We start from the raw sequence: 72,089 nt of genomic DNA on the forward strand, positions 1-72,089 counted from the left end.
ATTACTCACAACGTTAATGTTTTTTGTCAATTGTACATATTTTTATTTATACAATAACAAAATTAACCATTAAAGTTTACACATTTTCTCAATATGGTCTTAATTTAATAAATTTAGCCACAACATTTACATATTCTATTAAATGGGTCTTGATTTATCAAATTTAACTTGCAAATTTTACACATTTTGTCAACATTTTACACAAGTATGTAAACTTTGAAAGCTAAATTTGTTATTATCTCAATCAAAATTAGGTATAATTAATAGACTACATTAACATCATGGTTAATTGTCTTTGTTTGCTCGCTTTTGAAATTGATAGGCATTAAATTACTTCATCTTTTTAAATAAACTAATTTACTCGATTTAAAAATTGATAGAGGTTGTTTTTACCAACTAAATTTTATAGTCTAACAAATTGAATCTAACAAGCTTTAGTTTTTGTTGAGTGTTTTTATATGTCACTGTCTTTTAAAGGGGGTTAAATTCTCTATTTATATGATATGGTCCTTGTTCCTGGCTGTGATGTCCTAAGTAGGCTCCCATGCATGCCAACACATATCCTGGTCCAGGATTAACACATGCTCTCTAGGTGTGGGTTGTCTGCATAGTGGTGCGAACCCACCCTGTACAAGTTCATAAGAGGTTACGAACCCCACGATGCAAACTATGCAGGCTACGGGTCAATTCTAGTTAGGTAACCGGGTAGTGGATCAATAATGACCAACACCATAATACTTTTAAATTTATTAGATTCAACTAAGTTGTAGTTTTAGAATAAATATTTTTTTAAACCAATAAACCACCACTTGTATTATTTGATTAACTCTATACGATTCAATTGTAAACACGTGTTAACATGCATGGAATAATATTTAGAGTAAACATGTATTTATTTTCAATATCATAATTGTGCTAATGCTACTTTATATATATATATATATATATATATATATATATATATATCTTCCACATTAGTAAAGAGATTATATAGATTTTGGTGCATTTAATTGTATTTATCAGATTTGTGTTAATTTTTTAAGATGCTTTATGCGTTATACCAAGCGAGGGAATGTTACACAGTTACCTTCACAAGTTATTTAGGGAAGTTCACGTCATATCTGTAGATGATAAAGTGTTGAATAGTTGATTTTAAGGTTTGCATTGTTTTATTTTATGCTTGTATATATTATTTCTACAATAGATTTTTATATATATATTTGAGTTGAATAGTGAAATTTTATTTATGGCGAGTTGAGAATATTCATATATGTATGCGATTTTTTTAATGATGAGGCTATAAAAGCATGTAATATGCTTACAAAATGCTTATCGGTTTCATTACTATTTTTATTTATGTGTCAAATTGTGATTTGGTAAATGGATTTAAATGAATAGATGATATGCCCATGGTAACTTACTTAGTAAGTTTCGAAGCAACTTAAGGGGTTTTTTTTTAACTTATAAATAGGTGTAAAGTGTCTCAATTGTTAATCATCATTTCTTCTCCATCTTTCTCATCTTTCCTAAAATTACTAGTATTTTACTATAGTTATTGTTGTTGGTGTTGATTTTTTTTGTTAGTGCTCTGGTGTATTTTTGATTGGTAGGTTCTAATTTCTTGAGTTCTTTTTATACTTTATCTTATTTTTGTTTTGATTTTCATAAAATATGGCCCCCAAGAGACTATTATATGTTCTTACTAAGAATGAGGAATTTGAATGTTCTGCAACAGTGGAGAAAATGTGAAAACTGTTAAAATGTAGGGGAATTACCTGTTTTGCTAATTTTAGGTACAAATTTCAAGTTTTGAAAGGACAAAATCGATTAAGTGATATAAAAAATCATGGGGGTAATAGTTGGTTTCTTTTGCCTTTGTGCGTATTTGAGGCGGGTTCGTGATGTTCTCTACTCGAAGAGGTGAGAAGGTTGTTATTGATAACATCACAAGTAACATGCATTTATGAGAGATAAGTATATAAAAATGAACAATTTTGTGGTGGTGCAATTCCTTTTCTTTTGGCCTAAATGAGACCTTACAACGAATGAAGTACTTGGGATCCTCTTTCGTTGAGAGAAGTAAAGAGGGAGCAATTGAGAAAGTTGCAAACAAGTCCGCCAATAAGATATGGACGAGTACGCAACTTTCAGAATGTTTGGCGATTTTGTTTTGGGGAGAACAATCCCAATGGTTGGGATGATATGGACTTCAATACCTTTGATTAAATTTAACTCGCTGGAGGTAAAGCCATGTAATGAGGCTAGCCATATAAAGAGAGCAACAAGACCAGGGAAATTCTTTTAGGCTTGCAAGAGGAACCTAAAAACTAATTATCTTCTTATGCTCTTTAACCTGAGAAAAAATGAGATTATCGAAGTAGTAAAGGAAAAAGTAACAGTAATACTAGTGCGAAGGTTGTTAAGGTCATCAATGTTGCTCTCTTCCTTTAGTTAGAGGCCCAATTTAGAGGTATCAAGGTTTCAGGCAAAAGTAAGGGGCCCAATTTAGAGGTCCGTAGAAAAAGAAAGAAAGATACTTGCTCTCTTTCTTCAGTTAGCGAAGGTTCCTCTGGTGGAAATTCCGAAGATAGTGAGTCTCATGCGTGTGTACACACGTTGTTGAAGAAAAAATAGTAGCCCACGAGCGTAGAACCTATATTCGATTAAGGTACTCGGTTAGCCATTCCATTAATAAGATTTACGAAGCCTTTCTAAAACAGAAGCCGAACCCAAGATTAATACCTACCTTAACTGAATCAGCTTATACTTCCTAAGCTGTATGATTAAGAAACGATCTCACCTCCCTGTGGTTTATCTGTACCACAACCATTATTTAAGCATAAATATCCAATAACCAAGGCTAATCAAATACTAACCTAAGAAAAACACATGGCCAAAAGGAGAACTAGCATTCGGCCACAGAACCAACAAACCTTGACGATGCGGATTAAAGAAAATGGAAAGGAAGAGAATCGGTCACGAACAACAATTAAATGTCGACCGAATCAGAAGAGATGAAGAAGAAAAGATAACTAATAATCAGCCTAATTCCAGATTAAGAAAGAATACTCAAGGTTGACAGAGATGATAAGTTGCAGAAAAAGAAATAAAGAGAAGGAGAATTCGATTTTAAGTAAGTGAGAAGAAGAACTTCAAATGAGTACGAAAGGAGGGAGAGAAGGGATTGGTTCGGTCAAATTGAGAAACAATAAGAGCAGAAAAGTGCCAAGAGGAGGAGAAAAAAAGGGAGAATCGGCACAAGCAGCAATTGTTGAAAAGAAAAATAGTAGAGAAAAGAGGTATTGCTCGAATTTGGCAAAAGGAGAAAAGAACTAAAATAAAAGGAATGACTAGAGTAAAATCAGCCACTACCCACATCACTATTTCAAAACCAGACAGAATGAGCCAAAAGCCGAAATGACTAAAAGAAAAAAAATGGCATCCCTACAACACACTAGCCGAATTTTCAAAAGCAAAGACCCCATTTCAGCACCAACTTTCACCTACCTAACTTCCCTTGATTTCCTCCCCTTTCCTCTCCATGACCCCCTCCTTAATTTCCTCCATGATCCACTCCTTAAATCACTCATTTGACCCATTCAAACTCTCCAACATAGAGTTCGAATCCAACACCAATTCTTGTCTCCTCAAGAGCAAAATAAATAATACTATTTGCATGCAATAAGACTTGAACCTCTGACCTCCTTACTACGCCTGTGACGCTACCTCCTTGCCACACCTATGTCCCTACCTTGCCGCTACACCACAGGCTCTTTTGTGACGTAAATCTACAACATTCATTTATAAGGCCTACAATCCAGAGTCAAGGTTTACTTAAGAGGAAAAACTAAAATTTTGCTAGAGCCTAGGTTTGATCCCAGGACTTCTCAGACACTCCTAAACACACTCAAATCACTTAACCACTGAAGCAGACGTTCATTTATGTCATTTTCTTGCACACATAAATTTTTATGCTCAGCATCCTAACCGTTCCCTTGCTCAAGGCCCAATACTTCTAGGCTTAAATTTCGGGGCATTACAGTGAGGGATCAGAGAAGTTCTTTCATCCTGATGAAGCCACTAGAAAGATGTCTAGATGGTTCCCTGCTGACAATATTCAAGGTTTGCCCATTACGCCTCCTATGGATTTGTGGAAAAGTATAAATAGCTTGGACTATTGACCGACTACACACATGCTCACTAAAATAATAAAATAAACTATTTTTAAAGCCCAATTTTACTACATACATATAGGTCAGTTGTAATATTTATAGTGTTACAATGGAACACCAGAGTATTCTAAGGATTGAACCCAAAGGAAAAGACGGTTGAGTAATAACTAGCATACACGATAGAGTCTAAGTGGCTACTTATACGATTTTATAGTAAGGCGATTCATAAAAAGATGAGTTTCCAAGAAAATTAAATATTCTACTCTAAGACTAAAGTGCAAGAAATGTAAAGATAGAGGGACTATCTAGCAAATAACTAATGGTGGTTGGTTGACTTCGATGTGGTTCACCAAATCTTAGACTAGTGACATAAATCATGTAAATTACCAAGTAGCTCCATTTTATCTTTTGATCTCAATTTTACTGACTTAGACGAATTAGATCTATTTTATCTTTCGATCTTGCCTGTTAATTCAAGACTAACGAATGGGTGCGCGATAAGATTACCTTGTGATCTCACTTTATCTTAATTTTCCCTTAGAGGCGTCACTACCTAAGTTCTTAGTTCTATTTAAATTAGTCCAATTTGTTACGATTTAGTCCTTTGTACAAGGGATGTTAGTTTACCCACACTCTATCAACCAACCTCCTTAAAGGTTTAGCTACACATGCTCTAAGTGAAGAAAGTAAACATAAACATGGAAAACAAGGAAACCATGAAAGTAAACCTTCATAAAAATTAAGAGTTTTATGCAATGAAACTTAAATAGCATGAAATAAAAAGCATTTACAGAGAAATTTAAGGTAAGAAACATAAAAGGAACAAGGTTTAATAGATTGAAAGCAAAATAAACTGAAATACATTAAACTAAAGCTTAAAGAGTCTTGAAAGTAAGGTATAGAGATCGGAAATGTAAATAAACCTTAGCTACAGTGTTAACTAATTTAACTAACACTAAGAACAACAAGAACAATAAGTAGATGCAAAAAAAGTACACTCTAATCTAAGGTAGAAGAGAAAAATAAAAACCTTAGAAAAATGTAGAGAAAAAAAACTAAACAAAACCTAGAGAAAACTAAACCTAAAAATAAGCCAACGTGTGTCTGTCACCTACTCAGCAATTTTTGCCTATTTTGAAGTGTATTCTGATGACTTTTTTTTGCCAAAAATGCCCCTGCATGGGCCTTGTATGCCTGGTGGACCGGGTAGACAAAGACTACCCTTTTTATCCAAGTTTGTCCCCCCTAACGAAGGTGATATCACAATACCCAGAAGAGGATATTGTGATATCTCTGACAGTATTGAAACTTAGAGTCTTGAAACTTAAAATCTTTCTTGGGATTTGGATAACGCGATACCCAAAGGGGATATCACGATACCACTGAAGAAATCCTTGATCTTCTACACTATTGGAGGTATCGCGATTCCGAGGGTTGGATATTGCGATACCCTTGCACTAAGTGTCGTTCTCGCTCGTTTTTTACCTCTGACACATCCCTATAGCACTCAAACACACATCAGGCCTCCGAATGGCACTATCGGCCAATTTGGGTCAAAAAATAGATAAAAAAATGAGACATTTTCACATATTACCTGAAAATATGAAAATAACGAAAATAACGAAAAACTATGCTAAAAACTCTATTTTTCTTGAGAAAAAGCTCTTTAAGTGTGTCAAAAAAGCCTAACTTTCCACATCGATTTGTGGTAGATCAACTCCCTCACACTCAAGTCTTTGCTTATCCTCAAGCAAACACACAAAACATTCAAAAAGACTACCCTGGACTAAATTAGGTAATTAAGTTATATAGCCGTACAACATCAAATTTGTACAAGAACTACTTCACATGCAATTTAAGAATTGTATCTAGATAATTTACATGCACCTAATGTAAGCATTATTAGTTAAAGCATTAACAGAGGTAGGGGCAATACAAATGAACATATTAAAAAAGAATTGTTCATGTTTGATCCAACAAATACAAGCTATGTACAAATTAATGTGTTGGTGACTTATTTGGGTCCTAAAGGTCTTTTACGCTTGTAACGTTCTAAGGTTAAGGTTGGTACGGATTCAAAGAAAGTTCATCTCAAAATGGTTCAAGCACTATGAACAGTATAACACAGGACATTGATCCCAATTCCCCCCAAATGTGACCATTACATCTCACCGCCTTATTTCTCCTTTTTTCACCTTCATTATTTCTCCAACAATGTGGAAAAGGATGACTGATATTAGCTCATTTTTGTGCACTATGCTTACGAGACTATTTTATGCTCCTTTTTTTTCTTTTTTTGAGCATCTTTATACTTTTTTTTGTTCTTTTCTCTCATAATGCTTTTGATCATCACTTTTATTTCTTTCAAGTTTTTCTTTTCCTTTTAAGCACAATTTCTAACAAGAATCAGTTACAAGCTACTTCAATACCTTTTAACTAATCACTCGAGTACACTTTTGTGAGGAAGCCTCCGTAATTTTCCTACCTAATCCTCGATGTCCATGGCCTGACATCCATTCAATAGTGCATTACAAAATTCAAGGACTGTGAAGGGTTGAGTTTCTAACTCAATTTCGGCTCAAGGTTTCAAACACGGAGGCTCATTAAGAATGGTAATATAAGGATCAAATTCAAGAACTATAGATAATGTAATGTTTAAGATTAGTCCTTTAGACTCAAGGCTATACAAAAACTGCATAAGGTCTTTCCGGGATTAATCACCTAGCAACAATCTACTAAGCATGCATCTATTTAAATGAATAATTAGCAATTCAAATTATTTATCTGCAAGGATTCGTAACATTTATTCATTCTACGGTACATATTATACATTTTCATTTCAATTATTACCTCTAGTCTATTATACCTATTAACTAAGTAAACTAATTAATATACAATTAATAGCAAGAAATTATCTAGTACCATTTAAAATTTACAAGTTTGGCAATCCTATATACTTATTTGATATGTACAACTACTAACTTATTACTCAATTACAGTCCAACCACCATGCAATAACAAAATTAAAAATGAAAGCAAGAAATATTTTTGGATTTTTTAAAAATTAAAAATAAAAACGAAAAATATTTTTGGAATTTTTGATTTTTTTTTGAAAATGTATAAAAAATAAACACACAAATAAACATAAAAACAAAAATAAACACACATAAAAACATATGTGCACCCCCCACTCTCAAACAACACATTGTCCGCAATGTGCTCAAAAGAAAGGATAGGAGATTACTAGACTTCCCTATAATGAAGCATTAGACTAGCTTGGATGTCTACCTCCTCGTTAAAGCTCTATATGTCATGTAGTCTTTCAAGGTAGCTCGCTACACATAAGAAAAATAAACAAAGAAAACAACCAAACACAATAACAAACAAAAAATAAAAATGTCTAAAAACAAAATTAAATGTGTTTAACTGTTTACTTGCGGCGTAAAATTAAAAAAAATTAAAATGTGAAAGCATGTAACTAAGCATTGGACATGTTGTCCCTTGAATCGGTCTCGTCGACTCTCGGTATGTTACTTCCTTTGGGAGCGGTCTTCTTTACTTTCGTTCACCAGGGACGCATGCTTTGCTCTCCTAGACCTACACCTTCAGATACATGACATGCAAAGGTAACGATGTCTTCCATAGTCTCATCCCGAGGCGTCGCTTCATGACCCTTTGACGCCTCATCATTCGTTGCCTCAACTTCCTCGCTTCCTCTTGTAGACTCTACTTCCCGTTCATTATCTTCACCCTCGGGTGAGTTACTCGATCTGGCAGACCATTGTATGGCTCCTGTCCCCTGACTTGCCCTGAATGCACTCATAAATGGCTTCGTTGCCTCAAGCATCCGAGTGTTGTAGCGTATATCACGTTCTAGTCTGCGTTGCCACCGTGTAGGCTCACCCTCAGTTTCCTTTTCGACACTCAAATTTTTTGTAGATCGAGGTACTTCCTTTCTTTCGCTACCTCATTGATTCCACTCCTGAATTTTCTTCCTATAAAGCTCTTAAAAATGTTGGAGCAAGGAATCTCCGATGATGCTACATGTTGGACATTGAGCAAGAAATCTCTATCTAACAGTGTACACTAACAATTACTCAATCTTATACCGTTTTCTCTAGCAACTACACTAAAGACTTAACTAAAACATTGAATTTATGAAACTATTTTTAAATCTCGATTTTACTGCAAGAGTACAAGTCAGTTGTAATATTTATATTATCAAAATGGAACACCAAAGTATTCTAAGGATCGAACCTAAATGAATAGGCGATTAAGTAATAACTAGCATACATGATAGAGTCTAAGTGGCTACTAATACTATTTTATAGTACGACGATTCATTAAAAGATGAGTTTCCAAGAAAATTAAATGTTCTAATCTAAGGGCTAAAGTGAAAAAAATGTAAAACTAGAGGGACTATCCAACAAATAACTAATGGGGATTGGTTGACTTGATATTGTTCACTAAATCTCGAACTAGGGACATAAATTTTGTAAATTACCAAGAGACTCTATTTTATCGCCTGATCTCAATTTTACCAACTTAGACGAATTAGGTTCGGCTCGTCTTCTGATCTCACCGGTTAATCTTGGACTAACAAACTGGTGCGCGAGAAGATTACCTTCTGATCTCACTTCATCTTATTGTTCCTTTAGGGGCGTCACTACCTAAGTTCTTAGTTCTATTCAAATTATTCCAATTTGTTATGATTTAGTCCTTTGTCCTAGAGATGTTAGTTTACCCATATCTCTATCAACCAACCTCTTTAAAGGTTTAGCTACACATACTCAAAGTGAAGAAAATAAACATAAACATGGAAAATAAGGCAGCCATGAAAGTAAAGCTTGAAAAAAATATAAAAGTTTAGATTTTTATGTAAGAAAACTTAAATAGCATAAAACCAAAAGTATTTAATGATAAATTTAAAGCAAGATACATAAAATGAACAAGTTTTAATAGATTGAAAGGAAAATAAACTGAAATACATTAAACTAAAGATTAAAGAGTCTTGAAAGCAAGGTATAGGGACTAGAAATGTAAATAAACCTTAGCTACAATATTAAGAAATGTAAATACACCTTAGCTACAATATTAACTAACTTAACTAACAATAAGAACAACAAGAAAAAGAAATAAATGCAGAAAAATAAATTCTAATCTAAGGTAGAAGATGAGAAAAAACTCTAGAAAAGTGTAAAGAAAAAAACTAAAGAAAACCTATAGAAAACTAGACCTAAAACTAAGCCAATGTGTGTGTCTCTCTCCTCCTCAGCAATTTTTTTGTTGTTTTGAAATGTATTTTGATGACTTTTTATTGCCAAAAATGCCCCTACACGGGCCCTATGTGATTGGTGGACCGGTAGACTATCCTTTTTGTCCAAGTTTGTCCCCCTGATGAAGGTGATATCATAATACCCTAAAGAGGATATTGCGATATCTCGGACAATATTGAAACTTAGGGTCTTCCTTGGGAGGTGGATATCGCGATACCCAAAGGGGATATCGCGATATCATTGAAGGGAATCCTTTATCTACTACACTATCAAAGGTATCACGATCCCAAAGGTTGGATATCGCGATAACCTTACCCTAGGTGTCGTTCTCTCTCGTTTTTTACCTCCGGCACATCCCTACTTAAACATACATTAGGCCTCCAAATGACACTATCGGCCAATTTGAGTCAAAAAATAGAAAAAAAAATGAGCCATTTTCACTTATTACCTAAAAATATGAAAATAACAAAAATAACAAAAAAACTATAATAAAAACTCTATTTTGCTCGAAAAAAAGCTCATTAACTGCATCGGAAGAGCCTAATTTGTCACATTGATTTGTGGGAGATCAACTATGAACACGGCTTCACAAACCATCAAATGGGTAGATCCTTAAGGTATCAAGAGTTTCAATTTCAAAATTAAATCACAAAGAAGGAATAGGAAATTAGTTGTTGAAGCCTCTTCAAAGGAGCTTGTTTGGAATGAAAAAGCTACTCCTCTTGAGTCTAACTTAAATCTAAAGGAAGAGACAACAACATTGAGAGCAGAAAACGAAGGTCTAAAGAAGGAAAAAATTGACTTGGAAGCTCATTTGCAAGAGTTAGTTGAGAGGCACGCTGCTAAAGTTACTTTTTTAAATAGATCCCATGATAGCGAGGTTGCACAGTTAAAAAGATAATCATAAAAAAGACATTGCTGCCATCAAGGAAAAATGAAAGAGAACTTAGAGAAGAAATATGTTGAGGTGTAATCGCTGCAAGCTTTAATGGATTCACTAAGAGAGGTAAAGAGATTGAAGTTACTTTAGTTAGGGTAGAGAGGGATAGAGGCATCTTAGCACTAAGTCATATGCTTTGGAGGAAATTAATAGTAATTTTTATTAGGCCCAACGTGGTGCTATTTTAGGAATTCAAGGGGCTCATAACCCACTTATAATGACTCAACTTTTTGTCGATGTCGAAAAATACAGTTTTGTAACTCAATTTCGTAAATCGAGTCAGTGAAATCATGAACAGAAGAATTACGAAGTTAGTATGAAAATTATACTAAAGATTGGTTAAGTAATGAAATTGAGAAATTTATTAATTAAGTACAAAAACTAAATTGTAAAAGTTCAATCACTATAGAATTTTAAATTGGAAAATGCTTAAGGACCCAATTGGCAAATAACCAAAGGACCTAAGTGGTTATTAAACCATTGTTTTTCTATGAGATAGTGGGAAATGACGATGGTAGCCACTCAATTTCTATAATTGTAATTAATAAGTATATATATGCCTAAAATTAGAGGATATATGACTAATTAATATTAATTAATCTTTAGTTAAAGTGTATATATATTGTAAGTGAATGGAAAAATTGAATTATCATGTTCTCCTTAAGCCGCCATCAAAACTAAAGAAAGAATAAAGAAATTGAGTGTTCATTTTCTCAATTTTAGTTCCAAAATTCACAAGGTATTTATGTTTCTTTTGTTAATTTTATGAATTTTATCCTTTTAAGCTTGATTTAATAAACACAAGTGTTAGATTTTCAAATTATTAAGTTAAACACAAGTTGTGATTATTGAATATTGACCGCCTATAAACGAGTTATTGTTTATAGTAAAAATAACACACCAAAAATATATAGAATTAAAACGAAAGTGTCCACAAGTATACGAGTCAAATTGTAATATAGTATTGTGTACAACGGAACACAGAAAGTATTCTGAGGATTGTCCCCAAGGAGGATAGAATAAATCTATAGAAAATATTTTTACAATAATAAGTCTAAATAGTTAAAATTAATTCCTATATTACAAAAAATTATAAAATAGACTAATAAAATAAATTAAATAACTAAAATAAATAAATAAGAAAAATAAACAACCGACTAAACAGATAAAACCAATCAGGAAGATTAACTCGTTTCAGGGTTTGTAATTAACTTTGGATTAGAGTTTTACGGTGGATTAGCTACCGATTAACTAATTATTACCTCCCGACCTCTAACTAATTAATCGTTTGGTTCATACTCTATTTTCTTTCGAACTCACTTTCTTAACCAGGATAAGTACGATTTACCCAGTTTGACTTATCTCTCGATATCGTCTCACCTATGATTACTTCCTAGGATTGTCAAGCCTAAGGTTTAAGAACACGTAATCTATACCAACTAATCCTCTCGGGAAACCCTACATCCTACGTTAATCACATCCCCATCCACTCGTTAATCTCCCCTAAGGGATTTTTCCACTCATGTTATTCATAATCTTAATCTCAATTGAAATAAACATGTAATCACACAAATAGACCGAAAAAGAAAAGAGATTAGAATAATCCTAGATTCAATGTCGATTGGATAATGGATTAGTAAATATCTCGATTAAAATAAAAATAGTCATTTGCAACGAAGAAATATATTGAATACTTCAATAATATAAAAGAACTCTTGAATTGAAACCGATTCCAAAAGGAAAAACAAAGAGTTTAGAAAAGCTGAAAGAAAACTAAATCTAATCCTACTCCTAAACTACTAAGGTTTTTGAATGCGTCTAAGATGACTTAGTTACATCAAACCCCTAAAATTTGATTGTGCAGACGAAAATAGTCTCTATAAACTTAGGCATCACATCGACCTATGTCGCAACATAGGCCTTGCATGGCTCAACACAACGAACAATTTGTGCCTTGCTTGGTTCATTCAATGCTTTGATGGCTCGGAAAGCTTGTGCATCACTTGTCTCTTACTCCCACATCAATTGGGCCTATAAATCATCATCTTACACACTCAATTCAACACATTAGCATTACCTAAGACCCATGTAGGCCTAATGGATAACAACACTCACATGTGTTAAAAACTACTTATTTTTACTAATATTTAATCATAACTACTGCATATAAAAAACGTAATAATAAATACTAAATTGGCTTGAAAACAAGCTTCTTTAGTGCGAAACTAAATCGAATTAACTATTACATTTTACGGCAAGTCAAATACCCCCACACTTAAATCTTTGCTTGTTCCCAAGCAAACCAAACAAAATAAAATAAAACTAACTAAACTAAAAACAACAAATAAATATGCAAGGAAAAGAAAAAGTATACAAGTTTATGATAGTCTACAGGACTTGTCTTTAAGCGTACAAGCAGGTGTCTGCACCAGAACGAATCTGCGTGTACAAATTCACTAAGTATGTGTTCGTAAGTGGGTTCCTCTAAAAGAGAATCTGCAGTTGTGAGTTCGTCAAAACCATCGTTCAAACAAGAGTCTGCATGGATTACCATCCAGGTATGAGTTCGTCAGATCAACCGCGCAATTATGAGTCCGTAAAGATTATATTACAAGATAAGATAGCCTGTAGGACTTGTTCTCAATCTCCTAGGCTAAGTCAGTTCTCTAAGACTCCACTATACGGAAATTAACAGAAATAAGTCCACCAGGCAAGTCCACACGAGTAAGTTCGCATAGTGCGAATCTGTGAGTCTAAGTTATCCAAGCATGAATGCACGAGAAATATTCATCGAACGTGAGTCTGCAAGAATCATCTTTAAGAATAGATTTGTATATGTGAGGGCAGGTATGTGCACGCAAATAGGAATCTACAGGCATGTGTCTGGTGTGAATTAGCCAAGTATGATTTCGCCAAGAATTTTCCACTTGTATAAGTTGCATTGGCTAAATTCACCTATACTTACCGTAACACATATGTTCACAGAAAGTGAAGGCGAACTATTTTTTTGAGCTAAGTGTATTGTTTGTTTGTTCCTTATATTCTTACGTGAACTATTCAACATATTTGTTGCCCTTATGACTTATACTCTATGCAATAAGTTGTATGTGTGGGCGAGTAAACATCACGCAACTCACTAAGTTCATCTTGAACTTATCATGTTTCTAGATTTATTTCTTTCAAATATCAAAAGCAATTTGAAATACGGGAAAGGGACTAAGTCAGAAGCTGTTGTTTTTGTTGTAAGCCTCTTAATTGTATATTTGTAACACGTACATATCGGGGTAGTCTGCAAGCTAGTAAACTAAGAATCTGATTTTATTGTATTTACCCGAAACTCTCTTAATCACAAGACAGTATGTATGGTTTGATAAATTATACATTTTGTAAACTTTTAAGTATGTGTCAAAATCAAAATAAGTTGCAAACTAACGTTATTGCACATTCCAGTAAGTTGAATGTTTCAAAATCGTTTAATTATTCGGTAGTAACTATTGGAAAATCAGATTTGGAAAACGCAACGGAAAATAAATTGAAAGAAAAATCAGAGTTTTAAAAAAAATTCCAAAACAAGAACTATCTAAAGTAATAAGCACTTAATCAAAATTGTACCTTTTCAATTCATCTAGGATAAACGCTTCGACCAAGTAGTATTCTTTGCTATCCTCAAGCTCATGTCTACCAAGTGTGGGCTCGCTTTGAATCAGAAAATTTTTCACAAAATTATTAAGGGTAATTTCATAATTTCTCTAAACTTTTGGGCCAAGTTGTAAATAAAAAATATCTCTAGAAATTTTCAAAAATAATCTCTTCAGAGAATTTTCTGTCTACAACTTTCTCTTAAATTCAAGTGCGTGTAAAAAAATGACCCATGACTCTCTTTATATAAAGAGAGTTTAGAGAGTTCAACTATTATTAATATTAATCACTTTAATATTAAATTAATATAATACTTATCAAGATAAATATTAGATTAAATTTAATATTAAATATTATTAAATTAATTGAATATTTATCTACAAGATAAACATTAAGTTAAATCTAATATTAAGATAATCACTTTAATATTAAATTAATAAAATATTATTAAGATAAGTATTAATTTTAATTTAATATTAAATATATTAGAATAATATTATTTTTGAAATAGTCAATTTGAAATCAAATTCTCTGGTAGAGTTCCAGTAGGAGTGTACTTCTTCCACTACTCAACCAACAAAGACCCACCGCCCTCGACCATTTTTCGGCCACCGGAATGTCGCCGTCATAGCCACCGGCACCTCGAGCTAATTCGATTATTGTCGGTTTGGTCCGAGCCAGTGACGACCCAACTGATCCGATCCAGCCACCGGTTGGACCGTCTGCCTGATTTTACATACCACACCTGATTTGACCAATTTTTGGGTCTTGGTTTCGGTTTTACGCTCCTAAGCCCAATTTATGATTTCAAGTCCAATTACCCATTGGGTCAATTGTCTAACTTGAAAATTAATTTCCAAAAATATCATATTAATTTTAATTAATTTGATTAATTTAATTTTACTTTATCAAAATTAATTTTCCCAAAAATCACTTAGATTTTCCAAATTAATTTTTTAAGAAAATTCTTTAATCAAATTTTCTAGTTGAACAATTCTTACGACCACCCAATTTAATTCCACATTGAATAAATCGACTCAATTAAATTATTTCCTAAATCATAGAATTTTCTTTTGATTCAAATACAGTTCGATCAAGCTTTTGTTGAGCTAGCGGAGAGACCAATCGAACATATACAATTAGGCTCTAGTAATTGTAATTATGTCTAGAAGTACCATGATTGAAAACTCCTTAGTGTATACTCTTTACGAAAACAATTCATCCATCTGCTTTGTCTAATAACCTTGTCATGTATGTGTTACCCTCAAAAGACATCCTTGATTCCTTTGAGTTAAATCCGTTCACCCAATACAATCCTATTTTATCTCATTGTCATCATTGTGTCTTCTTAATGATTAATATGATCACTATCAACAAATAACTATGATAAATTGCTTATTTGAGAACAAGAAACCCGTGGCCACGTTCTATATTTATTATCAATACACACAATGTTAATAAGAGGATATCGTTAACTCTTTAATTGAGCTATGAATTCCATTGTTGGCAGTAAAGTCATGCGATACACAAGTCATATACCCAACCTACTGGCTATCAGCTCAATCATCTTCAGAGCATAAGTCTCCACTTATATCAAAGCACATGAGTTACATACGCATGGTTAATGACTAACTCAGGATTTAGGTAAATCAAACCATTAATGTCACAAGTAAATTAATTCACAAATGGATCTAGAATTAATTTATCTTAGGTCCAATCCAACGTATCATTCTTTCAATGAATACATCTATGTCTTTACCCATGGAGTCAATTGCTCCGATAGCTAAGACTAATCATCTCCTCAATTGGAAGTGTAGACGATATGATAATCCTTCTCAATATTTGAATCAAATGCTCACTTTGATTCTTTTACGGAATTACAGACTCGTTTAGATTATCTACTGAAGTAAGTTGTATTTCTCGTAATGTAAACGTTCTTACAGTTCCACTTATCATCAGTTTGAACTTAGACAATCAATGAGCTAATATTTGCTTATCACAATTTCACTATTCATGCAAAATATGAAAGACGGAAATACAAAAGACATAATAGTGAGATGTGAAATTAACTTTATTTATTTATTCATCGTTCAAATAAATAGAAAACAGTTACATGTTTACAATATGGGCACATTTCCCAATAGTAACATCATCTTGTTCAGGTCCAATAACCATCCGAGCAAGAGGTGTTATAGTTTTACTTTGCATGCAAAAATCATATGAGGATAATTATACAAAGTATATTAATGTAATTCATGAATTAGTTTTATTAATCAAAAAATTACAAGTTTACAAACAAATATATTACACTCAGAGCACCAGATCCAACAAAGTTCTATTTGGGTGCGCTATATTGTCCACTATGTAGGGTACAACAAGTATGTAAGTGGTAAAAGTACTAGGGAAGGCCTTGTTCTTAGAGGAGGATCGCATTTCGGCCCCTCTACTGAAAAAATGGGCAAATTAGCCGTTATACATTTCAAAACGTGCAAATTAGCATCTCTGTTAAATTTTATTTGTTAAATGATGGCGTGGAAGGTTAATTTAAATGATTAATTACTAATTTAGTCCCTGAACTATAATTAAAATATCATTTTGATTTTTTTTTAAATTATTAACAAGTATGTAAGTGGTAAAAGTACCAGGGAAGGCCTTGTTCTTAGAGGCGGATTGCATTTTGGCCCCTCTACTGAAAAAATGGGCAAATTAGCCCTTATACATTTCAAAACGTGCAAATTAGTATATCTGTTAAATTTTATTTGTTAAATGATGGCGTGAAAGATTAATTTAAATGATTAATTACTAATTTATTCCCTGAACTATAATTAAAATATCATTTTGATTTTTTAAATTATTAACAATAATTCTAAAAAATTTTAAAAATCTTAAAAATAAATATAAATTATTAAAAATATTAAGAATATTAGAAATTATGTTAAAATATATTTAAAATTAAAATTATAAATGAAAATTTCCTAAATTTTCAAAATATATATGTGAAAAAATCTAAAATTTTACAAAAAAATCTTTAAAAATTATCAAACTCTCTAGTCGAAACCTAGAAACCATCATCCTTTTACAAGACTTTCTTCAATATTATACAAAACCTAAAAAATAAAAAAGATTTCTCATACTTGATTGAAGACATAATAAATGAATAAATAAAACTTGATTGAAGAAAAAACTCAACTAAAAGTTTTGATTACTCACTTTCAAATTTCTTATGCTTTATTTAATGCTCGGTTTCATCTTCATCGTTCATGTTTCCAACTAAAAGGTATATATAAATTTATTTAATGTTTTCTTTCTTCTACTTTAGTGAGTACTCATTTTGTATCTCTTGATGGCGTGTAATTGTTGTTATAAAATTTCGGTTACTCATTGTCGCATCCCTTAGTTATTACAAATTTTCTTACTTGAAGATCTTATTGTTTAATACCCCAAGAAACTTGAATCTTTAAATTACCAAGTTTAATATTTTTTAGTTTTGAATTTTTAATATAAATTTATGAGTTCTAAATAAGGACTCCATGGGTTTTGAAATTTTAAAAATAATGTTTTAAATTTACGAGAAGAAATAAAAGATAAAAAGTGGGATTTTAATTTAAAATAAATCCCCAAAGCCATCAACAAGTTTCTGGGTGGGGAGAAGTAACAAAAGAGCTCATTGTCTTCATCCTCTTCTTCATCGTCAAAGAGAAATACAAAATTGAAAGATTTTATTTACGGTAAATATGTTGTTTCTTTGGTTTGATAGTATTTCAACAGTAATAAAATCATGGTTTTATTGAAATGGCTGCTTTTAGAATTGCACTAGAAAGCTTCTTTAACAGGTAAGGTTAGCGTCTCATTGCATTAGATAGTTCTTATCAAATAAGAATTTTATTGAAAATGGAAATGTTTCCCGATTATTGAAAGAGAGCTCAATTTTCAAAAATAAAAACACCATGATTTCGTTTAACAGATAAATTTTAATGGAATAGGCTAATTTATATGTTTCAAAATGTATAATGACTAATTTGTCCATTTTTTCAGTAGAGTAGCCGAATTACAATCCATCCCTAAGTACAGGGTTTCCTAATTTTTTTTACCACTTATATGCTTGTTGTACCCTACATACCAAACAAGTGTCTCCCAACAAAGCTAACATTCTCAACTTGATCGACGAACCTTAAGCTAACTTGCGAACTTTAGCTTGGTGAGCCTTAGGGGTTGCGCGTCTCCACTAAGTCCGTGTGAAGTCCACGTGAGAACTCTAGAGTCATCAATTACTAATCGCCCTAGACGTTTTATCCTAAGACATATTATCACCAAATTAGCCGTGAGTAAACTTTGGACACGTAGCTAGCCTATCCCCTACCATAAAACAGCTTATGCAAACAACTCGTGGGGTACACCTCTTCTTTGACGTCTTCTTTTACCAGAACATCCTCTCACCTGTGATCCACCACGCAAACAACCATCTTCTTCCATCTCTTTTATTAAATATAGTATTTATTGTGTATGATTAGGATTTTGATATATTTAAATGATTATTTAAGTATATTTTAAATTTATAATATTTACGTTAAAAACAATAGAAGAAAACGGGATATTCAATAAGCTTTTTGTATTTTTTTGGATTTAGATAAATTTGAGTTTTAACTATTTAATTCACAATCCATCAGCTTTTTGTACATTCTTGAATTGGGACAAAATTTGGATTTGGCTATTTAATTTACGATCCGCAAGTTAACTCTTAAATTAGTGGTGGATCTTGAGACTAGATTTTGAGAAACTTAACTGACATTTTCAAAATATTTAAGAGTTTTAATAAGATTCTTTTCAAAAAAGAAAAAGTCTAATTAAAATTTTTATAAATTTAGAGGGCCAAACTAGAATTTTAAATAAATTTCAAGGGAAAAGTGAAATTTTCCAAAAACTTTGGGGAGCCATCAGGAGTTACTAAATTTGAATATTTAACAAAATTAGATATGCCGTAAATAATTCAGATTTTAATTCGTATAGTAGTAATGAGAGATTCAAAATTTAAAGCAATTATGCAAAAGTTAACAGGTTGAGATTTTAAGCAGTTATGTTATAATGGAATTGCCACCTGCTGTAATCTCTAATCATACAAAGATGATCACAGATCTATCCAACAGAAGTCAAATGGATACCAAAATATTCAACCGTCTTTACGGAAATGACAGCCGAATGCAACATAAGTTGCTAGCGAAACAACTTCTAATATGCTACCAGGTAAGAAATTGAATTCAATGGTTTCAGCATCATGGTGATCCAATCAACACAAAACCGGGAACCAATTCAGGATCATCCCACCGCATATGATCCAGAGGCTCCGGACTAGGTGGAGCTGAGTTGAGTTTCTTTGACAACTTACACTTCGGAGGTGACCAATCTTCCATCAGTAGCTCACTCATCTCTTTAGCTTCCAAGTACCTTGAAGGACTCATGGGCTGTAACACAAGTAATAAACTAGTATTCGTTAAGACAATCTGTAAATGCCAACGATTTCATTAAGATCCAAGCTTATTGTACAATACGAAAACTGACCATTTCATTTGGCATACGAATTCCCTTTGCAGATGCAGGTTTGGAGAAATCTAAACAACATTCATAAAAGTTTCAAGTATTCAGCCAGAAACAAAACCGTAATAGGCATCTGAAAATGTCGCAATTTTTTTACCTTCTAATCGGAGTATCCGCAAAAATTCATTCGCGCTTATAGCTTTTTTCTGAGCTTTGATACATTCATCGTGATTGTGCAGAAATCCTTCCTTCGCAATATCTTCGGGTTCACTTGGATTCTCTGCCAAAATGGTTAACTTTGAAGTTTGATTCTTCTTTGATGTCTCCTTCAAGCGTGGTTTACCCGAGTTTGAAATGTCAGAGAGAGCTTTCCGACCACCAACTTGCACTTTCTCTGAAGCTTTAGAGACACTCTTCTTCTTGCTTGAATCATGTGCAAGTTTTGAGACACTGGTCTCTTTCTCAGTGAATGAAAGAATTTTAGAATTCTCCTTTTTCGATGTCTGGTTCAGGGTCGGGTTAACCGAATTTGACAAATCACCAAGCGGTTTCCTGCCACCAATACCACCTTTCCTCGGTGCAGTAGCAATATTTGCCTTCCTCAAAAGAGAAGCACCTGGAGAACGCACTTTGAATTATCGAATTCAACTTGAAAACAAAAAATTGAACAGAACAGCAAGTGTTTGGAATGGTACCATTGTAGTGAACATTTACATTCTGATCTTGAATCAAACCAACAGTACGCGAAGCCATCTGAGCAAATTACAGATAGAAACAAAACCTCTTCGATAAAAGATTATACCTATGAGATGCATGATGCACGGAAAAGGGAAGAAAAGTCAAGGTCTAAGAATTTAAGAGGTGCAAAACTGGAACCAAATCAAGTTGACATAAAAGATGAACAAAAATACTGTATGAAGACACTTAGGGGGAAATCAAATGTGTAATGAGAGAGATAACATACCAAATCCAACAACATAATCTAATAGCGTTTACAGTTTAAGGCACCTAGATTATGTAACCTTGTTCGGCGTTCGTATCTCAACACTCGCTAGTAATATACAACAAAGCAAACTAAAACAACACCACAACCAGATGAAAGGTATACGTGTTCGCCACATGGGTAACATAAATGTTAAATAGTATAAAGGTTAGGGCACAAAATTCCTATCATACAACCCTAAACCCTAACTAAACAAGCTTAACAATAACAATGCCACAACCAGACCAAAATCATTAGCAAAGAATGCCGAATACTTTTACTTTTTCTTATTAGTACAAAATGAAACATCAAAATAACCAAAATCTCAATTTGAAAAAGAAAATGTCAGTTGATAAGGAAACATGTAGAAAGCAGGAAGAACCCAAATTTTAGTTTCTTTGATAAGCCCAAAGGACAACTAATTCAAAAAAGTTCAACTTGATTTTTAGTAACTTCGTTTTCTATTTGTGCTTTTCGCTTCGGAAAATTATACCTAGGTCATTAAATCCTACAGCCCAGAAAGGGAGAAAAGAAATCTAGGCTAGAAAACCTATGGGTCAATCTTGATTTTCCTTTACATTTCCCAGAATTTCTCAACAACCAAAAAGAACTTTTCGTATTTATGAAATTCTCTCACCAGCCCTTTTCGTCTCCATCCTAAGTTAATAAAAGAGAATTAATTTTTTTAATCAAATCACACTTATCTCTTTCGACCATTAAAATCATACATAAGATATTTCTGTGAGGGAAAAAAACACTAACTTCAAGAAATTAAAGAAACCGTGAAAGGGGGTTTAAGAGGCAAAAACTCACAATGGGTTTTGATGAATGAATCCTTCGCTGGCTATTTTATTCTGAGAAATTTCTTGAATTTCAATCTGCAGATTCTGGGATTTGGTTTATTATTTGAAGTAATTGGTATTTTGAAAATTAAAGGTCGACATATCGGGTTTTAAGGAAGAGCCTAGTTTTGCAACGGTAACTTCTTGTGCTTTTATAAAAATACCCCTCTATTAAATGATAAATTACATAAGCTTAATTTCGCTTGCAGAAGATTTAAAGCCCAGATGGTGGCAACGGTCGGCTTCTGACTGACAGGTTTGCTTTTTTCTTTTTTGAATAAGGTTCTAACATTTTCGTTTAACTTGTTTTATGTTGGAGGCTTCTTTTTCTTTTCAATATTTTCCAAACTTAGACATTGTCTTTGGGCTTTGATTGTACGAGTACCAATACTTTCTATTTCATCAAAACCCAACTATGTATCTTACTCTCTTTTTTTTATGTTAAAATTATTGCTTGTATTATAAAATAATAAAATGTATTAAAAAACCCAAAGAGATAAATTTATTATAAAATAATAAAATGTATTATAAGAAAACCTAAACTTTTTTACATTTTTCCTTTTAACTGTAGTTTTCAAAATTATTTTTTTCTGAAAAATTACATTTAAGTATTTGTTTACTTTTAAAAAGATAAAAATATTATAAATAATTATCAAAATTTAAACTGAGGCGAAGAGGACAAAGATAGATATATCTAATATCTATGGAGATAGGAGTGATTTTCAATGTTACACATCCATAATAGAGTAGAATAGGATAGAGCAGAACATGTCAACTATGAAGCGGTAGTAGATTTGATAATATTTGTCCCACTTAACTCCATTGTCATCTCTTTGGCAGTTTTTGCTGGAGTGTTGATAACCTTTTTCCTACCTATTACTCTTCTTTTCAAGTCAAGTTGTCCATGTTGACAACTGAAATTTCGATGATGGGCTCTACGAATTTTCTGCTTCCAAGATCTCATTTGCCTCCATTGGTGTTGTCAAGTAAGAGGAGAAGGATGATTTTCCGTCATCGCGCTAGTTCTTGTAATGTTTTGGTGGTTGATTCCTTCATCAGGAACTGGTGTTAGTCTTGTTTCATGCCTTCTTGGTGTAGTTGTTAGTGGCACTTCTTTTAGGACTCTTTGGGAGCACGATCTCTTCTGATAAGATGCAGGAATATCAATTTTCCTTGATTTAATGTAGTCGACTTGAGTAGCTTGCATCTTTTGATAAACCTTTAGGGGTTGCTTGTAATATTTCTTTCATACTTTAAAAAAAATTCTGACTTACAAACTTGGGTTATTGTTTCTCCCATTTAAAGCATTCTTTCTCAAATCACAAATTATGAGTGGTTTTTCAGGGATGAAGTAAAAAATATTGATTGGGGAGTTGCAATATTTATATACTAGACATACTCAAAGTAGGTTCCACCCGACCTATACTTTTAACAACGTATTTTCAAATTCGGGATAGTTTTGGGTATCAAAATTAACATTTAGTCAAAGCAAAATAAGTTAAATGCTAAATACTAAAAAAGAAAGTTAAATGCTCAATTTGTAGGTATTGGAATTATTTAACTTTATGTTTTAAATTCTGATCATATCTGTGCTCTACTACCCATAGCCTCTTCCCAACCCATAAATAAGAAGATAATGTGCTTCAACGCATTCGAACCCACGTCCTCCTATATTAGCAACAATGTCCATGCCAATCAAGCTAAAACTCCAACTTACCAAATTAATATTAGATACTATTTTGTAATAATTTACCAAATTAGACTATAAATTTTATAATGAAAATTTACATATCTATCTATAATATATGTATATATATACGAAAGCTCGAATTTGGAGAAACTTTTGAACTAATGAGAATAACATTTACTTTTCATCATATTACTAATTTTATATTTAAAAATAATTATAATTTAATTCAAAATTATACATTTAAAAATAACAAGAGGCTTATGCGACGGTATGTGGGACCTTTCAAATTTTTGAAGAGGTAAGCAAGGCGGCCTACAAACTAGAGTTGCCAACAAAACTCAAGGTCCATCCGGTTTTCCATGTCAGTATGCTTAAGTCTTTCCATGAGGATCAAGAGGATCCAAATCGAGGCAAGTCTAAATGAGCGCCGATGGGGGTAAAGGTCTCATATTACCATGATGTTGAGTGCATCATGGCAGATCAATTGACTCGACTAAAGTACTACAGGCCAAGGCATAAGTATCTTGTTCGATGGAAGGGACTTCTCGACAGTAAAGCTAGTTGGAAACCTGCTGAGGCTCTATGGCAATTTCAAGAGAAAATAGACACGTTCCATTTTGAGGATGCGACGAAGGCGTAGAGAGAACAAGTGGGGGAGAATGTCACAGGCCGTGCAAATGAGCCCATAATTAATGCACGTATTTCAGGCCCTTCATGTTCCCTTGGGGTCATTCGGCCCGTCAGGACTGGCCCGTCGTTTGGAAGATACTCAAGGCCCATCTACTTGAATTCTGGTTGAATTGAAACACTCCAGTAAATTGTACTTTACCAAGATAATTATTGTAAATCTTAAAATATAAAGATGTATAGAGTTTAAATCCCTCAGGTCTCTCTTATTTTAGATGAGAACTAATCTTAGCCATTGATGTTTTTTTTGTTTTTCGTTTCTTTTCCAGCTCGAGTTTGCTTCCGCAAGAGTTAGGTTGACTTAAAGCAGATTTGAAGCAAAGAAATCACTTAAGGCGGTACAATTTGTGAGATTTAAAGTTCTAGTCCCGTGACACTGTGAGATGGGTCTCATTTTAAACATAAAACTAAAAAACACTTTCCATTTTTTCCTTTTTGTTTTTACAAAATAGTTAAATTTTCTCTCTTGTTCCTTCATTTTAGAAAGCATAGAGTCAGGAACTTCATAAATTTTGAGATTATGGAATAGAAAATCCAAACTTTAAAAATGGATTTTAGAATCATAGTGAAGAAATTGATGTGAAAAGTGATATAAGAGTAACCCAATTGTTTTTAAAACATCAAAACCATTCTATAAACGAATAACTCTTTATTTACCTTTGAAGTTTGAACCATCATTTAAAAAAAAATTCGCGGATGCTTGTTGTTTTGTGGTGTGTGCAAAGATACCTACTAATTTATGAATTTGTCATGGTATTTATAAGGTGAAAAAAATCCATTTTAGATTATGATTGATTTTCTTCATAAATTTGAAAATTTCTAAACTAAAATACTATCAGTAAAATATTACAGATAGCCTCACTTTATTTTCTATTAAATAAGAATCCTAACAAATATTATTTCCATAATTACACGTGTTTGATATTTAGGTCAACAAATGGCAAATACGCAACTATGACACATAGGATTAATTTCCTACAAAATTAAGGGAATGATATTCACACATTTATTTTCATTTTACACTAAAACATTCCACTTAATGTGACCCATAAAAAATACCCACACATTCCACGTTTGGTAGGCTTGATGTAAAATTTGAGTATTACGTTAATAACATTTAAGTTCCAAAATGATGTATAAAAGATATATGTTACAACATTAAGGTATTTGTGGTATATATTATTTTTCTTACTTAAAATATAAGTGTTATTGGTTACCTTTAACATCTTTATTTTTCATATAATTTAAATATAGTATAATAAATATTACTATTTAAAAAGATTTATAATATAATATTCAATTCATAAATTTATAATATTCAATTTCTTATTAATATTAATATTAATATTAAAATAATAAAATAAAATCATTACTATTTAAAATCAATATATTATTATGTTTTAAAATAATAAAATTATATATGAATAAAAATATTAAAATATATAATATTATATTTATTTTAATATTAATATTATTATTATTATTAAATTGTATAATTTTAATATTGATAAAATAAAATTATATATCTATATAATTGTATAATTATATATTAAATATATAAATTAATAAAATATTATTTTTTAAAATTAATAAAATTATAAAAAAATATATATTATTTTTTTATTAATATTTATATTTTTAAAAATAATTTAATTGAGGATAAGAAATGACAGGCTGGTCTGACTTGGTCGGATGGGTCACCCAACCCATGAACAGTTGTACTTGTAATTAATGTTTTTTAAACAAGATTGATAGTTGAATAGGTTAGATCACCAATTGGTTAGTCCAACTAGTCAAATCAATCCAATAGATCCGATTAAAAATTATTCAAAAATTCAAAAGTATTAATAAAAAATCCCGATTCAACTAATTTTTAGTTAGTTCAACCGGTTCGTACTGGTTCCCAGTCTAATCGGTTCAAAGTCACTCTTTGTATAGGTATCCAAGTCGGTTCCTGATCCGATCGGCCGGTTCGGTTCAAACAACATTACTTCTAATATATGGTTGTTGGGTGACGATAAAATTGAAACAAAAATAATTGAAGGGGAGTAAAAGGTGAGTGATATTTAAAACATACATTCACGTATGTGAAAGCTATCACCCAACTTAAGTAAAAAAGTCACATGACCTTGTTTTTATCAAGGCTATCAAACGTATTGTTATTTGAAACTCGTATAATAATTATGTAATAAATTAACTATCACGCTAGTTTTAGAGGTGATCATGGGCCCGGCGGCCCGGCCTGACGGTCCGCCCGAAATATGGGAGGATTCGGGTAAAAATATAGTCCCAAAATATAGGTTTGGGCAAAAAAATAGGCCCGTTTAGAAAACGGGCTTGGCCTCGGCACCACTTTTTTTGCCCGGGCCCGGCCCGACCCGAATATATAATAAATATATTTTTTTCAATTTTTTAATTTTAAAATATTTTTAAAATGCTTTTTTTATTTTTAAAATAAGTTTTTGGTGTTTATTAAAAAATGGGCCGGGCCGGGCTCAGGCTTAGGAATTTTTTCCCAGGTCGGGCCTAAATAAAATTTCAGGCCCATATTTCGAGCTGGGCTGGGCCCGAGCCTAGGACGAGGGCCGAAATTTTTTCTAAACCCGACCCGGCCCGGCCCATGATCACCTCTAACTAGTTTCAAGCAAACCAAACAGGCTCTAAATGCACTTATATCATATAGATATAATTCCACTTGTCAAACATCGAAGCTTACCACATAAATTTTAATATAGAAAAATTAAGGGAATGATATTGGAAGGGATTTTTTTTAAATAATTACTGTCATAATATTGTATATAATATTCAAACATTTCGAGGAATAAAACATTTTTCCATTTTTACATGAAAACTTTGCACTTAATGTGACCCGTAAAAAATTTCTAAATTAAATATACATATGCCATATAAATATAGTTTCATTTGTCAAACATTGAAGTTTGCCTCATAATTTTAATATACAAAATTAAGCGAATGATATCCAAAGGATTTTTATTATTATTATAATTGTTGCCTATATATATTCAAACATTTTGAGGAATAAAACGTTTTTTTTTTCGTTAAATATATATGTACCATAAATATAGTTTCACTTGTCATATTTCTTTTTAAGAAAAACACAAGTTTAAGAAACTAGCTATAATAAGGTTGATGCGAGCCTATATTAGTCGTTGGTTGATGAGCATCTTCTTCAAACAAAGATCGAGCATGATCAGGTGAGTCTTCAAAAGCTGATAACCGTTCCTAATTATATCAATCAGCAATGCATTGTCACTTTGGTCACAACCTTGCCAAACCCTTTCTTCCAAGCTAGAGTGAGTCTTTCATATATAACTCGCGCTTCAATATAAAAAATGTCAAATGCACCGACCTTCATAGTAAAACCAAACCGCTAGCCTCCTGTTCAATCGCGAAGAACACCACCATTAGCAGCATTAGAGTATTGTAATGAGAGTGCACCATCTGTATTAAACTTCACCCATCCTTCCTCAGGTTGATACCAATTATCATGAGTGATTGTGCTGCACATAACCATACATTTATAATTAATGATACTTCTTGTCCAGGCCATGTATTTCGAAATCAGATTGCTAATGTTATTGTTTTCCTGTTGGAAAATAAATTCATTTCGACCTTCCCAAAGTATCCAACACAAAATTGAAAATAATGTTGGCCATTAGCCATCATCTTTCGTGATGCCTCCCTCATTCATGATGTTCCATTTCAACCAAGTTTCCAGCGAATAATTAAAGAAAGAAGTCTAGACATTTCTAGGTGCAATAGTCTTCCAAACCATGATAACAAATTAGTAGTCCCACATAGCGTGAATTGTTGTTTCCACATGTTCACCACACTGCACACAGTGAGCATCATCAGCCATTCCACGTCTATGTTGAAGCAGCCATAAGAAGACCCTTACTCGTTGAGGAGTATTGACTTTCCAAATCATCGAGTTATCGCTTTGTGATAGCTAATCTCTTCTCTCAACAAGTCTTTTGTAAGTTTCAAAAAAATAGAAACTACCAACAGATGACCATCTCCATACAAGCTGATCCGAACTTACGACTTGTATAGGCGGTAAAATTGTTGCATTAAAAGTTAGGATGGGTCGAGGAAGAAGCAATTCAAGTTGATACCAGTTCCAAGTTCCATGAGCTGTGACCAAATCACAAACCCGAAGAGTTTCATCTATGTACATTCTGCCTATATGATGCATTCGAAGAGGATTGATATCTTTTACCTAATGATCATTCCAAAAATTTGATAGCTGTCCGTCACCAATATATCATATGACACCATCAATAACTTCATGCCAAACACTCATGAGGGAACGCCAAATATATGAGCAGTTACTACGTTCTATGGGTGTTGGAATAACCCCATACACATTGTATTTGTTCCTCGGAATTCAAACCCAAAGAGCATGCAACAATATTGTAACCCAATTTTAGAAGGAAAATCTTATTTTGGTCAGACTTCAAATGCCCAATCCTCCTTTCTCAATAGGCAAGCAACAATCCCTTCAGTTAACTAAAGCAAACTTTCTTTTGACACACTCTTTCCCTATATAAAATTACGTGCAACCTTTTCAATTTCTTTGCACATTGAAATGGGAATACAAGTAATATTCATAAAATAATTAGGTATAACAAGAAGCACCGATTTGGCAAGAGTAATTCTTCTTGCCATCAAAAGTCTTCAAAAATCCTATCCATTAAGCTTGGCACGAAGTTTACCAACCACAAAATAGAACGTATCAATAGAAACCTGTCTGTGGAACACAAGCATCCCTAGATATTTTCCCAAATCATCCACCCTTGAGAAGTCGAGTCTATCACTCACATTTATAGCCACTGCTTCAAGAATGTTGGATGAAAAGAAAATTTAAATTTCTTATCTATTTGCTTTGTGTCCATATTAAGAGCAAAAAGTACTCAAAATAAAATTAATATGCTTAACACCTTAACTAACAGGTTCAGAAAATAGGATCAGATTTTCTACAAAGAAAATGTGTGAAACACCCGTATGTTGTTGAGAAAGAAAAAGTGGTTCCTAGTCATTGTTAACAATCGTCTGATCTATTAAGTGTTCTAAACATTCCATTCCTCAAACAAATAAATATGAAGATAAATGATCTTCTTGTCTCACCCTCCATGTTGGAAAAAAAGGTTTTGTGATTGTTCTGTTCCATAAAACATGCATGGTTGTCGAATTGACACAATGCATGATTACCTAGATAATAGTATGAGAAAAGCCTGCATGCATAAGTGTGTCTTCCAAAAAGTCCCATCGAACTCTATTATATGCCTTCTCAAGATCAACTTTGAAAGCTGTCCAATACTTTTTACTCTTTCTTTTCTTCATTGTGTGCACTGCCTCTTGAGCAATGATAATATTGTCTAAGATATTATGACATGCTACAAAACTAGCTTGATTTTGTCATATTAATTATTGCTTGAGTGGACGAAGACGATTCACCAAAGTCTTAGTGATAATCTTATAAAGTACGATACAGAGACTAATAAGACGAAATTGGGTAAGGACCCTGCACCCATAATCTTCAGAATTAAAACTAGAAGCGTTTTGTTTATGTCAGAATCTAGCATGCCCCCTTCCATAACACGTCGGACAAGATGATAGACATTGTTGCCTACCAAATCCCATTAAGATTGAAAATTTTTTGCATAAAATCCATCAATACTTGGCACCTTCAAGGGTAACATGCTAAACATCGCCTTCTGAACCTCTTCCATCGAGACTAAAGTAATTAGATTCACCTTTTTAGTCTCTAATAAGACTGAAAACCAACATCTGCAAGGAAAGTGACCAACAGGTTGGGGTTCACCTTTTCATTCTTGGAATAAAATGTTCTCTAAATCAAATCTAAGATTCAATTCACAAGCTCGAAGTTGCATAGAGTCACGAACTCCAAATCTCTTTGAACTCGTTCTAACTCTGCTACAATTTTTCGTTTTCTTTCAAAAATGTTACCAAAGACTCACTTGTTCTAGTCTTGAACCAAAGTGGCAAACCTCTCCAAGTTTGAAACAACATTTGTTGAATTAATCCATGTATTTCAAACCAAGTCCTTGAACTGTGGACGTACAAGTTAACTAGCAAGGAACCGAAAAAGGCGTTCACCATGGGTTGAATAAGTCAAGTTCATGAAACCAAAAGAGACTGGTGATTAGACTTAAGCATGTGGAGATGACGGATTGAAGCATTGGGTGCAAAGGATTCCCAAAAATCATTACAAAGAGATCTATCAAGGCGTTCAAAGAGATTGCCTAGATTCCAAGTGAACATAGGTCCTTGAAACCCTATATCTTGGATGCCATGTTGAAATAGAAAAGAGTGAAACAAATTAAAACTCGATTGTCTAGTTGCTGCACCTCATTTCCTCTTTACACAATTTAAAATAGAATTGAAATCTTCGGCCATGGCCTACGGTTCTTTAATGTCACCAGCAAGAAGATCCAAATATCCTCAAAGAATTTTTCGACTGGTTGATTGTGGGCTTGCATAAATTGTTGTACAGAGAAATGAAGTAGGACCAAAATTACTTTGAATGCGCATGTGCACAAATTGAGGATAGGCTATCAAAACTTTCATAGAAATATTATCATTACAAAGGATCCAAAAACCACTTGTATAACCATTAGCTTCTACTCAGAAAGAATTAGCAAACCCCAACTTAATAATAACATTGTTATGAGCTGATAAAGTGAGCAAGAAGCACGTGGGAAATTTTAATTAAAACGGAGAGTTTTGGGGTTTTAAGTCATACGGGGCATTTTACATTTTTGTTATAACAGAAAACTCCACGTCATGTGGGTCGTTTATTTCTTTATAATGCATGCATTGCATGCAAATCGGTTATGCAGAAAATACAAGGAAATTTTTCTTATCTCTGAATTCTCTCAACCTTTCTTCTCTTCTGCAAGTTTCTTCTTCATTTTCTATTCAAAATTCCATCACGTAACAAAGGTATCAGAGCTATCACAATTCCCCTAATGGCCGGCGGTGGTGTGTCGACAAGGTTGCAGAAAGAGGTGAGCAATTTACAGCAGGAATTTTCCAAAATCCAAGAGGAGTTTGTGGATTTGGAGGCTAAGTTGGACTCTCGCTGTCAGGAGTTCAAAACGGAGATTCGAGCTAATCTACAGTCACTATTGGGACAGTATTTTGAGCCCCCACCAACTAGGTTACATGCTGCAGCTGACAAAGGGAAGGGGGTGCTAGGAGCTCCTCCTGGGTTTTTACCCAAAACTGCCGATTTACCTCCAGGACAGTCAAAACCCCTGGTTCTGGAGGTTGGTAGTGTACATGTGAGGGACTCTTCTTTTGTGGTAGGAGACTCGACGAAAACCAGCCGATTGGAGTGTCCTAATTTCGATGGGAATGATTTTCGGGGTTAGTGGACCAAATTGGAACAATTTTTTGAAGCTGAGGGCATACCTAAAGGGAGTAAGATTCGTATGGTGATGCTCAACTTAGAAGGCAGAGCACTGGAATGGCATCACTTCTACTCGCAGAGGAATGGGGGGTTGTAAATGTTGTCATGGCCGGCGTACATTAGGAGCCTCCGAGATCGTTTTGGTTGCGGATCATTTGGGGATCCGATGAAGGAGCTCGTCAACCTGAAACAACAAGGTACCGTTGAGCAATTTCAGGATTTATTCGTAGAACTGCTTAATCAACTACATCTACCAGAGTCATATGCTCTTAGTATATTCCTGGGGAATTTGAAGGCTGAAATAGGTCACTATTTAGACTTATTCGCACCTTCGACATTGGTGGACGCTTTCCAGTTAGCTAGAAAGATCGAGGTACTCATCTCTGTTACAGGAAATGGATCTCTGACGCTGGGAGTCAGCTCACAAAGAATGGTAACCAGCTCTTCACCTACGGTAAGGTACCCTTCTTCTCCCATGAAATTTGCTAACTCACAGTCAGCTACTAGGGGATCGACAAATAACTCAGGATCCAAAACCATATCTCCTGCATTGATGGAGGAAAAGAAACAGAAGGGACTGTGTTTTTGGTGTGGAGCTAAGTACCATCCAGGGCACAAATGTGTGAAATCGCAATTGTATCAATTCTTATTGGAACCCATGGCCGAGGGTGAAGTTGAGGAATTCCAAGAATGTTCTGACAACTTAGAGGAAATGGGGAGTGAGGAGGGGGGTTCTAAGTCTCTTACGATTTCATTACATGCTCTCACTGGCTTACAAGGGCATGATACCATGAGGGTGGCGGCTCAAGTGGGATCAGCTCGGGCTATTATTTTAGTGGATTCGGGGAGTACACACAATTTTATTGACAGTAAGTTGGTCAATAGAGTGTCCTTATTGATGGTGTGCCAGGAACAATTGAAGGTCTCGGTGGCTAATGGAAGCTGTTTGTTCACTAGGGGTTTATGCCAAGGGGTTAAGTGGGAGGTGCAGAACCACTGCTTCCAAACTGACTTCATGGTTATATCTTTGAAAGGCTGCGATATGGTACTTGGGGTTGAGTGGTTGTTGTCATTGGGCGACATTGTTTGGAATTTCAGTTCTTTGACTATGCAGTTTAACATAGCGGGGAAACCTTGTGTTCTTCAAGGCATAGTTCCTGGTTCGTTAGCAACAGGAAGTAAAAAATCCAGTCCGAGATGTTTTGCTATTATGGGGAAATCATTGGGACCATATACTGTCGTATTAAGCTCACCTGCACAAGTAACACTTTGCACCACGGAGGACACGAATCAGGGAAATCAATTTCAGAAGCTACTGATGGAGTTTGATGATATATTTCAAATACCGAAAGGGTTGCCTCCAAGTAGAAGACACGACCATAAAATTCCTCTAGTTGATGAAGGCACAGTAATTAAAATGAGGCCCTATAGATATCCAGCTTGCCAGAAGACGGAGATCGAGAAACTCATTCAGGAAATGCTCCAAGCTAGAATCATTCGTGATAGCACCAGTTCATTCGCCTCTCCTATTGTCATGGTCAAGAAGAAGGATGGTAGTTGGCGGTTGTGTGTGGACTACAGGTAACTCAACCAGCATACAGTTAAGGATAAATTTCCCATCCCTGTAATTAAAGAGTTATTGGATGAGTTGGGGGAAGCCAGAGTATTTTCTAAATTGGATCTAAGGTCTGGCTATCATCAGATTCGCATGTGGGAACCGGATGTGCATAAAATCACGTTTCGAACACACGAAGGACATTATGAATTCCTCGTGATGCCATTTGGCCTCACCAACGCTCCTTCCAGTTTTTAAGCCCTCATGAATTCTATTTTTAAGCCACTATTGCCGAAGTCTGTGTTAGTATTTTTTAATGACATACTCGTCTACTCTACATTGTGGTCTGAACACATGCAGCATTTGCGATTAGTCCTTCTTATTCTAAGGGAACAACAATTGTATGCTAATCGGTCAAAGTGTTGTTTTGGTTCCCTCCAAGTGCAATACTTGGGACACGTGTTGTATAAGGGGATCGTTTATATGGACAATGCTAAAGTTGATTGTATAACGTCCTGGTCTACCCCTAGTTTAGTGAAAGAGTTACGTAGCTTCCTGGGACTTACAGGATACTACAGACGCTTTATAAGGAATTATAGAGTAATTGCTCGACCATTGACTAGTTTATTAAAGAAAGATTGTTGGGGATGGAATGACCAAGCCATTGAAGCTTTCCAAGCTCTCAAGCAAGCTGTGAGTTCAGCCCCTGTATTGGTACTTCCCAATTTCCAGTTGGAATTTACTGTAGATACGGATGTAAGTGGGTTTGGAGTCGGTGCGGTTTTGCAGCAACAAGGGAGACCTATAGCTTTCTTTAGCAAGGCTCTTGGGGTGTGCCATCAAGCACTATCAATATATGAAAAGAAATGTTGGTGGTTTTATTGGAAGTGCGCAAGTGGCACGCGTATTTGGTGGGTCGCCATTTTAAAATCCGTACAGACCACCAGAGTCTGTGGTTTTTGTCTGATCAGGTAGCCGTTACTCCCTTCCAGCAACGTTGGGTAGCTAAGATGCTAGGATACGATTTCAAAGTTTCATACAGGAAAGGAATCAACAACAAGGTTGCGGATGCTCTTTCTCGTCAACCGCAGCTTGCACAGGGTCAGTATTATCAACTTACTACGAGTTCTGTTATTTCAGGTCTTTTGGTACAGGTCTAACAGTCTTACACTCAAGATGATCGGCTACAAAAGATTATTAGACACACTCAGCAGCATCAAAATTCGGGCCAAAAATATTCATGGGATGGGAGGTTCTTGTTCAGGAAAGGGAAGATAGTGGTGGGGCGAATTCGACAACTAAGACGCGAGTTATTCCTTCACTTTCATGCTAGTGCAATCGAGGGCCACTCAGGGGTGACTGTTACAAGGAAACGACTTTCGAGCCAGCTATACTGGAAGGGCCTTACTACGGATGTCAAAAGGTGGATTCGGGAGTGTATCACGTGTCAGCGATGCAAAAGTGAGTCAGTGGCTTCTCCTGGCCTTCTTCGGCCCTTACCCGTACCTGATAGAGCTTGGTCGATGATCAGCATGGACTTCATTGAAGGGCTGCCCAATTCAAATAAGAAAAAATCCATTCTTGTCATGGTGGACCATCTTACTAAGTATGGCCACTTCTTAATATTGACGCATCCGTATACGGCTAAGGATGTGGCTTGGGAGTATCTTAATCAGGTCTATAAACTTCATGGTATGCCTGATTCTATCATATCGGATAGGGATTGAATATTTGTTAGCAATTTTTGGTAGGAGCTTTTTCAGAAGTCAGGCACTAAGCTCTTACTTTCGACGGCTTACCACCCTCAGACGGATGGCCAGACCGAGGATTATTTTAGTGTCTTGAGAATTATTTGCGTTGCATGACAGGGGAGACGCCTGCACATTGGTCTCAATGGTTGTCCTTAGCAGAATGGTGGTATAATTCCTCTTACCACTCTTCTATCCAGCTTACACCATATGAGGCACTGTATGGTCAGCCTCCTCCCACTGGCAGTTGTAGACTAAAGTTTGCAAAGTCGGGAGGCTGCTAGGAAGTTACTTATGTTCTGTCTTAAGAGAGCTCGGGCCCGTATGAAGCAATTGGCAGATAAACGTCGCTCGGAGAGAAGTTTTCAGGAGGGTGACTTGGTCTATTTGAGGTTGCAACCCTACAGGCAGTAGTCGATTCAGAAGGTCTCCAACCAAAAGTTATCCCCAAAGTATTTTGGCCCTTTTCCAGTAATCCGAAAAGTAGGGGCAGTAGCGTATACTTTGCAACTTCCCCAACATTCACGTATACATCCTACATTCCATGTCTCACAATTTAAGAAACATGTGGGTTCTGCTCCAACACAAACTCAGCTGCCTGTGGTAGATGCTCATGGTGCCTTACCAAAAGAGCCTGCTCGCATTATCGACAGAAGGATGGTCAAGAAAGGGAACCAAGCGGTAACCGAAGTGCTGGTCGAATGGGCTAATTCCTTTCCAGATGATGCGACGTGGGAATCTTTGTCTACAATCCAAACCAAATTTCCTCATTTCCAGCCTTGAGGACAACGCTGTTGTGCGGGTATGGAGTATTGTTATGAGCTGATAAAGTGAGCAAGAAGCACGTGGGAAATTTTAATTAAAACGGAGAGTTTTGGGGTTTTAAGTCATACGGGGCGTTTTGCATTTTTGTTATAACAGAAAACTCCACGTCATGTGGGTCGTTTATTTCTTTATAATGCATGCATTGCATGCAAATCGGTTATGCAGAAAATACAAGGAAATTTTTCTTATCTCTGAATTCTCTCAACCTTTCTTCTCTTCTACAAGTTTCTTCTTCATTTTCTATTCGAAATTCCATCACGTAACAAACATCACCTGCTCTTATTCCATTAATACGTGTCTCGAATAAAGAAACAAGATCAGGATGGGACTCCCTCCTATATTCTTTAAGAAAATTGTGAAACCGAAGATGACCGTACCCTTGGAAATTCCAGAAAAACATTCAAAGATTCATAATCATAACAATATAACAATAAATTAAGAAAACCAAAAAAATTAGGCCAAATCAGCAACAAGAAGAGTCTCATCATCCGACACATTAACCAAATCATTGCCTCTCTTCGTAGCTGAGTCTCCTTCAATAAACTGAGATGGTCCCTAAACTATACCTTCCATTGCCATAGAGATAGGTATGGTAGCCTCACCCTCGAACATACTCTCCATAGGTACTTATCCTATGTTTTCCCCAATTGTAACTGTCTCAACCGTTATTGGTATTTGTCCAGTATTTTCTCCCATACTGCCCTGATTTTTTCCCACGATAGCAGGCATATACCTATTGCCAAAGGCAATTTTTTCTTTGGTTCCACAAATTTCACTGTTTTATTCCTAATAGCATCTAGTTTTTTACTCATTAACTGCCTGAAAGATAATTGGTTCTCTTACAACATCAATAGCTTTAGGCCCTATTCGTGACCCACTATCAAATGAATCAAATACTCGACCCATGGAGGGCTCCCTTTTCCTATTTGAAGGCTTTAAAATATTTAGAGTAATTTTCGTCCCACTAGGCACCACTATGCCTTTTCCTTTAGAATTTGAAATTGTTTTTTAGAAACCCCTTTCTTAGTTTCCGTTTTGGTCACATTACTATCTATCTTAATCCCTAAGATCTCGCCCCCTAGATCTCCAATATTCTTTCCAGATTTAATGATTGACGTGATTGATATAATATAATAGTTTAAATTCCAATTTAAAATGAAGGTTATAATTTGAGGATATGTGTGCACTTAATTTAATATTTATAAATTTATAAATATTAAATTCCCTAAAAAATAAAAAAAAACCGATATTACTGGTTTTCAACCCACTAATTCATATTCTTTTTGTCATATCCAAACTTTTTTTTAATGGTAATAGCATTTGAGCAAGTAAACATGATGACGTCATCCGCTCCAGTAGACGCAGGAGATATTAATTCAATAATCCAAATAATTTTAACCTTTCAATATAAAATTAATAATTACTCACTCTACGACGGTTCTTAGGGGAGGAGGCATCCGAGCTTAAGTTAGGAGAAGGAAGGCTTCTCTTTTTCTTACCTTCAATTCTAACTCCATGATGATAATTAATTTATAATTTAATTTCTTTTATTAATTTTTAATAATTTTTTATAACCATTTGAAAATTTATGCTCAAGAGGTAAATGGTACACATGGTTTTTCAGATAATTATTAAAAAATTCTTTATCTTTTAGATATTTGTAAACATGGCAAAACGCCACGTTAGCATAAGAAACATGTGTCATTGTCTATTTATTTTGTTAGCTACATCATCATTTAACGGTAGAAATGAATAAAATTTTTAATGAAAAGATCAATTTATTCTTTGATCTAACATACAAGAATTAGTTTAGTAAATATGGCATATCACGTGTCACTGCCTACTTGCATCATCACTTAATTGTAGAAATAAATAAAACTTTTAATGGAAGCACCAGTTTATTCTTTAACTCTTAATATAAAGACAATAAAATAAAGTTTTGTGAATTTTAAATACAAAAGAATACATTTGATAAGATATCAAATTTGTAAAATCTAGGAACAACCTTTTATTTAATATAGAAAACTTAAAAGCCAAGTGTTATTTGATTTTTAAAATATGCTTTTCATGTATATTAACAGCCAATTATTTGCTCCCTTCTTTAGAAATAAGTTAGTTAAAGCATATCTTACAAACCCAAAAATTAAGGAAAAAGATTCTCCAACTTTTTTAGTTAATCAAGCAAAGATTACGGGCAAAATATAAAAAAAAGCCATATTTTTTTAAAATTTATCGAAATGGGCCTGGTATTTTATTATTTACCGGAATGGGCCATTTTCCCCAAAATCGCGTCCACTCAACGCGATGTTAGGGGACGTGTCAGCAAATCGCGTACACGTCAGCGCGCTTTGCTTACGTGGACACAAATTGCGCCTACGAGGACGTGATTTTCTAACACATTAGCAAAACGCGCTAACGTGGATGCGATTTGCTGACACGTCCCCTGACATCGTGCTGACGTGGACGCGATTTCGGGTAAAATGGCCCATTCCGGTAAATAATAAAATACCTGGCCCATTTCGGTGAATTTTTTAAAAATAGGGATTTTATGTGTAATTTGCCCCCTTTTTTGGTATTTTGCCCCTAATAATACATATTAGTGTATTACTGTATTGTTTCAAAAAAAATAATGTATTACTATAATATGTAGCTAAAATTATGTATTGTAGTTAATATTCATAATATTGTAGCTCAAATTGTCAATCCGTCTATACTATTGTACTAATAATATATATTAATGTAATATTGAAGAGTTAATTGATTAAAAAATAAATGCAACAAGTACAAAAAGATTCAAAATTATTACCAACAAGATTTGAACCAAAGTACTAAGAGAAAAGAGCAAGCATCTTAACGAACTAAGCTAAACTAATTAATTGACATATTATAAAAATACTGTTATTATCTCAATTATATTACTTACGTTCTAATGATTCATCGACCTATTCCATACACATGTCAAATCAGAAAAAATAATACAACAATTCAATAAAAAAAAATCCGGTGTTTACTTCAAATAAATAAGGAAAATAATGATTTGAATGTTTCAAAATTCAATTTTAAACCGAAAAAATCAAAATTTAGAGGCAATAAAGGATCTTTTTCGATGAAAACTGCGGCAAACCACCTTCGGCAATTTGTCAGCACGTAGATCTCAAAAAGTTATTCGAAATAAAAAAAAATCGTCTCAATTGGACAACCGAGCCAAAAGTTATGGCCTTTCAAAGTTTTCCAAGCTAAAAAACATAAACTGTTCATAAATTATTGCTTCCACATCAGCAAATCGCGCTTTCGTGGACGCGATTTGTTGCCACGTAAGTAATTGCGCTGACGTGGACACGATTTCGGGGAAAATGGTCCATTCCGGTAAATAATAAAATACCGGGCCCATTTCGATAAATTTTAAAAAAATAGGGCTTTTATGTGTAATTTGCCCAAAGATTACTTTATTAAAAAAAATTAAAAAGAAAAGGCTTTTAAGGATTGCTTATGAAAATACTTCTTAGGATTTATTAGATTATTATTTTATAATGAATTTTGATTATTAAATACAATAATTTAGATTTATAATTTGATAGTGATGTATTAAAGTTAACCTTAAATTACATTTAAGGTCATTCTAAAATAGGGTTTATCTTATTTTGATCATTTTGATTTTATTTTAACTTAGTCAATTTAATTAAGATAATTGTTTGACCTAGTTACTATCGTAAAAATTTATGTTAATCCATTAACGGATTGCTAATATGGCACATTAACCAATTGAATGACGACATGTGGTATTTTTTAAAACTTTTGACTAAAGAATTTTATAAAAAGTGAGATGAAAATTAGAGAAAGAAAAGAAACAAATTGGGAGAAAGATTTGAGATTATTAGGTGTGGATATATCAGGTAAAGAAGATAATAAACAAGCTCTAGTATTAGTAAGAAGAAGAAAAGAAAAGAAAGAATAAAAGAGATAAAGATAAAGATAGGGAGTAGCTGTGTAACTTTACTTAAATATTTTTGGTTGAATAGATGATATAATCGGACACGTTAACCTTACGTTACAACTCAATGATTAAAATGTAAATGTAATGAATTGATAATGTCGGTGATCACATCTTAACCTTTTGAAGTTTAATGATCAAAACGTAATTTAAATTTGAATCCATTTATTATCTAAATTAAAATGAATATAACTATCCAATTTTATGATGTATAATAATTATAATACAAAAATCTAAATTCATTAAAAACATATCAAATAATAAGGTTAAATACTCAGAATAAGGTAAAAGTTTACTAAATAAGACGTAAAACATTCAAAATAGTCAAATGAATATTAATTTCTTTTTCAAAAGTGCTAAAATATTTGAAACCTAATATGCTATATATGAAATTTCCTTATTCAAACATCTTTCACCCCAATTTACATATTTAACACATATATATATATATATAAATATTATTATATATTATATATTATAAGCTCAATAATAAGAAATAAGAAATTCACCCTGTACAGTAATATATGTTGTATGTAAATCCTAGATGTGAAAACCGGCATAATTCAGTCCTGAAATGAAAAAAGAAAAGGAAATATAAAAAAAAATCGAAAGAAATTGAAACAGTTTTGGTAAAATTGGTGTTACTCTCAACTCCAATTTAACTTAGTGTAATATAAAGTGGAAAAATGAAAGGAGAAATTAATTAGGTTTAGAAAAAAGATGAAGGGATTGCACCAAAATTCAACCCAATTAATGCATGAGCTTTATTATCGAAAATGAAGTCCACGTGAGGTGAAAGTAAAAGATCAATAATGAAGGGTATTTATTAGCCTAGCCTGCTCTTAGTTGTTAGTTAGCTGCGGGTATCAGCTTGATTATTTTTGGAATTCCAAACAAACCCAGAGATCAAATCTGCGACATATTCGGGTTGGAAGAAAGAATCATCAAATATGGAGGTAGAGCCGTTTAGGAACAAGACTGAGAAACCATCAATGGATCACCCGCACACTACAACTTCAGACGCCGCCAGAGTCCTCAGGAAGAGGCGGAAACGCAGAAACATCTGTTTCGGAGCCATTGCCTTGTTGGTTTTCATCATCATCTTGATCATCATCTTAGCCTTCACCGTCTTCAAAGCCAAGCGCCCCGTCACCACCGTCGACTCCGTTTCCTTATCCGACCTAAATTTCTCCGTCGATTTGGCCAGGTTCAGAGTTCTGCTCAACGCCACCCTCGACGTCGATCTCTCCATCAAGAACCCTAACAAGGTGGGATTCAAGTACAGAGACTCCAACGCCCAATTGAATTACAGAGGGCAGCAAATCGGGGAGGCTCCCATCCCGGCAGGTAAGATCTCCGCAGATCAAACGGTCCCCATGAACTTAACTCTAACAGTAATGGCGGATCGTTTGATCTACAATTCGAGATTCTTTTCGGATGTCACAACGGGCGGCGTATTGCCGCTTTACGCCGTGACTAGGATTTCAGGCAAGGTTAATGTCATGAACCTGTTCAAGATTCAGGTAGAATCATCAACTACATGCGATTTTACTGTCTTTTTATCAAATTCAAGCGTGGGGGACCAAAATTGCAAGTACAAGACAAAATTTTAATCCTTTACATACATATATAGTGTGGTTGTAGGTGGTAGTAATTGTAATTTTCTGTTAGTGGTAGACAAAATCAGTGTTTTATTTGGATTCAGATAATAAATTGGTGTGCTTCCAGATTTACAATCTAAAGTAAGTGTGAACCCAACCCCTTTGATTGATGATATAAAACAATGGATCCCTGTTTATTCTTACTCCAAAAGCTGCGTCCAGCCTATATCTCCTTTTAACTATTAATTTCTAACCTTCAACACACACAAAATATTGGGAAGAATGAAAGGGTAATCTTGCAGCTAAAAAATCAATCAATTGTCTACACTCTTACAATATTTATAAATAAGTTATTACAAATTTTCAAAGTTTTTATAAATTTAACCACTGTAAAAACTTAGAACTGATTTCTTTTTTCCTTTTTATATCTTTGAGAGGTTTTTATACCATTAAATCAATTCGAAAGTTGTTTTGTATTCCAATCCCATATTATGATCATTTATATGAAAGTTGGAACAAAGCCAGTGTGCTCATACATTTTATTTGCATGACGTGGCAGCTTTTAAAGTTGTAAGATATCATTAGAATATGATGTTATTTTGTTTTAAATTAGTGTGGATGTGACACAAGGTACATCTTTCGTAATTTGTGCAACGCTTCAAATACACTTAACTCAACTTTAATTCTCGTAGAATTTCTCTAAGACACCGAAAATATAGTGGAAGCAACTCAAAGACAAAAGAATAACCACAGAAAAGCAAAGCACATCAAGTGTTTGAGTAAATTCTCTCAATATATTTTTTAACTCAAACAATAGAATACAATGGATGATTACAAATGAGGGGGAGACTCTTTATTTATAGTTGAGCTCCCCCAAAACCGACAATATAGATTGAGTTACATCGACGGGCAAGATCGAAGCCTATCTACAATTAAGGGATTTATATAATCCCCAATATTACAAAATCAAAACTTATCAAATTACAAATCTTCTAATATTATTTTCCCTATTTACTAAGGTAGCCTAATTTTCCATAAGTGTTTCACTGGGGCACAAAGGCTTCAAGTAGATGGGTTTGGTCACTTGTTCTTCGAATCGGGTCAGTTCAAGTGGGTCAAATGAGTCACATTTAATATGTAGATCTCCATGAAACACTCTTTATGCTTTGGTCACGGGCTTTGAACAGCAGCCCATGACATTCTCCCCCACTATTCTCGCAATGCCTTCGTTGTGTCCTTGGAGTGACACTAGTTCGACTCGCCTTCGAACTTTCTCGGCGCCTTAGCCCTTTCCCAACTAGTTTCAGTATCGGGTAATCCCGCCTCTGGGAATTTTCGCCTCGTCACACTATGAACGTCACAAGTGAATAAATCCATAAACGGATTCAGGATCTATTCTTCTTAGGTCCAGTCTGATGTACTGTCAGTCTAGTCAGGCACATCTATGTCTTTATCTTCTGGGAGTCATCCACTCCGATACCCAAGACAAAACATCTCTCTAATTGGACTTTATAGATGTCATATTAGTCTTTCAATCGGTTTGCTCATTTTCGATTAGACTAAGGACATGTTTAGGTTCGTCTATTAATATAAATTATCTTTTTGTATTATGATCCGACCACATAATACTGGTCAATATTAGTTTAAACATCAAACAACCCAATGAACAACTTTTTCTTCCATTTTGCTATGCGTGAAAAAACCATGTAAGGACAATCATATAAAGTATATTAATGCAATCAATAAATTTTTTTATTAACCAATCTGTTCGAAAAAAGTACAAGTTTACTAACGAATATACTACACTCAGGGCACTAGATCCAATATTAAGTCGCGAAGAAGAACCCCCAAAGTCGCGACATCAGCCCAAGACTTTGAAATCTTTACAATTTGGTCATATTTTGACCTTGGGTTAGCGAAAGAGCTTTTATAAGCTCGTATAATACTCGAAAATGATTATGTATTGTTTAATACACATGATTTACTTAATTGAATGTATAATGGTGTTGAATTAAGTAATATTGATCGTAGTTTCTCTGGCAATGAATGTGGCTCCTTGAGGCTCGGACCTGGCGATTGGGTCGGGTAATGGGGTGTTACAAAATCCATTTATAGATTAATTTACTTGTGACGTTCATAATGTAACTTACCTCAATCTTGAGTAAGTGGTTGACTATCTGTATGACACTCGTATACTTTGATTTATTAAAAGCCTAAGTTTAAATAACTAAAGAAATGAAAGTTGGTATTTTGGGCATGCGACTTTTACATGACATAACTTCATTTATAATAGTGAAATTCATAGCCTAATAAAAGGTAGAAGATATCCTCTCATTGGCATTACAAGATAAATGAAAAGGTGACCATGGGTCATTTGTCTAAGACAAATAATTTAATTACTATTTATTAATAATTAACTTTTTTCATGAAGGAAAATGTAATGACTACCATAAGATAAAATGAAACCATATTGGGTGAACGAATTTAACCCAAAGAGATCAATGAATATCCTATGAGTGTAACACACTATTGACAAAGTCATTGGACAAACACTTATTAAATTGCTTTTGTAATTATATATAATACAGGAGAGTTCAATCATGGTACTTTAGTGGAATGACTCCATGATTAAATTATGTTGTAATTAAAAGGCAAATAGCCGGAATTTAATTACAAATTATTTGAGCCCTAATTATATATGTCCAATCGGTCCCTCTACTATCTCAATATAACCCAAAATGAATCGCATATAAAATTGATACTATGGAATGAGTGCAAATGATGATTAAGAGAAAGAGATTGCATGTATCGCTATCTGCAGTGAATGCATTTTCTTGTTAAGTATAAAAGATAGAAATTAAATTAATTTCTTTGGATTATTATTTAATTTATTGCAAGTAATTGGTGTTCTAAGTGAGAATTAAATTTAATTAGTCATCATAGTTTTATTGAAAGAGACAATTAAATATATTTTCTCATAAATTTTAATAAAGCAAAGTTGTCGTGATTTTAATGGAATTAGAATTGAATTGAAAAATGATTTAATTGAATAAATAAATTAATTTAAATAAACAATATTTGGGAAATAGAAAAATAGTTATTTTATTGGATAAAAGTTCAGATAATATACATAATTGTACCCACTACATGAAACGAGCTCGAGAGCCCATATCATTACATGAAGGGCAGCAAACCCTAGTCCTAATACAGGTTCTCATCGTCCCTTGGTATTCCACTTACAGTGGAATATTGTATTTTCTATTAAAATATTATTATTTAATTACCCATTGTTCAAGTAAAACTATTTTACCGTTTTCCAATAAATAGGAATTATGTAATGACTTAAAATACACAAGATAAAACCAATTGAGTGTCGTTATTCTATAATAATAAAAAAGTGGTAATTTATTTACAAGAATAAATTTTATTCCTATAGAGAGAAATTAATTTTCCTACTAAAAGTTAATAAAAGTTTTCATTATATGTGTTCGATTTGTTTTGTTTGAGTCAACATTCAAAGTAGTTTGCAGTTCGAGGATAGTGGAGAAGATCGTTCCATAGAAAGCCAAGAAATGACTTAGATCGCATCATTCAAAGCACATGTAATAATTCAGTTTAGGGCGGTGTTGTTTGAATCGAACCGGACCGATCGGTCGGATCGGTTGGACCAAGAACCGACCGTGGGATTGTTTGAAAAGTGTGTTTGAACTGGTTAGATCAGGAACTCGTACGACAAGTTAACAAACTGATTGAATCGATGGTAAAACCATTTTTAAGTTTTTTTTTAATTTTTAAAATTTTAAATTATTTTTTAGTTAAACTAGTGAACTGGTGGATTGACTGGTTTGGCCATTGGTACGGTTTAAAAAACATTGGTTTTGGGTTTATTTTTATAAATACCACATGGCTTGGTTTAAGAAAAATTTTAAACTTTCGCCATACCTAAAAATACTATTTTCTAAACCAATTTTTCCAAAAATTGCGTACTTTCACTATCTTAGTATGCTTCAATCGGGGTTTTTCCAATTCACTACTAAGAATCAACACCTTCTGAAGACAAGATATAACATTTACAACATATCTTTCTAAGGCTAAGATAGAAATTTCCTCTAGTTTTTATGACTAAACTAAAACCCAGTTCAACTAGTAATCCTCCAAATACAATTGGTAAATGAATGAAAGTAAACAAAGAAATCCTCTACAAGGAATATGTTACGCAATTTAAGCTCTAAAAAAAATGAAATAAGAGTGATAAAATATATTATAATAAGCTTTCAAAAGTTATGTACAAGAGAAAAAATAAATATGAAGGGTTGAAGTTGTTTCTTTTGTGTTTGATGGTTGAATGTTCTTGACTTGTATTTATATCAAGGGAGCAATATCTATCCGTTTGGAGATGTTGGGAGATCAAATATAGCCATTGCAATATAATAGAATGAGTTGGAAAAATATCCTTGTAATGTGGGCATCGATACCTACAAGGATGATATCGATACTTGCTGAAAAAATAGTTGTTAGAACGCTTGGGTATCAAAACCTTCAAGGCAAGTTTCAATACCTCGCTCCTCTGTTTGAGAATTTTTTTAATGGATGTATTGTTTTGGGAGTAATTTGGGTAAATGAGTATAGTTTAGATATCGTTTCTAACCAAAAAAAAAAGTTTAAATATCAACTTGAGAGAAAGGGCATAATTTAAGTACTAATTGTGGGTTAAGCCTTTTAAACATATATATCATATATTAAGGGCCTAACTGAGTTAGTACCGCCCATTAACTAAGTTCTGAGGGTGTTTATACCTTTTTATATTTTAATAAAACTAGAAAAGTATATACATATATATAATGAGAACCATGATATTTGAACTTAAGGCGTCATAATTCTCGCTATCTCAACTTTACCATATTAACTATAGTGACATTTATTTTTTTTATATCAATTTTTTCATAGATTTACTACATACTTTTTTTATCCACATCGTGGGTAGACGTGTTCATGGGCCATTTGGCCCGACCCAACCAACCCAACCCACTTTGGGCAAGGTTTAGATTTATGTTTTTTAACCTCAGATTAGCTTGACTTGGCCCGTAATGTTTGAAAAAAATAAAAAAAATATTTAATATTAATATTAATATTTTTATAATTAAATTTAAATAAAATATTTTTACTTTTTTTATTAATCAATCGAGTCATTTGGGCAGACTGAGCTCGAGGTCAAGTTTGTAAAACTTTTTGGAGTCAGGCCTGAATCCGACTCGACCTATGAACACCTCTAATAGTGAGTGCCATAATCTAATATATCTATACTTATTATAAAATCCCTAATGAGCTGGTGTCACAAATTAACCAAATACTAACTTAGTTGAGAAAAGATTAATATACTGTAATACCCCTTACCCAATCCGATCACCGTCACGAATAAAAGATATCACATTGACGCGCTCTTGGCTTAAACAAAATTTTTGTTTTCGAAATCATTCTTAATAAAATCCTTTTTTAAATAATTGCCAACAATTATAAAGGTTAAAACACCTGTTAAAAACATGTTAAATATATAAAACTAACTTTTGAGTGCTTCGATAGCTAAAAAATGTACACTTTTGGAGGTAGGAAAACATACATCTTTCTTAAAATAAAACACATTTTTATACTTTGAGTTATTTTGCAAACCTTCTGGAGGTCTTACATTTCCATTTAGGTCATTTTCAAAGTCTCATTACAAAATGAGAATATTTGTGCATCATACAAAGTCTTTTCATGAAAATAAATATTTTAATAGGTGCCCGAGAAGATTTATTGGTACCTCTCCCCCATGTACCAATACATCCATTTAATACTGTAGCATTTTAGCTACTGACTTACATGTACCGATACCTTGAGGTAAAGTTCTAATTCATGGATGCAGGGGCTTAAAAAATTATTCAAAGACATTTTAAATCATTTAAAAAAAAACATAAAAACATGTTAAGTTTCAAATCATTTTAAAACAATACCAACACTCATTTAAACCCAAATTATTTTTAAAAACATTTTTAAATCAATTTGAATACCAAAACTTGAAATGAAAACCATAAAAAAAAATATAAACAATATGAAAACACTATCGAGTTTGCAAACTCAATGTTTAACAAAAATAACTTATGTATATGTCATTACAAGTTCTTCTAATGCAATTAAATTTAAGATCATTTCATTACGCCCTCGAACCTTGAACAGTGATGTGATATTCCCAAGACATAAGCTCTAGCTTTAAGGAAAATCTTCCACTTATGTGTTTAAACCACTAAACGCGTTAAGTTCGAAAAGCTTAATAATAACACCACGATTTCTTACTTTACCAATTCTTAGACTAATGTTGAGTTTTTTTACCACTTATTAATGAGAAATTAAACTCCCTTCTTATTCACTAAGACTTGAGGTCCTCAAGAATCACTTAAGGTAATTGTCTTTTACTTCTTTATTGAGCATTCACTAAAGTTACTAAGTCATTATCATTTTATATATTAAAGGTAATTACCATTAACTAAACTTCACTAGTTTTTCTCAACACTTGAATCCACTAATTATTTGTTTACAGTCATCTTTTCCACCAAATTTCTTTTCTTTCAACACAAAATCAATTAGTTAAAACTCCAACTTAAAGTGGACCTCACATTTAATCTATAATTTCTTTTTATTCTATTCTCATCCAATGGTCACAATTAATCCCAACAATTTAATATCTTACCATTGTAATGTTCCATCCACAATTCCATGTGAAATGATGAAAACCCCTTATTGCTTATTACCTTTATTTATTTCATTCACGGTACATCAAGTGTCCCTTATCCATGAAAATGTTTGCTTTTATGACCTTTCTTGGAAAAACAATGATTTAGTCCCTATACTCTTCACTTACTTAATTTAGTCCAATTGTGACTCCCTTCACACTAATGCATATTCCTCATCATCTTCATGCCAAATAACCATTATTAACTCATCTTTTCTATGTTTGATCAAATTACACTTGAGTCCTTACACATTTTGGAAAATCTTCCTTTAATGAATTATAAGCAAAACTTAATCATGATAGATTTACACATATTTCAACTAAAGTATGCCATAATCTAAATCTTAATTTAAAATTTAATAATATGTTAAGAGTATAGAAGTACATGCGAACGAAAAATAAAGAATAAGCTGCAAAAATAGACAAGGGGCAACGAGAAATGGTTGACGAAAATAATCCAAGCTTTGGGCATTAAAAATTTCGAACAATCATAAAAAGACCTCATAGTGCAAATCATTTCAACATTCGATCCGGTTTTCTTAAAATCGGCGCAATGAAGCCCAAAAATTTTCCCAACACATTGGGGAAATATACTCAAAACCACATATGTCTACCAAAATACAACCTACTTTTGGAACCAAATATATCCTTATTCTAAACTCGTTTAGCCCATTCAGCGACTGCAACATATGCCTAATTGTTCACTACTTCAATGAGTGTTGGCTCATAGTCATTTGGAGCTACATAACCATGGAGGTTCATGACAGTTGCAGCCACATTCGCAAGTCCGCCATCCGGAACATCATTCCTGAATCTAACGCCTGCTGCCAATCCTGGACCTCCGATTGCAATAGGCACCTATTTGGAACACATCACGAATTGAGTCGGTAATTATAACTGTAAATGAAGAAATGTGCATATCGCGGAAACTTACAGGCTGACAAGTGTGGGAAGTGAGGATTTGGAGCTTGCCGCTCTTGTCATAAAGAGGTTGCCCGGACTTATTCCTCTTGACCATGTCCTCAGCATTGCCATGGTCAGCTGTCACAACATATATTCCACCAACTTGCTCTATGGCATCAATGATCATCTGCAACCCAACAATATAATCACGTAAGAAACGCCCAACAAATGATCATCATTGGGTGTATATGCATGTCAAGTAGAAAAGATGACATTGATTTCCAATGGTTCGTTTCTCATCAGCATCCTACCACGGTTGGTCGTTTGGCCCCTCAAGCGCCGTAAGTGAAAAGAAGACTGAAGACTTCCAATCAAACTAGTGAATTCAAGAAAGGCTACACCATTGATAACCCAATTAAGTCATTTTCCCCTAAACTCCGCATTCTATTTCATCTTTATGTTTTGATTATTCATTTAAACGGTGACAAATAAAGAATGAACTCAAGCCAGCTTACCTTGACAGCTTCATCAGCGGCCTTGCATGCCACGACAGTAGCCTGGATATCTCCAGTATGACCAACCATGTCACCATTAGGAATGTTCACACGCACCTACACGGATAATAAAACAGCTTGTCAACATCTTTCATTGACATGAATGCCTATTTAGTAATTAGTCAACTGACAATCACCTGGTCAAATTTGCGGCTCAGAATTGCATCCCTAGCCTTTTCACCAATCTCCAGTGCCTTCATTTTTGGTTGAACATTGAATGTAATGCCAACGTCACTAGGGATTTCCGCATATTCTTCCATTTCAGGGTTGAAATAGCCGGAGCGATTTCCATTCCAGAAGAATGTGACATGGCCAAATTTAACTGTCTCACTGTTGATACAGGAAGGGGACAATTAACATACAGAAAAGCAAAAAAAAAAAAAATATATCAGACAATTTAAAAAACCGCATTTCACTGAAACGAGGATTCCAAGATAAAAATAGGCATATAACTCTTTTCCCATTATAGTATATGAATACTGTGGGAGACAAGTTTCATGAGCCCTCCTTTCACCTGGGGATCATCGCTAGGGGGCCTGGATTAAGGTAGGGCTAATGGCCCAGGTTAAAATTATAATTGCATGTTTGATTAGTAAAATCAAAGAACATCAATTAATAAACACACCTGCACGCAAAAGTACGTACACCATTGTGCACCAAATATTCGCCGGATGTTCTGTCAATCTCGGGGGGAGAAACAAGGTAGTGGCCTGGAAGCTTCAACTCACCATCATATTGAAGCATTCCAGCATAACGAATTTTAGGAACCTTTATGCGATCAAATTTGTCGAAATCTTGATGCTCGAGTGCCTTTGCAAGCATAACCATTCGATCTGCTCGGAAGTTAAAAGTAACAACAGCATCACCATCTTCTATTGGACCCACAGCTTTCTCATTCTCATCAACAATAACAAAGGGAGGCAAGTACTGGTCATTGGCATTTTCCCTTAATTTCTTTACAGCTTCAACAGCATTTGCAAACTTGTGAGGGGCTTCACCACGAACCTGAGCATCCCATCCTCGTTTCACAACGTCCCAATCATTCTGCAAAAGATCAGAGCACAAAATTTAAATTCTCAATCCATGCAAATAAGGTTGAATCTCTTCCTTAGAATGATTCATTTGGTATTTGTTGCCTTGTCAAATAAAAGTTAAAAAGAAGCATGACATAAACAATAATCCGTATATTTTGTATTAATGCAAAATAATATAATCATCTTAACTATCCAACATGATTTGGGGGCTTTTGACAATTATTTCTCACCTCATAACGGTCCATTGTGACATACATGCGGCCTCCACCAGATGCAATCCGGGCATCAACACCATTCTCACGTAATTTTGCAAGGTCACTCTCAAGAGTCTCCACAAAGCCTACACTTGAACCATCCAATACATCACGACCATCGGTGAGAATATGAACACGAATTCTTTTAGCACCACGCTCACTAGCTCCCTTCAGCAACAACTGCAGAAAGAGAGAAATAAATAACAGAATGGAAACGAATTAGCTAGGAGGTTGAGTGACGAAAATTACCTGCAATTGATCAAGTCGTGAATGGACACCACCATCACTAAGTAATCCAATCAGGTGCAAAGTTCCCTTTTCAAAGCATTCGCTTATGTACTTGAATCCTTCTCCTTCATAGATTTTTCCAGAGGCAAGAGCAATATCAACAAGCTTAGCCCTAGATTTATAAATGAATCAACAGGTTAGAACACTGGGACCACAGTTAACCTGCCAGAAGTCCATCTTCAAAAGAAAGAAAATGGAATACCAGAAAAAGAAGACACTTGCAAAAGCTAAGAAGTACAAAACTATTTTGCTTCATCTCTTTATTTTGCTAGTTACCATGTTTTGACACATACTCAGGCATAGGTATGCCGAATGTTACCCTTTAAGGACTCCCCAAACAGATGGAAAAACTTGGAAAATTTGAATATATCAACAATTTTTACACTTACACCGAAGTTTGAATAATATGGATAAGAAATGTAAGAAAAAAAAAAAAGAAGCATAGCAATACATTTAGTTCACAAGACAGAATGTCGCTCTAAAGGAGGAAGTGAAGCTTACCCTTGAGCGAAAATGCGACCTGCACCGAGAGCATTGTGACCAACTTCACTGTTTCCCATGTCATCCTCTGTGGGGAGCCCTACAGCCTTACCATGAGCTCTGATTAATCTCCACTTTTCAGGGGCACCCTATCAACAAGATTAATTCCAATTAAACTAAGTCTCTTACTCTCTTTACATATTGATATATGGAAATGGAATCCTACTATGAAGCAAAAGAATGTAACAAAATATCTCAAATGGAACATACTTATAATCCCTAATATGGGTGGAATGAAGCTAATATATACTATATTACCCTAACTCACTCATCATTTTTACTGAAGTATCTATGTACTATTAGTTATCCAAATGGAACAGTCAAGTCTTTGTTTCTCATAGAGAGACGAATCTAAACCTAGCAGTTTGAAGAAAACGAAACTAACACCAGATCTGTTGCAGAACTAACTATTTATAAATGAACAAATGATAGAAGCAAAAATCAAGCATGAAGATTAACATCTAATTAGTAAAGGCACAAAAAAGAAGAAGAAACTTTCATTTGCTTAGAACAAACGAGATCCATAACAAATAACAGCATGGAATCGATTACCCACATCAAAGGCTTTCGGAAAAAAAACTCCTGATCTAAGTTAAACTTCTTAAAAACAGAAATATAAAGCAAAGGAACCTGTTTGAGAGAATCCATGGTGGGAGTTTGAGCAACATGAATGCAATTGTACTCATCGGGTTTGTACTCGCCCCAGCCATCGAGAACGATGAGAGCAAGGGTCTTCCCCTTTGGAAGTGTTGGGTGATCCGCCAATTTCCAGGAGACTTGCTGCCCTGAACTCCCCATAGATGTTAGTATGTGTGGGTGTTTGCTAGTTAGCTTGTGGCTGAGAGAGCGAGAGGATTAGGTAGTTGATTATATAAGAAATCTAAAACTCGAAAAATCAGGCAAAATGAAAAAAAAAGGGGTGAACGGCGTGAATGGCGAAGCGTTGCAGCTTTCGGGTTTTGACTTAAATAATAACAATAATATATATAAAACAGATGGCGTGAAGACTGAGTGCGTAGCGAACCCGTGGGTGAGTGCATCACCACGTGATCATCCCTTTTCACTTACCTAACCTACACCTAAGCATCTCCCAAGTTTAAAATCTCGAATATACTTTTCATCGGTCATTATCGACAGGTTAATATTTGCCATAAATCTTTTCACTCTTCACTAATTTAAAATTTAGTTTTTTTAAGAATTTATTTACTTTATTTTTAAAATTAAAAAATATTTATTTGAAAATTATGTAAATAAAAATTAAAAATATTTATTTGAAAATTATATAAATAAAATGAATTTAAATTTAACAATGTTAATACTAGATCTAAATTTGTGAATAATATATAGATTTATGACATATTTTATCATTATTGGAATTTGAATATTGTAATATTCAATACATTTTTCATTTGAATAATTATAATTGAAAAATATTTGATAAAATGGTAATAGAGTTTTAGATTTATAAGTAGGATTAAGAGTTGACAAGTGTCTCTACAATATTAAAAAAAATAAATGTTTAACAAAAAGAGACATATCACAACTTTTTAAGATTATTTGTAGAATAAAAAAGGTACACAGCCTAAAAATTATGAGTGTTCTCTCTCAGTGTCCCAGACAAACAGTGCTTACTGTAGTTGGGTAAGAGTAGGGTGGTGATTTTGTCAACAATGGTGAGGGATAAATCTCCCTCTTAGCAGACAAACTTGTTCAACTAAATGTTAAAAGTTCGCTGGTTGTTCCGACTGGAAAATCGATGCTGCTATGTTCGGTGTGGAGACAAAGATCATATAATCTAGATAGTTTTAGGGCACAAATGAATAGTATATGGAGAAAAAAAAGAAGAAAAATTTAGAGATCCAAGTGGCAGGGCAAAATTTATTTCAAATCTCGTTTGAAGATGAGGATGATTTGGAGATGATTTTGGAAAGGAGGCCTTGGTTATTTCGAAAGCAGTTGATTATCTTTGAAAAACTGAAGGAAGCTATAGAAAGGAGTAAAATTAAATTGGTTCTCTATCTGTTCTGGCTTAATATAGGTTCATGTCCGCCTGAGTACGAAAAGAAAGATCTAATGCATGCTATAGGTTCTACCTTTGGAGGGGTGCTTCAATCGGAGATAAAAGGGGATGATTGCCGATTGAAAGTCCAATTGGATATTCAGAAACCATTGCGAAGGGGAATTTTTATCTCGGCGGGAAATTAGGAGAGAGTTTCATTACACTTTAAATATGAAAATTTACCGATTTTCTGCTTTAGATGTGGTTGTACGGGTCATGTTTAAAAAATTCAAGAAGAGAATAGTCTGAAGGCGATCTACCTTATTTAGTTGCGTTACGCACTGATTCCAATATATTGGGTAAAGAATGTAGGCAATTTGGTTTTTCTGCAAAAAAAAAAGCCATGAAACAATACTCAAATACTAGAGTGAAAGAGGGTGCTAGTATGAGAATGGAGCTACAGTCGGAGGTTATGACCAAGGAGATTTCGGTGGTAAGGTACCAAGGGGAGGAGTCTAGCCCACCGAAAGTGGTTCTGCCAAATTTGATTAGAATGAAAGATGGAAATCCAAATGGGTTGGATAGGATAATGGAAGAAAAGCCCAAAATATCCAAACAGCTGGGCTGGAGGAGATTGGTGAGGAATGCAATGGATAAAAATGCTAAAATGGAGAATGTGACGGGAAAGAGAAAGTATGGGCTAGATGAGGGAAGGGATAATGAGTATTCTTCACTTTGTGCTAATAGTAGCAAAAGAGGAAGACTTGATATGGAAAGCATTGATCTTTCACCAACGAAAGTGACCTCGGAGCAATTGGTTACTTCTTTTCAATTAGGACTGATGATTGCCTTTAGGCAAGCCAGCCGAGCTCAATGAAAACTTTAAATTGGAATGTTCGTGGATTGGGGAGTCCACAGGCAAAAAGAAGGCTTCGATTTTTACTGAAGCAACACAATCCTCAAATGGTCTTCTTCATGGAGACAAAAATTAATAGGAGGCGTATGGAAAGGGTAAAAAGAAGTTATGGTTTTATCAATGATTTCGAGGTAGAGCCTGAAGGATTACGAGGTGGACTCTCTTTGGCATAGAAGGATGATGTTACTATTACAATAAGGAATTATTCTATTAATCACATTGATGCTATTATCAAGGAAAACTGAATTGATCAAGAATGGCGTTTTACTAGGCTTTATGGGGCACCTTTTGCTAAAGATAGAACTAGCACTTGGAATTTACTTCGAAGATTGGGGCAAACCCAAAATTTTCCATGGCTTGTTTGTAGGGATTTCAATGAAATCCTGTACTTGTTTGAAAAAAAAAAGGGTGGGGTGCCAAGAGAGGAAAAAAATAAAGGCGTTTCGTACGGCTCTTAATGATTGTCGGCTAATGGAAGTAGGTTACTCAGGAATGTGGTTCACATGGGAATGAGGAAACCTACTAGAGACCAATATTAGGGAAAGGCTTGACAGGGGCGTTGCAAATGATTATTGGTTTTTGGTTTTCCCTCATGCACGAATTCAACATTTGTCATTCTTACATTCAGATCACTGCCCTTTGCTCATTCATACTGATCAAAACTTAGGGGAAAGAAACACTGTTGCCTTTCAGTTTAAGGTATGATAGACATTAGATGAAATGTTTGAAAGGATGATCAAGGATATTTGGGGGTCAATTTCAGGAGAGGTTTCGGTTAAATTGGAAGGCTTAAGATAAAGTTTGACTCGTTGGGCTAGTAAGATTCGTAAAGGCATGGAGGGGCTCAAAAGAGATCTTCGTCGGAAGTTAGAGAGCTTGCTTGAGAAAAAGAGGAGGGAAGATAATCTGGCCAACATCATTGATACGAAGCTTTACCTTAATTTGGAAATTGAAAAGGATGAGGTATACTGGGAGCAAAGAGTGCGTGCTAATTGGCTGAATTTGGGAGATAAAAACATAACCTTTTTCCATAATTCGGCTTCCCAACGCAAGCAAGCTAACACTACCGGATGTTTGAGAGATAAGGAAGGAAAGGATGTAAGAAGCGTTGATGAGATGGGCAAGATTACTACTAATTTTTTTAGGAGCTGGTTACAACTAGAGGATCGAGTAATATGGACGAGGTTTTTTTGGGAATTGAGAAATGTGTTTCCTTAGAAGCAAATTTGATACTTGCAGCCATTTGTACTGAAGATGAGATATGAGAAGTAATAAAGAGGATGGGCCCAACAAAAGCTCCTAGTGATAATGGTTTCCCAGCGATTTTATTTCAAAAATATTGGCACATTGTGGGTTCGGAGGTAACTTCCTTTTGTCTAAAAATTCTAAATGCGGGTGGTGATTTGGAAGATTTGGATGTTACAAATATTGTCTTAATCCCCCAAATCCTACAAATATGGCCAACTTTCGTCCCATAAGTTTATGTAATAACCTTTATAAGATGATAGCAAAGGTTGTGGCAAACTGTTTTTAGCATGTTCTCGATGGGTACATTGGTAGTGCTCAGAGTGTCTTCGTCCCTGGGCGCCTAATCACTGACAATGTGCTCGTGGCTTAGGAAATCATGCACACCATGAGACAGAAATGAATTGGAAAAAAGGACTAATGGCATTGAAGGTTGACATGAGTAAGGCTTATGATAGGGTGGACTGGGAGTTTTTGAGGGCTATGATGGAGCAAATAGGGTTTGTGCAAATATGGGTGGGTTTCATTATGCGATGTCTCAATTCGATATCCTACTCAGTTGTTTTTAATAGAAATAAATGAGAACGATTTAAACTGACCAGATGTCTTTGACAAGGAGATCCGATGAGTCCTTTTCTTTTTTGTAATTTGTAGTGAAAGGCTATCATCTTTAATGCGATTGGAAAGTAGAAGAGGGAAGATTAAATGTGCATAAGCCAGTAGAAGGAGCCTTCAAATTTCTCATCTCGTTTGCACAGATGATTGCGTTTTATTCAAAGAAGCTATTCCTTATAGAGCTAAGAGTTTGAAAAATATTTTAAAAGTTTATGAGTCATGTTCAGGTCAATGTGTAAACTTTGAAAAATCGACTATGTTTTATAGTAACAATACGAACTAGGTGGATAAGCAGCTTGTTTTGGAAGTATTGGGGGTGAGGAGCTCGAATGATGTTAAGAGATATCTTGGTCTTCCAAATTTGGTGGGAAAAAAAAAGGCATCTTTCCAAATTTTGAAGGATCGTATCAAATTAAAAATTGATGGGTGAAGTACGAGATTTTTGTCATAATGGGGCAAGGAGGTCTTCATTAAATCGGTTTTAAAAGCCATACCTACTTATTCTATGATGTGTTTTCTTTTGCCAAAAATGTTGTGTGAGGATCTGGAAGCTTTAATTGCTAGGTATTGGTGGCAAGGGGGGCCGGGGCGTAGGGGAATACACTGGTGTAGCTGGGAAAAAGTTTGTGGGCTGAAATTAGATGGTGGCTTGGGTTTTCAAAATATAAAGAAATTTAATGTGGCTCTACTCGCTAAACAGGGATGTCGTCTTATTGGTCAACCTGATTCACTATTAACATGTGTCCTAAAAGCTAAATATTATTTCTCCACAAATTTTTTAAAGGCAAGACTAGGGAATGCACCATCGTATACTTGGAAGAGCATTTGGGCGGCTAGGGGTCTCTTAAAAGATAGGTTAGGTTGAAGCGTTGGTACGGGTGACAATATTTTACTTAACGAGGATGCGTGGCTACCCAGGGTAGCCAATTATAGATTACGTAATCATTATGATAATACTGGACTTACTGTTGCATGTCTAATTGATAGTACTAACAGAGTATGGAATGAGGAGTTAATTTGTAATACCTTTGAAGAGGATGAGGCTGCTTGAATATTGCAGATCCTGCTTGCAAGGATGAAGCATGTTGACATGATGATATGGTGGAGTGAGCCCTCAAGAGTATTCTTGGTCCGAAGTGCCTATAAACTATTACAAAGTCATAGTTTACCTTTAATGATTTACAGATTATTACACAACACTTTTACAAAAATTATGGGCGTTACATCTTTCCACAAAAATAAAAATTTTAATGTGGAGAGTGTCGTGGAATTTTATCCTAACGATTGTCATTTTATTCAACAGAAGGCTGACTCAAAGCAGGAGGTGTCCACGATGCAAAGTGAGTGATGAGACCCTATGGCATGCCTTTGGCAAATGCCCTGTTTCAATAATAGTATGGATACTTTTACATATTGATTGGATTACTATAGGGCAACATACAAATTGTTTTGGATGGCTAACTTGGGTTTTTGAGCGATGCTTAGAGCTCAAAAATGCTTGTTTTGTTGTGACTTATGGGCTCTCTGGCTGGATAGAAATAGGAAACTTCATGAAGGGAAAAATCAATCAGGTATGGGGGTTGTTAACTTCATAAATGATTATATTCGGGAACTTGAAGGTTTGGAAGTTAGGAAAGATACCTTGGTTGGCGAGGAGGAGAAATGGAAAGCACTTGAAGGGTCTCTTATTAAGATTAATTGTGATGCTTCTTTTGATCGCCATGGTCATAATGCGGCTTTGGGAGTTGTAATTAGGAAAGGGCGAGGAAATATTTTAGTTTCCACCACTCGGCTAAACACAGAGGTCGGTTCAACTTTTGATGCAGAAGCCCTAGCCTGTCTGGATAGTGTGCTCACAGGGGTTTCATTGGGGTTAACAGAGATCATTGTGGAAGGAGATTCCAGATCCATCATCAGCAAATGTAAGAGTGGTTTTCTAAGTTTCTAGATTTCTCTTTGCTTGATGTTTTGATTTTCTTTGTTTTTTATTTAGTTATCCGGGTTTTGTTTAGGTTTGGTGGACCATGTCATTGTTTGGCCCAGTTTTTATCCATTTAAGTTGTATTGTATAGTATAATGTTTTTCTTAATTAATATACATCCTAGTTTGAGATAAAAAAAAGGTACACACTAATATATCAAAATTTAACCTAATTATAATACTCTATTTAACTTAGTAAAAAAGTTAAATTTGAGGCTAAACTTTTAATTTTAACCATTTTAATTAATTAAATTTTATAAAATATATATTTAAAAATTATTTTGTTAATAGATTTTATAATTTTATAATTTTTATATTCAATTTTAAAGAATATGACAAATTTAATAGGATAGATGGAGTATAATAGTTTTTAAAGTTTTTTAATATTGATCTTTTATTATTCTTTTTTAAATATTGTTGTTTTAGTATTATTTTCTTGAATGTGTTTGATCACTTCAAAGTCTATTGGTGTCTAGATTTATGTAAGAAGCTAAAATTATGATTTTTTTCATTGCCTTCCAATTTTAATTAGGAAATAAGAATTCGTCCTTTTATTTTTTCGAAAGTTTACAAGTACAATATAATTATAGTATAATCGAAATGAGTATATGTGTTAGCATTCAAGGTCTAAGCTTCAAGTCCTAGAAATGATATCCTCTTTCCAATTTTTATTGTATAAAAAGAAATACAATTGTAAATACATATCAAAGCAACTAGAAAATAGAATCAAACTAGGGACAACTTTGAATGGCGAGTTTTATCTTTTCTAGTAAAAAAGGTAATAAAGCAGCTAAGAAGGTAGGGCAATGTAATGTAATGAGGAGTCGCCAGGCAAAAGTGGCACAAAGATGGACGAAACGACAATGAGTATGATAGACACTCTGATGTCTTTTAAAGAAAAACTTATAGGAAACTCACTTGGGCAAAGGAATACCCACAATGATGTTTATGAAATTATGAGGAAGATGATGTTACATTGTTTGATGAGGATGTGACTATTAGGTTATTGAATGGTATTCCGTCCATTCAATTCTTGAAAAGAGTTCACAATTTGGTTGAGAAGAGCATGGCTAACATAATAGTGATTAATTTATTGGGATGAAGAATTGGTTTTAATGCTTTACAAAATTGCATATGTACACTATGGAAGCCAACACAACCAATGAAAGTTATGGATATCGAGACTGACCATTTTTTGGTCAAGTTTCATGTGAAAAAGGACTATTTGAAAGTTATTGATAAAGGACAATGCTTCGTGTTTGGCTATTATCTTATGGTGGAACCACCACAATTGATACAAGTTGCAGCTTAAATACAGTTATCAGGACTCGTAGCCACTCTCTATATTTAAGAGAAGTATTTTGACAATAATTGGCACAATGATTAGACTAGTTACTGAAATAGATTACAAAACTAATAGCAAAGTGTATGGAAGGTTACCACGAATGGTAATCAGTATTGATTTGAGTAGCTCGTTAATTCCAAAAAATTATCATTGGCAAGAAAGTGCAAAATGTTAAATATGAATCATTGCCTACAATGTGCTTTCATTGTGGAAAAGTTTTGGAAATTTTGGTTAAGAAAATAGCAAACATTATACAAATAAAGTTTAATTTTTTTTCTTAAAGCCAAGCCTTGTGACATTTATAGAAACAAACCTAACTTTTTAACAAATGATCTTCTCCCCTATCCTCGAACCCTGACTTGCTTTTAGTTGGGCTTAAACAACACAAATCGAATGCATAGAATGAAAACTTTGATTAACTTCCAGTGGGAAAATTAATTTTGCTCTATGGGAACTGGAAAACTTTTCAACTTAGTAGAAAATAGAATTTATTCTGTAAATAAATTGTCACCATTTTCTAACAGATTTGTAACACCCCCATACCCAACCCGGTCGCCGAGTCAAGGCATCAGAATGTCACATTCATTGTCGAAGCAACTACTAAAAATTTCAGATCAATGTATCATATTATTTAATTAATATAGATCATTAACTCATTTCAGTAATAATTGAATTTACGATAGAACTAATTATGAGTTAAAGGAGCTCATTAAAACATCCACAATTGATCAAAGGCCAAATTGTATAGTTCATAAAAAATCTTGAATTGTCGTTGCGACGTTGGGGTTTCCACGTCGTGACAGGGCGAATTTGTCATCATGACGTCGTCTCCATTTTCCTACAAGTTCCACGCTTTATTTTTATTTTTTTATTTTTTTATATCATTACCTGAACCGTATTCAGATGTCATAACCGCCACTTCATTTTATACATCATCCTCTTACATCTGTTTCTAATATCAAGTCCTTATACAAACATGACATTCAATCAAAGATAACAAGGTTTATAAAATTAACACAAATATTAAAGTTTTACAAATAAGACCATTGGAGGACTTGCACTTTCAAAGTAGTTTACTCACTTTATGTATATTTCATATTTATTTCTAAATTGAGCCAATCAATTTAATTCTTCATAAAATTTTACCAAGAATTCAATATCACATCAATTAACAATTATTCACTTATTATTTTATCAATTCGTTTAAACATATTCACATGTATTAATCATTCCATCACTTACAACCATTTCAAACATTTCAAATTCATCTCCTATATATATATTCATATATTTTCCTCCTCCTCTCCATTCCACATCTTTTATGTATATATTTATATCTTGAGCTACGAATTCAAAATTAAGATCCGCTTATATTTTTGAAACTATACTCAAATATATTTTTACCATAGAAAATTTAGAATTTATAATTTAGCCAATCAAGACAGTAAATTATTCAAATTTGTCCCTGCTACATTGTTTGACAGCTTCTACCTTTCTTTACTAAAAATTAATTATCTCTTAGTACAGGGTTTGGATGATTTTTTTTGTTTCTATTGAAAATATACTCATTAATAATTTAAAAATATAAATTTAAACTCATAATAAATTTTTTTATAATTTTTTATGATTTTCCAAAGTCAGAACAGGGGAACCCGAATCCACTCTGACTTTATTTCACGAAAATTAATATATATCAAACTATAAAATCCCGTTTCTTTCATCGTTTCTTCCATATGAAACTAGACTGAATAATATTTAATTTCATATTTAATTCAATCTCTAATTAAATTTCTATAATTTTAGGTGAATTTTCAAAGTTAAGTCACTGTTGTTGTCCAAACTGTTATTTTAATGAAAATATTTTCTTTTCCAAGGATCTTTGCACTATCTTTCATTCAATCACACATAATTGCCATACTTTTGATTACTATACAATTTAGTCACTTATATGTGTAGATTACATATTCATTTCTTAATCTTAGTACTTTTCACCATACAAATCACATTCTTTCGTACCAATTTAGTGTTTTAAGTATCTATTCTTCATCAAATACTTTCTACTTCTAGTATTTAGATTAAATACATGTTTCATACATCTTAATCAAAACATCTTTATCTTAATCTATTTAAATACAAGTAGGTTTAGTATGAAACTTACCTCATTTGTCAAGAATTTCTTCATTTCTTCTTCATTTCCATGCATTTCTCATCTTCACCACTTTCCTTCCTTTTTCTTCTCATTTTCTCCACTTTCATCTACTATTTTCTTGCTTCTAAATTGATGAACATATTCTCTAGAATCTCTACTTCATCTTCTCTCTTTAATATCTAAGGAAATTTTCAAAAATTTTGGGTAAAAATGTAGATTTTCATGGCAAAGGACTAAATTGTAAAGAAAAAAAACTTCCTTTCTCACTCTTTCACTCACGTTGGAAGGATGATAAATTTCCTTCATCCTTCCTTTCTTTTTATACTACTATTTTCTAAATAAAATAATAATAAATATTTAAGTAAAATATTAATAAAATAATATTTAACTAATTAATTAAAAAATCACCAAAATATCATCAACATTATCATTACATTCTAGAATTCTCCTCTTGCTAATTGACCATTTTACCATTTATGATCTTTCAAAATTCCAACCTTGAATCATCACTTAATTTGGTAAAATTATGATTTAGTCCATCACAATTCTTCACCTATTCAATTTGGTCATTGTATGCAAATTCCATATTAGTAAATTGGATTATTTTCACTTTTGGTCTTTTGAATTTCTCATTTTTACACTTCGATCCCCTAAATTTTTAATATTTACACTTGGCCCAAAAACTTTTCACATATTCATGATTTAGTCCCTTCTTTAATACATCATGTCATGCCTTTTAATTTAACTCTCTTTTGATATATTGCAACTGTCATTTTCTTTGATCTTATATCTTATTCCGTTAAGATTTTATCTCATATTATTTACAACAAATGGGGTTTTGAGGATGTTACAAGATTAACGATGCTCAATTGGCCTGTTAATTAGGTCATCCCATAGTTCCTATTTATAGAAAAAAGCTACAAGAGTTTTACTTTAACAATGAGTAATAAAATAATAATATTTTAATTGAAAACTATAGTATTCCTTTATATGGAATACTAAAGGGCGGTGGCACAACCTAATGTGCACTAGGGTTTGCTTCTCATTTGGGATAGGTCTGTTGGGTCTGTTTCGTATACTGGGTACAATTATATGTGTTTTATGGACTTTTGATAAACAAATATAATTTAACCAACCCAATAATTATTTATTCTATTTACCAAAATATTAATTAATTAATCCAATTAAATTATTTTCTCAATCTAATTTTAACTCTGTTAAAGTCGTGACAACTTTATCGTATTAGAATTTATGAGTAAATTCATTCAATTACTTCGTTCAATAAAGCTACAATGAATAATTAATTTAATTCTCATTTCGAACTTCAATTATTTAATTGCAATCAATTAAATAATAATTTGAAGAATCAATTTAATTTATAAGTAATTTTTTGTACTTAGCTAGAAAACACATTTACTGCTGCTACGAACTCACTTACGAGGTGTAATTGAGTCGTTGAGTGCCCGATCAATAAATTAAGTAGTCTCATTTTTGGTTTAACAAAAGGCTAGTTTTAAAATAAGAAAATAGTTTAGACTGCGGATAAAGTAAAGATAGAATAATGGAAGGATGGTTAAAACAAAATGAAAACAAGAATGAAACTGTAATAGCGATTAAGGACCCAATTCTTATAAGTCTTAAGGTGGATGATGGATAGCTGGATAGGACCGTGACCCACTATCTAGCAAGATAGGAACCAAACGGTATAAGGTTGAACGTCACACTCGGAGAGTGACAAGTTCAAGAAAGAAACAAGTTTGATGCCACTAGCTAAACTAGATAAGTCAAATTAAATCCTGAAGAACAATGAGAGTGAACAACTCACAAAGTTTATAATTCATAAAAATATCACAGTCAAGAAGTAACCTTCAAAAGGATTACAAAAGAGCTATTTATAGGTTGCTGGATATCCAGCCGAATAGCCACAATTGAATGCAAATACATGAAAATAAAGTGATTTAATTTCCAGTTGACAAATCCATTGAATGGCTTCAATAAACAGTCTTGAGAATGTGCTCTTTGGTGTGCACGAACAGCCTTGGTTCATATCCTTAATGAGTGAGCTAAAATGAGCTTTGTTCGGTTAATGATGTTTTGGCTGGAATTAATATTTGAAGGTGCACCGAGTGTGGAATCAGCTGAAGAGTGTATTTGATGGCAGCCGAATGGCTGTTGGGTGTGAACACTCGATTTTGGAGAGTCTTTGAGTGTGAACAATAAGCACCGAATGGTCTCTTGAAGTGTTAGCTATTCAACTCATAACTGTTGGCTATGGATGCATGAATAATCAATTGAGTGATTGCACCAAGAAGCTCTCAAAAATACATGCACAATTGGGTGCATGTTCTTCATTAAATTAACGCCATTGAATCTGGAAAATACATGAATGTCTAGCTAAAAACTGCTCCCATCATACATGCATAATCGGGTGCATGATCCACTTTAATTAGCTTCAATGAATTCGGCCAAGTGAATGAATGTCCAGCCGCATATGCATGAATGTTCAGCTACATGTTTTAAAAACCTGTTAAGCCAAATTAAACATTTGATTAAAATAACATCAAGACAAATTAAATACACAAATGATTATGTATTTGACTAAGACACAATAAAGAAATCGGGCTTGCAAACATGCATTAAATCTGTCCGAAATAGAGCATACTTAATGAACAGCTAAAACATGATTTAAATATGTAATACAATAAAACATAATTAAAATATGTATCATGCTATGAAACAATAAAGGCCGAATCAAGAATGTCAAAATTAATAGATTCAATCATCAAAAACCATCAGGCATGTAATTAAAAATGTAGAAAACTAAAACTTAAGTAAATGAACTAATGTAATTAAAATGTCCAATTCTTAGAAGCTGAGTTAGCTAGCTAAGTCAAATTCAGCCTCAATTAAATTGAAGATATCCCTTGTTGAATCGTCCAACACTTCATTGATGAGACCCTTTGTAGTTTCTTCCCAAACTCGATCAACTAGAATCGATATTGACTCTTTAAATCGTTTAGCTCGTGCTCGAGTGATTAGTCCAATAGGGAGCTCAATTGGATCTCGTTTGGAGTTGGCTGAGTCCTCGGGTGAGTTCGTATCATTCCCCCTCTTCAAGACGATTTGTCCTCAAATCGTCACCTACATCAAGAGAAAACAAGTTAGATACGTTAAAACTCACATATGCATGATACTTACCTGGTAGGTCCAATCGATATGATTCTTCAACGATTAGCTCTAGCACTTGGAACGAACCATCATCTCTAGGTAGTGACATTTCATAATGATTCATTCTTAAATCGGGCCATTTGCTGGAAAAGAATTTTTGTTGTTCACGGTTCCTGAAATTAAATAGGTTGAACACAAATCTCTCCGGAACCTGAAAGTCAAGAACAATTTCAATAACAAAATTAAATTGAAGTATTTCTTTCAATGCATTGCTTACACGATCTGGAAATAATTCAAAGATGTTGCAATTCGTATAAGCATATTGAGTTTCAAGCATTCCTTCCAAATAATGTAATCTAAATTTAACTCCGGGATCAAAAACAAGATTTTGTCTTTCCATTTCTATCTGACTCCTGAGTTTCATGGCTGTCAACATAGAAGAGACATGAAGCAGTTAAAGGTTATAATCATGCAAGACATGCTTAAATCCTGTCAACCATAATAAGGAACGATAATCTCCGAAATCAAAGAATTGATTTTGACTTTGTCCAGCAGAGTTCATATATTTTATTTTCGAAAATAATGTTAAATTATGGAACAAATGAAAGTGACCAACATGTTTATACAAGATAGAACTACGATGTTCACCTTCTTTCAGTAATAACTTAGGAAAATATGCTCCAAGATTAAACACATGGTTTTGATCGATTATTTTCGAATACAATAGAAAACTTTCTTTCAGCAACAATGCAAACATGCTAGACAAATAGGATTTAAACATGGGTATGTATAAGCGATCAAAACTTTCAAAATTCCTTCGAACAGGCAGTGATATCCACAAAATTTGCTCACATGAAGTTAAAGAATTCTCATAACATTCTAAATCAAATAGATTAAAGTTTTCTTGTGTCAATTGTGTATTACATACGACAATCAAATTCAAAACAGATTCAGCAACAAGGCTCAAGTCATCTTACAATTTAACACAAAACAAACAATGAAGGAAGCAATTCAAGACACTATCCAAAACAGATTCAACAATTCTATTCAAGGTATAACAACAAAACAAGTCATTATAAGAAGTTTCTTTAAGATAAACAAAATGGGCAAATTTATCAATGGAAGTCAAAAAATAACAATATGATTGAATGTCAAGGGGTTTCTTACCTTGCTTACATTCGAGAATGTTAAGTGCATTTGTACTCTCTAATTTACCCTTTTCAATCAATTGAAATCGTCATTTGTCAGCAAGGTAGTGAAGTTGGAACTGGTCTATGGAAGGAGCTTTACAAACTTGAAATGAAGATAGATTAAAAGGCAGATTTGAATATCGGTTAGCAAAAATATTCCTCCCTTGTATTTGAAAATTTTCTTCACTCATTTCTTTTTCTGGCTCTTTTTCTTTTTTGACACTCTCTTCTATTTTTAAAAACTCACTCTCACTCTTCTTTTCACTTTCTCTTTCAATCTTATTGTCAAACTCTTTTTATTTTTCCACAGTTTCTCTTATTTCTTCGATTTCATTGAAACATTCATCTTTCACACTGACTTGTACTTTTCTCTCGTTTTCCTTATTTTCACTCTCGAACACTTTTTCAAAGTTCTTTTCTTGCTCGCACTCTTTTTCTTTTTCTTCAATTTCTTTTTCTTTTCCATTTTTTTCTTCTCGTTTTTGCACTTCACTTTCTTTTATCTAACTTATTTTTACAACATAATTTTTCAATTTGAGTTGATCCTCGTAAACTTATTTCAGAGTGAGCGGTACTAAGGTTACTTTCCTCCCTTGATGCTTAAATGTATACCTATTAGTATAGCCATCATGAATGACCTTTCTATCCAATTTCCATGGCCTTCCTAGCAGCAAATGGCAGGTGTGCATAGGCACCACGTCGCATAGGACTTCATCTTAATATCTTCAAATGGAAAATGAAACAATGACTTATTTGGTCACCTTTTAGTCGTCACCATCGTTAAGCCATTGCAGCTTATAAGGATGCAGATGCTTGGTAGTGGTTAAACCAAGCTTCTCCACCATCGTCGTGCTGGCTAAGTTTGAGTAACTTTCACCATCAATGATGACTCTACAGAATTTACCTTGTACATGGCAGCAGGTATGAAAGAGATTTTCCCGTTGCTGCTTATTCTCCTCACTTTGAAGGTTTAAACTCCTTGTAATGACAAGGGCTTAGCCATCGGAAGCATGTTGCAAGTCTTCTTTTTCTTCATCGGATGGTTTATGAAGCTCTACTCATTGTCCTTTTTCCCTTTCGTTACAAGATGGAGTTGACATTAAAGAATCAGCATGAGAAGTTTTACGTTGGGTAAAAGTGTAGGGATTGATATATGAGACACGACCAATTCTTTGTGATTGAACCTCCATGGATGAGTATTTTGGTACACTCGAAGAGATACTTATGCCTTCTCATTGGTTACCCCGAAAGGCTCCAAGCTCGTGGTTTGCTTTTCTCCTACTTGAATCACTCAACAAATAAGAATCATGACATGAATCCCTTATCAAGAAATCATAGGATGATGGACTCCTTAACGATTTTGTTTTTATACGATCTGATTTTTTTTAATTTTCTCGGTTTCAATTTGCATAATCTTTCTTATTTCTTTCCTCATCATTTCCAATTCAAACTCGGAAAGTTCTTGGGACATGATTTCAGCAAAGGATTAGAAAAAAAAAGACAAATTAAATAGAAAATGAACCTTACCAAATTCAAAAATCCTCACCAATCTCTCGCAAAGAAATAAAAAATGACACACCACTCGTGTTTGCACTCAAATATTTGGCTTTTACCTCGTTGATTAAAACTCTCCACTTTTTCCTTTTACCACTCACGTTCACCTCTTGAAGTTCTTGGAGATTACCTTAGACCTATTAGAGAGCTCGTACGTCGGCTTCAAATGGTTCAAACAAAATGGATTGATGTTAAGGGAAAGGTAGGCTTGAAAGAAAACGATTTTAAGAGTGTGGCTGAAAATAGTTTTTTTAGGAACAAACAAGAAAGATCGAGAAATAAAACAGTTTGTAAGCTGGCTTTTCTTTTGTCGAAACACACAAAACTCCCACTTTGTATATATATATCTTTACTTTTTTATTTTTACACATAATTTTTTTTATACTCGAAATTTTTTTAAGTGAAACTTTTTTTTAACTTCTCTTCAGTCCAGGAGTATGAAAAATGATAAGAACGTACTTAATTTGAAAAGCTCTGATACCAAATGATACGAACTCACTTACAGGGTGTAATTGAGTCGTTGAGTGCCCGATCGATAAATTAAGTAGTCTCGTTTTTTGTTTAACAAAAGGCTAGTTTTAAAAGAAGAAAATAGTTTAAACAGCGGATAAAGTAAAGATAGAATAATGGATGGATGGTTAAAACGAACTTAAAACAAGAATGGAACCGTAATAGCGATTAAGGACCCAATTCTTATAAGTTTTAAAGTGGATGACGGATAGCTGGATAGGACCGTGACCCACAATCTAGCAAGAAAGGAACCAAACGATATAAGATTGAACGCCACACTCAGAGAGTGATAAGTTCAAGAAAGAAACAAGTTTGACGCCACTAGCTAAACTAGATAAGTCAAATTGAATCCCGAAGAACAATGAAAGTGAATAACTCACAAAGTTTATAATTCATAAAAATATCCAAGTCAAGAAGTAACCTTCAAAAGGTTTACAAAGGAGCTATTTATAGGCTGCTAGATATCCAGCCGAATATGCACAATTGAATGCAAATACATGAAACTAAAGTGATTTAATTTCCAGTTGAAAAATCCATTGAATGGATTCAATAAGCAACTGACCATTGAGAAGCCCGAACAGTCTTAAGAATGTGCTCTTTGGTGTGCACGAACAGCCTTGGTTCATATCCTTAATGAGTGAGCTAAAATAAGCTTTGTTCAGTTAATGAAGTTATGGATGGAATTAATATTTGAAGGTGCGCCGAATGTGGAATCAGCTGGAGAGTGTATTTGATAGCATTCGAATGGCCCTTGGGTGTGAACACTCGATTTTGAAGAGGCTTTGATTATGAACATTAAGCACCGAATGGTCTCTTGAAGTGTTAGTTGATCAGCTCACAACTGTTGGATATGGATGTATGAATAATCAATTGAGTGAATGCACCAAACAGCTCTCAAAAATACATGCACAATAGGGTGTATGTTCTTCATTAAATTAACTCCATTGAATTTGAAAAATACATGAATGTCCAGCTGAAAACAACTCTCATCATAGATGCACAATCGGGTGCATGCTCCACTTTAATTAGCTTCAATGAATTAGGCCAAGTGCATGAATGTCCAACCGCATATGCATGAATGTTCAGCTGCACATTTTAATAACCTGTTAAGCCAAATTAAACACACAAATGATTATGTATTAGACTAAGACACAATAAAGAAATCGGGCTTGCAAACATGCATTAAGTCTGTCTGAAATATAGCATACTTAATGAACAACTAAAACACGATTTAAATATGTAATACACTAAAACATAATTAAAATATGTATCATGCTATGACACAATAAAGGTCGAATCAAGAATGTCAAAATTAATAGATTCAATCATAAAAAACCATCAGGCATGTAATTAAAGCTGTAGAAAACTAAAACTTAAGTAAATGAACTAATGTAATTAAAATGTCCAATTCTTAGAAGATGAGTTAGCTAGCTAAGTCAAATTCAACCTTAATTAAATTGAAGATATCCCTTGTTGAACCGTCCAACACTCCATTGATGAGGCCCTTTGTAGTTTCCTCCCAAACTGGATCAACTAAAGCTAATATTGACTCTTTAAATCATTTAGCTCGTGCTCGAGTTATTGGTCCAGTAGGGAGCTAAATTGGATCTCGTTTGGAGTTGGTTGAGTCCTCTAGCGAGTTCGTATCAACTGCGGATAGTGATACATGTAATCTTTTTTTTCTCTTAATCATTGTGTTCATTCATTCCATGTTATTGGTTCAACATGCAATATGTTTTGGATTATATCGAGTTAGTGGAGAGACGAATTGGACATATATAATTAGGGCTCAAATCATTTGTAATTATGTTTTAACTTTTCATCTATTAATTATAATATTATTTAATCATGGAGTCATTCTATTAAAGTACCATGATTGAACTCTTCTTTATTATATACCATTACAAAAACAACTTAATAAGTTATTGTCCAATGACCTCGTCATAAGTGTGTCACTCTCATAAGATATCCTTAATCTCTTTAGGTTAAACTCGTCACTCAATATGATATTATTTTATCCCATAGTAACCATTACATCTTCCTTGTTAAAGAAGTGAGTTACTAACAAATAGTAATTAAATCATTTGTCCTAGAAAAATTACCAGTGGCCACACTACTGTCACATCTATCATGTAATGTCAATGTGAGGATATTATTTATTCTTCTATTGGACTAAGAATTCCACAATTGTAAATGAAGCTAGGGGTGTGCAAATTTCAGGTAAAACCGAATTAATTTGGTTAACTGACCGAATTCGGTTAATTAGTTAGTTAACGAAATTAATTCGGTCGAGGTCGGTTAATAATTTTTTGGAAGTTCAGTTGACGATTAATTCGGTTTGAAATTAGTCGGTTAACCGAATTAATCGAATTTAATAAATAATATTATAATATATAAGTATTCGGTCAGTTCGGTTAATTTTTTGGAAATATAAATTAATCGGTTGGTTAGGTCAGTTAATTATTTATATGTTTTATACTTTTTTTAACCAAAAATAAAAAATATAAATTTCAGTTAATTAGGTTAACCGACCGAATTAACCGAAAAAGTTTGGTTTTGTTAATATTTTTTGAAAACATTTCGGTTCGGTTAACGGTTTAGGGTTTAAAAGGGTCAGTTAATTCGGTTAATAGTAGTTCGGGTCAGTTAACCGGTCGGTTAACCGATTGAACACCCCTAAATAATGCAATGCCGTGCAAAAGTCATATATCCAACATACCAGCTTTTGACTCTTTAATTATTTGAACTCAAACTTTTAATACATCAAAGTATACGAGTTACATGCACATAGTCATTTACTTACTCTGGGTTGAGGGAAGCTACACTATGAATGTCACAAGTAAATTAATGCATAAACGAATCTAGGATTACTTCTACTGTAACACCCTTTACCCGACTTTATCGTCGGGTCCGGGTTCCGAATGTTACAATCAACCAAATTAGTTAACTGTATTTTTAATATTCAATCTTACTCAATTGATTAAAATTTTGCTCTTATACGAATTTATTTTTAAAATACTAAACTATCAAACACATTCTATAAATAAAGATTAAATAAAAATTCTTATTACCTGAATAACCAAATAAGTAGATTAAAATTCTTACAATCATTTTGTTTTATTGAATATATATATCATATGAATTCTAAACTTGAATTTTACTGAACTATACTTATTCTAACCACGCATGATACTACATCAATGACTTTCACTAGGATTCCATGAGATTTGGCTTGGTCCCTTCCCACACTCTCTTATTAGCCTGTGATCCTGCAGTCAAGGCTAAATCCGCTCATAAGTTCGAATGAACTTGGTGAAAATCCATACAACAGTTTTTCTAAATAACACTTGAAATTTCAGGCATAAAGAATTATGTAATGTATTTAAACTCCCTAAGTTCATTAGAAAATTCCACAAATAAAGTGGCCTAAACGACGTCTACACATTCTTTTTGCATAACAGATTGACGGATATATCCGTGGCAAATTTGAACGTAATGGTATGCTTTTTGACAACCTGTTTTGATACATAACTTCTTCAAGCTTTATCTCAGACTTATATTCTTTTATGCTGGTTTGACTCATTAGAAAGATAACCACGCAAACAGGTGTACAAGATTCAGACTAACTTTGGTGTATTTGTAGATGATTCGCCAATATGGCTAACTCTTACTTGGTTTCCATCGTTTCACATCGAACAAGATATCTACATACCGTACTATCCAAACAACTACCTTCGTATAACCTACTTATGTATATATCTTTCCATAGAAAAAAAACCTATATGATCACCTGCAGTTTTCCGTATGCGAATTCTTACCTCTCCTAAAATCTGACTGTTGGGAAATGTGTCCATATTGTAGTAAATATGTAACTGTTTTCTATTGATTTTGATTGTCTAAAGTTCAAACTGAAGATAAGTGGCATTGTAAAGAATGTTTACATTGCGAGAAAGATGACTTACTTCAATAATAAGTCCATAATCCCGTAAAAGAATCAAAGTGAGCATTTGATTCAAATACTGAGAAAGATTATTATGTCGTCTACAAATCCAATTGTGGAGATGGCTAGTCTTGGCTATAAGAGTATGTGACTCCATGAGTAGAGATATAGACGTATTCATTGGTAGAATGATATATTGGACT

General features: G+C 33.7%; 3 protein-coding genes across 4 annotated transcripts; 1 reads left to right on the forward strand and 2 right to left on the reverse strand.

The window, feature by feature from the left end:
• Nucleotides 1-19,083: 19,083 nt before the first annotated feature.
• On the reverse strand, nt 19,084-21,509 carry LOC105793971 (protein PATRONUS 2). Of its 2 annotated transcripts, none has more exons than XM_012622899.2 (5): nt 21,355-21,509; nt 20,255-20,361; nt 19,717-20,175; nt 19,584-19,633; nt 19,084-19,486 (listed from the first exon to the last, which is right to left on the reverse strand). In XM_012622899.2, the coding sequence occupies exons 2-5, from the start codon at nt 20,310-20,312 to the stop codon at nt 19,298-19,300; spliced, it is 756 nt and encodes a 251-aa protein (XP_012478353.1). In that variant the 5' UTR covers nt 20,313-20,361; nt 21,355-21,509; the 3' UTR covers nt 19,084-19,297. The 2 variants fall into 2 exon arrangements, with proteins under 2 accessions (XP_012478353.1, XP_012478354.1); XM_012622900.2 differs by having other exon boundaries at nt 20,255-20,312; nt 21,355-21,466.
• Nucleotides 21,510-40,176: 18,667 nt separating this feature from the next.
• LOC105793974 (uncharacterized) lies at nt 40,177-41,077 on the forward strand. Its single transcript, XM_012622901.2, has one exon. It carries the CDS (start codon nt 40,286-40,288, stop codon nt 40,946-40,948), a length of 663 nt encoding a protein of 220 aa, XP_012478355.1. The 5' UTR covers nt 40,177-40,285; the 3' UTR covers nt 40,949-41,077.
• Nucleotides 41,078-48,145: 7,068 nt separating this feature from the next.
• On the reverse strand, nt 48,146-52,234 carry LOC105793975 (2,3-bisphosphoglycerate-independent phosphoglycerate mutase). The gene is made up of 9 exons (XM_012622902.2): nt 51,906-52,234; nt 51,237-51,364; nt 50,697-50,847; nt 50,424-50,627; nt 49,785-50,203; nt 49,297-49,489; nt 49,121-49,216; nt 48,637-48,792; nt 48,146-48,560 (listed from the first exon to the last, which is right to left on the reverse strand). The coding sequence occupies exons 1-9, from the start codon at nt 52,071-52,073 to the stop codon at nt 48,396-48,398; spliced, it is 1,680 nt and encodes a 559-aa protein (XP_012478356.1). The 5' UTR covers nt 52,074-52,234; the 3' UTR covers nt 48,146-48,395.
• Between the last annotated feature and the right edge of the window lie 19,855 nt (nt 52,235-72,089).

This window comes from Gossypium raimondii, chromosome 3, assembly GCF_025698545.1.
Source record: "Gossypium raimondii isolate GPD5lz chromosome 3, ASM2569854v1, whole genome shotgun sequence".
Taxonomy (NCBI): Eukaryota; Viridiplantae; Streptophyta; class Magnoliopsida; order Malvales; family Malvaceae; genus Gossypium; species Gossypium raimondii.

Excerpts from the sequence above, each read along its gene's own strand:
- LOC105793975 (XM_012622902.2), bottom strand. The coding sequence starts at position 52,073 with ATGGGGAGTTCAGGGCAGCAAGTCTCCTGGAAATTGGCGGATCACCCA. Across the intron at positions 49,217-49,296 it reads TGAGCCGCAAATTTGACCAG|GTGCGTGTGAACATTCCTAA; the intron begins GTGATTGTCAGT and ends TTATCCGTGTAG. Across the intron at positions 48,793-49,120 it reads CCGCTGATGAAGCTGTCAAG|ATGATCATTGATGCCATAGA; the intron begins GTAAGCTGGCTT and ends GTTGGGTTGCAG.
- LOC105793971 (XM_012622899.2), bottom strand. The coding sequence starts at position 20,312 with ATGGCTTCGCGTACTGTTGGTTTGATTCAAGATCAGAATGTAAATGTT. Across the intron at positions 20,176-20,254 it reads TGTAAATGTTCACTACAATG|GTGCTTCTCTTTTGAGGAAG; the intron begins GTACCATTCCAA and ends TGCGTTCTCCAG. Across the intron at positions 19,634-19,716 it reads GCGGATACTCCGATTAGAAG|ATTTCTCCAAACCTGCATCT; the intron begins GTAAAAAAATTG and ends AATGTTGTTTAG.
- LOC105793974 (XM_012622901.2), top strand. The coding sequence starts at position 40,286 with ATGGAGGTAGAGCCGTTTAGGAACAAGACTGAGAAACCATCAATGGAT.